Consider the following 53320-nt stretch of genomic DNA (forward strand, 5'->3'; position numbering starts at 1 on the left):
GCAGCTAGGGTGAGGGTCTCAAAGCCCATGCCTGTATGAAAAGCTATCAGGAGCCAAGACAACTGTGCTGATCAAGGCTCAAAGTTTAATGATTACCAACGAGCATATATAAAGGGGAAAAAAAAAAACCTACGAAGCCCAGCCCACAATTTGAGGGGTAGAGTAATAGCAGGTGGCCTATCACTTAGGTTTCTATTGCTCAGTAAGGTGCTATTAGCAGCTGTGGTCCATCACAGATGTATCTGTTTTAGACCTATAAGGCTGATGTAGCTCTCCAGGCTCAAGGCTGAGGTGGTAAACAAGGTCTGAAATGTCTGTGCAGGCTAGGGGGAGGGTCACAATCCATGAGGCAAAACACCAATCCACATAAAACAAGTCTTTATACTAAAAGAATTATTTATGTGAGTGTATGTGCCTGTCTGTATGTGTACCATATACATGTTCATGGAGACCAGAAAAGGACATTAGATCTCCTGAAATTGGAGTTGTGAGCCATCTGATGCAGATGCTGGGAACTGATCCTAGGCCATCCGAGAAAGCAGTGACTGCTCTTAACTGCTGAGCCATCTCTCCAGGCCAAATACATGGCTCTTTTAAAAATAAAAATGGCAGGGATGGGTTGACGAAGAAAGCACTCCCTAGTTACAGAAAGAGGAGTTCTGGTGTCCTGGGAGTGGGCTGAAATAGCTGCCGATTGAGAAAGGGCACAAGAAGCCTTTCTGGTGATCCTGTGCCTCCTTTCTTCATCTAGCTGGTAGTTATGCTCAAGGGCACAGAGCTTTTGTGGAGGTAGAGGGTGCTGTTCAGGCTGCTGGGATGGAAAAGACATCAATAGCATCCCTGTAGGCATATTTCCTGGTATAATATTGACTTGCCAGGCATCCCACTGAGGCTGGAAAGACAGTAGTTAAGAGAACATGCTACTCTTGCAGGAGACCTGAATTCAGTTCTCAGCACCCACATCTGATGTCCTCCTGTAACTAACTCTAGCTACTCCTGTAACTCTAGCTACTATGTATCTAGACAAATAGTATCTTACACCTCTGGCCTCTGTAGGCACCTTCACATCTATGCATTTACCCACACACCGACACACATACATACACATATGTAATATAAAAATAATAATAAAAAGCATGCATGAAGCAGAATCAGATGGATCTCTGTGAGTTTGAGGCCAGCCTGGTCTATGCAGCAGGCTCAAGGCCAGCCAGAGCTGCATAGTGAGACCCTGACTCAGAAACCCAAAGTTCTCACTGGTGTAGTAGTGGCGGCGTGAACATCATGGGGTAACCAATTGCTCTTGGATTGGATTTGAGGCTGCTCCACAGTACAGAATTCACTATACGAGAAGTCTGTAACTTTGTTTTTTTTTTTAATTAATTTTTAAACAACATTATTTTAAGGATAATAAAACATAAATATTTTAAGACTATATTTTCATTTTAATCCCAGGTGTGGTGATACGGGGCTGCTTTGGATTGTCCACAGTAACTGACTATGATTTGCCTGGTGCTCTAGCAGAGGTATGGTTTTGCCAGATGCAGATAGTTTCTACAATTGTGTGATGTTTGGAACTCTGGGACCTTTTCAGAGGGTATATAAATATGCTAGGGCCCCATAGGTGGGGTAGGTGAATGCTGGTCATTCAGGGAGGATGTTCAAAGAAGAAACATGAACAAAGAAATTAGATTCAGATCCCCCCCCCCCTTCTATTCTTCTTTCTCTCCTATCTAGTGATAGGTGGTGGACCAAGGGCAAGAGATAAAGGGTGGGAAAAAGAAGAACCCATAAAGTAGCAAAGACCAGCTACATTCCTACCTAGTAGTGTAAACTAGACACCAACATTTTGGTTCCCTAGGTCACTGACTCTAGAGGAAATTTACTAAGGTTGCCTTCTAAATATTCATGTTTATACCTATGAGTTAGTGTTGCGCTCAACCTTGGCCAGAGAATCTTCTCTCTGCAGTGGCTATTTGTTGGTGCAGACTTGTAACTACTCAAAGTGCTGAGAATTTTAAGTGGCTGATATGTGACCAGCTCCACCTGGGATGCCTGTGTTAGCATCACCAGCCAAGGGCCAGGGAACATTGCAGAAGAGGAGGAGGAAAGAGTGTAAGAACTAGAGGATGAGGGGCTGGAGAGATGGCTCAGTGGTTAAGAGCACTGACTCCTGAGTTCAATTCCCAGTAACCACATGGTGGCTCACAAGCATCTGTAATGGAATCTGACACCTTCTTTTGGTGTGTCTAAAGACAGCTACAGTGTGCTCACATACATAAAATAAAATAAATCTTAAAAAAAAAAAAGAAAGAGAAAAACAAAACACCACCCCAAAAAAAGATACTCTATTAAAAAAAAAAAAGTCACTAGTTGGAAGCCAGCCTTAACTATCCAAGAATTCAAGGTCAGAGACACTACATTAAAAAAAAAAAAAAAAAAAAAAAAAGCGAAAACGATTGCAATCAGAGTTTGAGGCATGGCTCAATACATAATTACCAAAGAAAATGGCAATTACTGTGGAGAAAACGGGCTCCAGCTGTACTGAGTAGTCAACGTGAACCTAACTAGGTGTTACTTTAATGTGACTAAAGAGAGAGCTCAAGTCCAGAGACAAAACAATCAGCCAGTTCCTTTCATGAACATCAGTGTCACCAGACACAGAGAAAGAGGAACCGTCCCTGATTTCAGGGGATCATCAACACAGATAGGGCGGCGGCGGGATGCTACACACAGTCCTGGGGCGGAGAACAAGGCTCTGCACTCAAGCTTTTCCCAGCCTCAGCTCCCTCCTCCCACTCAGGAAAAGGACGCTCGTATCACGCAGCTCATAAAATCGGCTTTTCCAGAAACTTTTCCGTGAACGGAGCCGGCGTCAGCTCGGCGAGGTTTACTCGCTCCGGAGCTGGCGAGGCTGGAGGTGGGCTGCAGGGGCTCGAACCGAGGGCTGGGCGATACCCCAGTCCCGTGGACCCCGCCCTCGGCCGCTGACGTCACCACATTCCCGCCGCGACTCCTCCCGCCGCCGCTGCAGCCGCAGTGACAGGCAAGCCGGGCGGGTGACGGGAAGTGCGGGCCGCGGGCGCGGGCGGGAGGTGACAGCAGCCACGCGGGGAAGATGGCTGAGGACTTCGGCTTCTTCTCGTCGTCGGAGAGCGGGGCCGCCGAGGCCGCGGAGGAGGACCCGGCCGCTGCCTTCCTGGCCCAGCAGGAGAGCGAGATTGCTGGCATCGAGAATGACCCGGGTTTCGGGGCACCTGCCGCCAGCCAGGTGGCCTCTGCGCAGCCAGGACTCGCGAGCGGGGGTGAGTCAGCGCAGCGGCCTGGAATGGGGGTGCTGAGGCCACCACCGGGGTCGGTAGGCCCAGTCTGGATCAGACCCGGCCTGAGTCCCTGCAGTAGTCCAAGCCCTGCTATCCAGGGTGACCCAGGGTACCCCGGGGGGCTGTGTGTATGCGTGAGGCCTGGGAAAGGAGGGAGGAGCCGGGAAATGAGTTGGAGTCTGCGCTGAGGCTGGATCTGCTGACTCTGGGGACAGGAATTTAATCATGACATTTCATCCCCAGGCCAGCTCCTCCACCGTCTGGCTCTGGAACCCTCCCACTGCTCCGTTCTGAGACTCTCCGGGTGTCCTAGCTAAGTGGTACAGGTGTGGGACAGACACAGTCCTCCTGACTCAGGGCTTAGCGTTCATTCTGCAGGGAAGCAGGGTTGCGCTCCCTCCAAGAACTCGAAGCTCTTCCTTGGGGACCACCTGTCGTCCTGCAGCAGTGCAGGAGACAATGTTAATTACATATAATAATTTCATACACCCTACTGAACCCATTTCAGAACTGGCTTCACAGGGCACACTATTAAAACAACTAGGAAGTAGCAATCAAGAATTAAAACCCCTTCTGTTGGACGTTCAGTTCTTCCTGTCTAGACCACAGTCTTTCATGGGCCCCGACTGTAAGTCTGGACTGGGGCACAAATGGCCATGAGCTGTGCCTTTCCTGTTTGTTTAGTGGATTTACAAAGGTGTCCCAGGACCTCTGTTGATGGCTTCCGACATAAGGGTTCGGGACCGTGTCCTGCATTGTTATGTTTATCATCGATACTTCTGTTCCAAGGAACAATTTCTTATAAATATATTTAAAATATAAAAAAATATGGACCTTCCTGGTTGCACCCTAATAGATCTTGTTTCTTAGTTGTGTGTGTGTGTGTGTGTGTGTGTGTGTGTGTGTGTAAGAGGGTTCATCTTTCTTTCATTCAACATTTTGCTGTGTTGCCATCCCTGCTGGGGACACAGAACGAAGTCTGTGGCTGAGCAGTTGAATGAACTCTGACATAGAAATGTCATTAGCCTTTTGTAACATACAAGAAACTGGAGTTTGAGGGGTTATCAGGACGGCTTGTTAGGTAAAGGTAAATCAGCCCGGCCCGATGACACCTGAGCTCTGGTCCTGGAACCCAGGTGGTAGAGAGAACTCAGGCCCACAAATTGTCCTCTGACCTCACATTACATGTGTGTGCACCACACACGAACACGCCCAAATAAAATGTAAATAGTAATAATAATTAAAAATCAAAAAACTTGGAATTTGAATGTCTTGCTTAAGGTCACACAGCCTTGAGGTCTGATGTCAGGCACCTAGCTATGTTCTTTCAAAGGCCAACTGTGTTGGTCTTCTTAGGGGATGATTGGCAGCGAGAAGCAGGGGGCCTAACCAAGCTAGCCACGCAGGTCTGAAATAGCAGCTCTCAGTCCCTCAGCACAGGCCCTTCATTGTCCCAGGGAAGCTACCCAGGTCCCTGTATGGAACCCAGTTGTCCACAGTTACCCCTTGAGAAACAGTCTTTTCCCTCATTAGGATTGTCAGAAACTCAGGAGAAAGACAGATGCAGTTGGGGCTGAGGATGCTGCACTGCCTGGGAGTTTGCAAGTTGTCTTCCCTAGGGACTTACAGTCTGGGTGGGTAGGTCACTGACTGGCCCTAGACAGGAGATATCTGAGAGGTAGATGGTGGTGATAATCCTTTGGGGAGCTTCCAGGGATGTGACCCTCTGAGAGACTCCCGGACTCCTACGTTTGATGCTTTAGGTACCTGACTGCCCTTCTCAGTGGCAGTTTGGGGAACAAGGAGGTGCTACAGGAGGGGAGCTTAACGGGTGTTCTAGTACAAATAGAAGGGAGCTGATTTTCCTAAGCCTAGACAGTGAGAGGCACCTATCCTCCTCTGGGTCGCAGGGAATAGTAGGAATCTGGGTGGTCTGAGGTGAACCGCTGGGCCTTCTGGGAGCTGGCAAGAAGCTGGTTTTAACAGCAGCCACAAATGCACACTTCTGAGTCACCTCCCTTAGATGACGAGGTCTTCTGATGGCAGTTCTTGTGCGGAGTTCAATGCTGCTTCATTGCGGCTGGCTCTTGGGGGGCCTGGGGTAAGCTGCATCTGGCATAGGCCTGGACAGGAACCCCACTGAGCCTTCTGTCTGGGCAGATCTGCAGCGGGAGCCATGGACACTTTGTTTCCATTCATCAGCCTTGGGCAGTGCCCAAATGCTCTACGCTTTCACACCCAGTTCTCTAGGCTCTTGGCTAGAATCTGGGCCTTATGGGACACCTCTGTGTAATCCTGTTGCCCCTGCTGGCCTCAGTAAGCTCACCAGAATGTTCTGGGTCCTCTGCCCTTTTTCCCAAGGAGGCCACACACCAAAAAGCTTATCCTCGGGACTTGTATTTGCCTGGCGGTATTTGTTCTGCAGGCTCCGTTGTAGAGTCAGAATCCTAAATGTTCAAGAGCCCCGTGGGATACACGCTGGTAATTCCAAGAGTAGGTGTGTATGCAGTGCCAAAGAGGCTGACAATGCTCTATTTTTCTGGAGGCCTGGGTGGGCAACGGGGAAATCCACATGGCCTTGCTGGAGGCAGATCAGGTTAAGGGGAGGGGGAACAGCGTTCCCAAAAGGCTGTTCCTATAGGTACATAGCATCAGGGATGGACCCTGGTGAGGTAAGGCTAGGTAGAGAAGATGCCCCAGAAGAAGCCCCTCTGTAGAAGATGCTCATACCCTTTTAGGATCACTCATTTAAGAAGCAGGCCACCTGTACTGTAAAAACCCTACTGGAGGGGGTGAGGTGAGAGCCGTCAGAGTGGATCAGGATTAATCTCTGTTTTATGGTAAATAAGTTATAATTTATACCAATGACAGGAGATTGACAATGAGGCTGGGTAAGCCCTTCTTACTTTCTTTTTAATTTATTTCATTTATGAGTATATCATAGCTGTCTTCAGTCACACCAGAAGAGAGCATCAGATCTTATTACAGATGGTTGTGAGCCACCATGTGGTTGCTGGGAATTGAACTCAGGAGCTCTGGAAGAGCAGTGCTCTCAGCCACTGAGACATCTCTCCAGCCTTTGGGTAGGCCCCTTCAATCCTGTCAGGCTTAGGCCAAAAGTACTGTTGCTCCTCAGAGGCCAGTCTGTCCCATACAGGACCAATTGTCTGTAGAGACCACATAAGGCCTGCTGTGACTCACAGCTAGGAGGCATGACCGTTTCAGAGAGGCCTTGCCAACTAGAGTGAGCCCCAAAGAACAGTTCAACCCTCATTTGACCAACTGTCTCTGCTCATTCGTTTTATGCAGGAGCCATGAGCTGGGGGAAAAATATGCACCCAGAGTCTGATAAGGAATACATGCCCCTGGGGTATACCAAGTCATGAACAAGAGAGTAGGACACCCTGTGTAGTGTTCCGGTGTACCCCAGAGACGAGGCCTTTCTTTAGGGAAATAGAGGAAGCAGGCAAAGGTTTCCTGTAGGAGGTAACTTGCACACCATTTAAAAAATTAATTTGGGCTGGAGAGATGGCTCAGTGGTTAAGAGCACACTGACTGCTTTTCCACAGGTCCTGAGTTCAATTCCCAGCAACCACATGGTGCCTCACAACCAACTGTAATGGGATCTGATGCCCATTTCTGGTGTGTCTGAAGACAGCTACAATGTACTCATATAAATAAATGAATGAATAAAAAGAATCATGTTTCTAGAACAATCTATTTTAAAAATTAATTTGTTTATTCAGCATCTAGTGACTGAACTTGTAGAGAGGCTCAGGCCCATGCATGGGTGTGGCTGCAGCCATGGTGTTCTTGTTTGCCACTAGCAGGACGAAGCGGGGGTGTGGGTTTGAGATGGTGAGGGCACAGGCTGGGCTGGGTAAGAGTAAGTGGAAGGCAACCGTGAGGGTTGGTCACTGTCGCAGCAGAAACTACAACTGGCTTGTGGATAAAGAGATTGTGAGGAGTCACAGTGTCAAACAAAATGAAATCCTGGGAGGGGCACAGAGAGGAAAAATAGGCCAAGTGTTGCCCAGGGGGAGCTGTGAGTCCTGCTTGCCCAGGCAGAGCAGTTGCTCAAGGTTCCAGCAGGACATGCAGAGACACAGACCCCTCTCTTCCTCATCCCCAGTGGCCTCTCCCTAAGCTCACAGTACCCCTGTCTACTTACCAGGTCTCAGCTCCACGCTTAACTTTGGGTAGGTAAGGAACAGGGCACTGCCAGGTATCTGGAGCAATCATGGTAGCCTTCTGGGCCTCCACTTGAGAATCTGTAAAATGGGTCACTAAGAGTTTCATCATAGGGCTGTGGCAAATCTTAGGTATGACAGTGAGTGCACGTGGGAACAGTAATGGCCTGAGCCTTGTTGTTTATATATCCATTATATCTGGGGGGGGGGGGGAGTGGTATCAGTCTCCGTGCATACATGGATGTATGCACAGGTTGGCTCCAGAGGCCAAAACAGGGCCATTCAGTGTTTGTAAGCTGGACTGTGGGTGATACTGTCTCCTTATTCTTTCCAGCTGGTTCAGAGGACATGGGGACTACAGTCAATGGAGATGTGTTTCAGGTAAGCATTGGCTAGACTGTCTCAGGCTCCGTACTTTGTTTTGGGATCACCACCTTTGCTACATTGACTGTTTCCTTGTTGTGTGTGTGGGGGGGGGGCAGGACACAGACTGACTGAGGAGTGGCTGGGGTCAGGTTGTCCTCTGGCTGCAGGAAGGAGTGGCGTGGGGTGGAGGGGAACGGAGCTGTGTGCCTGGGCAGGTGCCTCTGGTGGGAGGCTGACTGACTGGCCATCTCCCACATGCGTGGGTAATTTAGCTGGGTAAGCTCTTTGATCAGGAGATTCCATGTGGAATTTCCCCTCAGCAAGTGATTGGGAAAGGGTTCTCCCCAGAGTCTCTGCAGGATGGGTTGTCACAGCAGACAAAGTAGAAATAATCTACATGTCCAGAACTGGGCGCCTAGATCGACTGTTCCAAAGGGCTATCAAGCTTCCTGTCCCCATAGGCACACGTGCCCTTTTTAAAGCAACTTGCGGGATGGATGATATACCATCACTTTTATTTTATTTTATTTTTTTTAAGTGTTTGCACAGAATATCTGGAAAAGGCATTCTGATTGATAACAGCAGTTGACCCTGAGAGTAAGAGGCTTGCTTGCTCTTTCCACCACTGGGGCTGTGGTTCAGTGTGGATGGGAGGGCAGAGGGTGTGCTAGTTAAAGACCGTCTGCGGATGGGGCTCAGTGGAGAAGCTCTGAGTTAAACCCCCTAGGACCACAAAAACAGAACAAAAAAAAAAAAAAAAAAAAACACACCAAGAGAGCGCACATGCCAATGATATCCCCAAACCCCACCTAGTGTGTACGGAGAACCCCGGACTCCTAAGTGGGGCTGAGTCTCTACTATGTGAACTTTAATTCTCAACTGGAGCAGGTAAGAGGCTGATTGATGTTGGGACCTGAAGCTTCCGGATCTGAGCCCCACCCTGTGGAGGAGTTGGCCTCTTGGATCCTGGGAGAATAAACAATACTTTCTTATGTAAGTGGGATGGGCTCGTCCTAACACAGGAAAACTGGCCCAGCCCCATTTCTGGAAAATGAGTCAACAATGAGTTAGAAAAGTCTCTCCCTAGGACCCTGGAAGCTTCTTGTCCAGTTGAGAATTACAGAGCTAAGGAGGAGGTGTTCTTATACTGTTAGGACTTTGGTCAGGCTGTTTCTGGGCTCCAGGAACACCCACAAAGACCTTAATGACTCAAAAGGTCTCTTGTTCTGCAGTGAATATGCTGGAGCAGCATTTGGAACTGCAAGAGCATCTAGAATATTCTGGGGGACACACTCTTGCTTTTCAATTGGGGAGAAGCTTGAGATTTCAACAGATATTGAAGAAATTCACAGATGGACTTTCCCTCACTTGAAGGATTTGGCTCTCCTGGGCCTGGCTCTCCTGGGCCTGGCTCTGCTGGGCCCGGCTCTCCTGGCCCTGGCTCTGCTGGCCCCGGCTCTCCTGGCCCTGGCTCTGCTGGTCATTTGCTGCCTCCTTCAGCATCACTGTCCATTAGGGGATAGAAAAGTGGAGTCTCAGGAGTAATTCTTAGTTTCTGCTATCGCAATGCCCCAAGGCATGTTGATCTGCAAATCACACCACACCCCTGCTGCCCTGGAAAATTCTCCTGGGCAAAGGAAGGTCACAGAAGGGATAGTTTATTTGGCTTAGCAGCAAAGCTCCTTCCTGTGTGCCCCACGTACACTCTGAACTGTGCTTTGCTCTGCTGTTGGGCCCAGAAAACTATCTGTAGGATAAGCACAGTGAGCGGGAGTGGCACACACTTTCAGGTATAAGAACCTTGGCCTGTGCAAACCCAGCAGAACCCCGGGTAGAGCCTATGTCTCAGTTTTTGTCTAGTGCACTAGGTGAGTGACCAACTACAAACCTCATCTCCAGCATAGCCTGAGAATAAGCCTAGTGGTACCCATTTCAGCTCCTTTGGCTACTTGGGCAACAGGGACAGGGCTGGAGGAACCTTGCAGAACTCATCTCCTTTCCACCCCCACTCCCTTTATATCTCTTCTCCTGTGAGCGACTTAGAGGAATCTACAGCTCAGCCCAGCTTAGCTTGAGCTGCTCAATCCTGAAGGCGGATATACCAGCGATGGAGTTTAGCATGGTGGAGGTCAGCCTGCCTGTGGCCTCTTGTTTTTTGCTCCTGGACATACCTGGCCAGCCCTTTCCTCAGTGACACTTTAGAGGAGTTCTGAGTACTTCTTTGGCCACTAGTATATCCACTATAGCCCTGGGCTGCTAAACCTTCTGGAAGTGACCCCATCTCCTACCTAGAAGGCTCAAATAGACCTGGACAAGGAACCTCAGTGTAGCCCCTAATGCTTACTGTCATGGGCAGAAAAATAAATCCAAAGCAACCTGGAGAAAAGCCAGTGAGGTATTTCTCAGGACCTGCCTGCCAGCAACCCTGCTGTGTTCAGCTGTCTGGTAGTGAGGGCCCTAAGTACCTGGTAACAGTGAGCCTCAGTAGTCATGTTTTTTGACATGGAGGCTGTGAGGAGATCTTAGGACTGTTGCATTCGTTATGTGAGCCTTATTAGATGCCTTGAGCAGGATGCTCTCGTTTCACATTGAAACCAGGGTTGCCTAGGGAAGGGATTTTTTTTCTCTACAGCCATCACCAACCAGTGTGGCAGAACAGGCACTGTTAGCCAGGCCTCACTGATACAATGTCCAGCACCTTTCCTGGGCCCTCCCCTAGTTTTCTAACTAGCTGTTTGTTCGTTCATTTCTCAACTCGAGCTCTTTGGGTGCCAGGCCTGTGATGCGGAGGTGGATGGGAAGGCAAAGCCAATGGAGTGTTTGTCCCCAGAGTTTATTTCTAATGGAATTCTGGGAAGGCCCAGAAAACCTGGGAAGAAATCAGTATATCCCAGGGGCTTGGATTTGAGGGTAATGCTGAGACAGGTGGGTCATAAGTTCAAGGCTAGCATGGGGCACATTTTTATCTTGAGGCCCTTAAAAAGAAAAAGAAAAAGAAAAAAAGAAAAAAGAAAAAAACAAACTAACAGCTTGAGTTCTTTTTGTATTTTTTTTGAGGGCTTTACTGGGATTAACCTACTTAATCCTCCCAACACCCATTAGCAGTTTCTTTTATTATCCCCATTTTGTTCAAAGAGATTTAATAGCTGTTCTAGTTGCATAGGAGCTGAAAGCCCAGCAGGGAGGTGGTACAGGAAGTGGGTTTCAAGGCCGTCTAGGGAGGCATGGCTAGCCCTGGCGGAGGGAACCGTATGTGTAAGGACAGATGGTAAGACAGTTGTTCATCCCGAGGCCCTATGTAGTCGGCTGCATAGAGGGATGTGTCAGGAAAGCCCCAAAAGGACACAGACACAGGGATAGGATTGCCTAATGTAACTCCCAAGCATACCCTATCAGCAGCCTCTCATGCGGTGTAAGAGGTGGTCTCAGCTTAGGTAGACTTTATACCCTGGGCCTGGATCAATCCACGCCTACTTCCAGGGGTGGGAGGTGCTGTGGAACCTGGGCTCAGGTGCCCTGGGTGTGTAGTGGAATCCTCCAAGGGCGGCCCAGGCTTCTTATCCAGACCCCAGGCAGTAGAGGAAACCCCGAGGCTTCCTTTTCTGGCTTTTCCCTGCTGTTTGACCTTGAATTAATAACCTTTCTGAACCTCAGTTCTCTTTTGTAAAATGGAAATTCAAGGCCCTGCCCTGTTATTCCCATGGGGTTGTTGGGAAAAGCACTCTGAAACCCCGAAAGCCTTATATATTACTGATGTGTGCAGTGAGCTTAGGAGTGGCTTGGAGGCAGGGGAGAGGTTGGGAAGGGGGAACGGGGAGGGGTAGGGACCCTGAAGGAACAAGTCTTTAATTTTGAGGTCACTTAGCAGCAGCCAGGCTGGGGCCTGGGAGTGTGGCTGGGTGGTAGTGTTTGTCTATCATGCCTAAGGCCCTGGATTCAGTCCCCACCAGAGGGCTGATGGGAGGCAAGAGGACCAATCCAGGAGACAAGGGCAGTGTAGAAATTATGCAGTGTTCCTGTTAGCTGTTCTGTGGCAGGGATGTTCACACCCAGCTATTCAGTGTGAACCTAGCTCTGTCACTGGCTTGCCAAGGGTGACGGGCACTTTGGACCTAGAGTCTCCTTACCTATAAAACAAGGGCAATAAAACCTTCTGAGCAGAATTGTAAAGATCAAAGACATCCGTTTACTAGCAAGTGCTCTGGAATCCTAACTTGTCAGGCTTAGGCTTAGGGAGCCTGCCCAGAGATGCTGCTCTGGCGCCTCTTCCCTCCCCTTCCTCCTACATCTGTTAGCACCTCTGTACCTAAGAGTTTCCCAAAGGCACAGAAAGGGAGGAAGGGAGAAGTAGCAATATGGCTTTTCAGAAGGCACTTGTCCTCAGTCTTGAGGACTAAGTTTGGTCCCTGGGACCTACCTGGCAGAAGCAGAGAACTGATTCCTGCAAGGTGTCCTCTGATCTCCATACTTATACTGTGGCATGTGTATGCACATAAAATAGATATATGTAGTTTGAAAATAAAAAAAAGAGAGAGTGGGAGGGGGTGACTGGGGGGGTCTCACTCTGTGGACCTGAGTCATTCTCTAGTACTAAGAAAACGAATGCACGATGGTCATATGGTGGGGTGGGGGAGACCTTGCTCAGAGCACTGGACCAAGTTAGAGAAAGAGCAGGGAAGATGGAGGTCGTAGATCTGAGGGGAAGAGCTCTAGCTATCTGGAACTCACTCTGTAGACCAGGCTGAAAGGACTCATGGATCCATCCACCTGCCTCTGCCTCCTGAGTGCTGGTAATAAAGGGATGTGCCACTATGTCTGGCTTTTGGGACCTTTTAAAAGTTATGCTTTGTACGGGTCATTTTATTTTGCAAGTGGGGATTGAATCCAGGGCTTCACACATGCTAGGCAAGCACTTTACCACTGAGCCACACCTCTTGTCCATATGCGTGGGTTATTGTGGCCAGTGACGGCATGTGGTCCAGAGCTGGCTCTGTCCTAACTGCTCATCCACCTGACATGGAGCCCTGTTGCTTCACAGAACTGCCTACCAAGTTCCTCTCCACAACCAGATGCTGCTAGCTCTGGGGTCTTGTCTTGTCTCATTTAGACACAGCTCACTGTGCACCCATTTTATGCTCAGGATAGTGGGACAGAGGGCTGACTCCAGACATTGTCCTGTGGGGGAAAATACATTAAACAGCAGCACTGTCAGCTGGGCAAATGCCTAAAGGAGCTTAGGGAACCATGATCTGGGGGCACAGGGAATTGTCATGAAACTATCCTGCCCTACCCTCTGGGAGCTTGGGGTAGATAGCAGAGGTAGAGAAGACTGACAGGGGGTGCTAGGATGGAGGAACCTGGAATGTAAGGGTCTGGAACGTCCTGGGAGGAGGTGGATCCCATAGTGGACATGCCTATGGCGAAGATTTCAGAGGCTGGAGGAAGGAAGCAGGGCTCACTGCAGTAGAAGTCCTATAGGGTCTGTGCCCACAGGAACGTGGAGGGCAAAGTAAAAATGTCAGGCGTGGTAGCAGGACCCACAGTCCCATTCACAATGACCCAAGTGCACAACCCCCTTACATTTCTGTCTCAAGCTCTTTCAACTCTGTCAGCAGAGCTGAACCCACCCACCACGTCTGTTCATCTTTCTTGGCCTCGATGCTGCTTCTGTCCAAAGGGAGTGAGAGCTGGTGGCAGTGGGCTGGTGAGATGAAAAGGCAGTGAAGATACTTGTTGCCAAGCCTGAAGACCTGAGTTCAGCCCCAGAACCTGCAGGGTGAAAGGAGAGAACCCATCCCCTCAAGTTGTCCTCTGACTCCCACAGTCAGGTCCTCTCTGACAAACACAAATTAAGAAATATGATTAAAGAAAAAGGATGATAATTCTAATCCCACCCACAGGGCTTATCAGTCATCCTGTGGCAGGTACTCCTCTGTCTTACAGAGTTGAGAATGTAGCTCGGTTGCAAGAGTTGTTTTCTAAGCATGCACGGTGGATTCCATCAATGGGATGGAGTACAACAGGACAGAACCCTGGCGTAGTGACCTGGTTGCTGCATTCTGGAGGTGGAGGCAGGTTAATTAGAAGTTCAAGGTTACCTTCAGATACAGAGCAAGTTCTGGGCCAACATGGGCTATGTGAGGCACATGAAGAAATAAATACCTTACAAATGTTCTGCGTCAAATCCCAGCATCAGGTCTGAGATTCCATCTTATTATGAATCCCATTTTCCATGAGGAAAACGTACACACATCTTTGCAGCTTCAACAATGGGATTGTATGGCTTTAGAGTCCAAATTTACTACAGCAAAGTTTTATTATTTTATGTGTCAAAATATTTTGCCTGTCTCTAAAGTGTACTTTTCTATTTTAGTGATTCAGACACCATGACCAAGGCAACTTAGAGAGGAAAGAGTTTATTTGGGGCTTACAGTTTTAAAGGGCCAGAGTCCATGACCATCATGGCAGTGAGCAGGCAGCAGGCAGGCATGGTGCTTGAACAGTAGCAGAGAGAGCTACCTGACCCACTAGCACAAGACAGAGCTAACTGGCATTGGGATGGGCTTCTGAAACCTCCAAGACAACCCTCCTCCCCTTGACACAGCTCCTCCAACAAAGCCACACCTCCTAATCCTTTCCAAACAGTTCTACCAACTGAGGACCAAGTATTTAAATATATGCAAATATGGGGGCATTCATATTTAAACTACCACAGCAAGATATGCCTGGAGCCTACACTCCAGATCCTGTGGAACTGGAGCTACAGATCATTGTGAGCTGCCATGTGGGCACTGCGAAGCAAAGCTGGGTTCTCTGGAAAAACAGCCATGTTGTTTACTGCTGAGCCTTCTCTCTAGCTGTTCCATGCCTCACTGTCATAGCAAGTTTGACTTTGTTCTGGTTTTTCTTTCTTTCTTTCTTTTTTAAAAAGATTTATTTATTACATTTATATGAGTACACTATTGATGTCTTCAGACGCACCAGAAGAGGGCATCAGATCTCATTACAGATGGTTGTGAGCCACCATATGGTTGCTGCGATTTGAACTCAGGACCTCTGGAAGAGCAGTCAGTGCTTTTAACCGCTGAGCCATCTCCCCAGCCCTGTTCTGGTTTTTCATGACAGGGTTTCTCTGTGTAGCCCTGGCTGTCCTGGATCTTGATCTGTAGACCAGGCTGGCCTTGAACTCATGGAGATCCACCTGCCTCTACTTCCTGAGTGCTACTTCCAACTGGTCATGACAGAGTTTTAGTCATGGTTGTTTTGCCTGTTGCTGGGCTGCATGTTCACTTGGAAAAAAATCTGTTGTCTCCTATGTGCACTGTAACAAGGAAACACCAGACAAGGCCCTGCTGTCACAAAGGTGACACTCTGATTGACAAATGAAGACATTAGTAATGAGGTCCTATTGTGTAAGTTTTATCATGTGACAGAACTATACCAGATTTTAATGATGATAGCACAAGGCACACAAGCATTGTGTGTAAGACATGGCAGTTATGTTTTTTTTAAGGTTTATTTTATGTGTATGAGTGTCTTGCTTGCATGTATGTATGCATACCACCTACATGCAAATGCCTACAGAGGCCAGAAGCAGGTACATGGTTCCCTGGAACTGGAATTGCAGATGGTTGTGAGCCATTATGATTGTGCTTGGAACTGAACTAGGGTTCTCTGCAAGAGCAGCAAGTGCTCTTAATCATGAGCAAGAGCCTTCTGTTCAGCCCCGAGTTTAGTTTTAAAGCTCATCTCATTATCGTATCAGTCCTATGGGAGAATTATAGTTTATTCTATCTTACGGAGGGAGTGTAAAGGAATTGGCTGGGATGGTAGTCAGGCCCTGAGAGGTTGAGCAGTCGGAGGCCACATGGGGAGCAGTGTTGCTGGTAGAAGGGAACACAGAGTGTAAAGGTAGGGTGTAGCCACCAGGGGCTGGATGCTGGTGTGAGTTAAGGTTGCCTGCTGCTGTCTGGGTGTCCTGGTTTGAGGGCTTACCTTGGTACCAGTAAGAAAAGCATAAACAGCAGGGCAAGCACGATGGGCCAGGAACACTGTGCTTTTGTTGTAGGAGGCTAACGGGCCTGCCGATGGCTATGCTGCGATTGCCCAGGCGGATCGGTTGACTCAGGAACCTGAGAGCATCCGGAAGTGGAGAGAGGAGCAGAAGAAAAGGCTGCAGGAGTTGGGTGAGGGCACACATGGGGGAGAGTGACTCCAGTAGAAAATGGCTTCTGGCATGTGCCAGGTGGGGGTGGGGCAGAGTGAGGGAACCTTGGAATCTTGGTTAGGCATCCAAGGTAGGCCCGTGTAGCTGAGGTTGGGTCCCAGTGCAGAGCCGGGGGCTGCTGGCTAGGACCAGGGGTGGAGCAGACAGGGTGGCTGTTCTCCACTGCAAAGCTGCTATGCTCATTCTCCCGTGGGGCTCACAGATGCTGCCTCGAAGGTGACCGAACAGGAGTGGCGGGAGAAGGCCAAGAAAGACCTGGAGGAGTGGAACCAGCGCCAAAGCGAGCAGGTTGAGAAGAACAAGATCAACAACAGGTGAGTGAGGGCCAGGGGATCTGAGGGGAGCTAAGGAGGCTGAGGGAAGCCAGGGGGCATAACAAGAACACAAAGGGAATCATAAGCACATAAGGGCATCTCTGAGAAGATGAAGGGAGCCATGGGTGCGATGGTGGGGTGCAGCTGCTGCTGGAGCCCTAGGGTTTCTGATAGCATATCCACTCCTCAGCCCCACGTCTGAGAGGAAGTAGAATGGGTGCCGAGGCGTGGAGTGTAACTAGACTCTCCAGGGCCCTGAGCCTTCTATGGGGAACTCAGAGAGGGCACAGGCCTGGCAGAGAGTGAAGAGTCAGCCTGAGTATTCAGAAATGACAAATGACAGTATTTCAACCCAGTATGACTAAGGCATGAAAGGACACTAGTGGCCTGTGTGGATGAAAAGGCCAGGACGGTGGCATTGGGGCCTAAGTGACGTCAGTCAGTGTCCACGCTCCCTGCCACTCAGCTCTGCTTCCTTCTGTTCTGGCTCTACCACTGGTCATGTGCCCATCTGAGAACGGCAGTGTCAGGCCTCTGCCCCACGATCTAGGCAAGCTTGGTGAAAATAGCAAGTATCTAGTGGCTCCTGCCAGAGTTGCCTTGGGAGCCAGCCAGGGTGAAAGTCCTATTCATCGGGTTGCTACGGGGGCCAGTCCTATGGAAGCCACAGGGATTGCCGTGGGAGCAGCTGATCCTGCAAACACAAGCAGGGTGGGGCACAGGTGCAAACTAGAGAACACGGAAATGGATGTTCTCCTGCTTCCGATGCTGTGCCCTTCAAGATACAAGGTCTTCCCCGAAGGGAAAGACAATCAAACTTCTGCATGCTAAGCTGGGTTTGGCTGTCAGATGAGGACTCTCTTGTATCCTCAGAGTTCAGAGAGAATCACATGCATAGAGCCAAACTTGCCTCCCTTGGGGCCCTGTAGGTGAAGACCATAGAAGCAAAGAAGCAATGTGTATGCTGGAGAAGAACCATTGTCTAGAGCAGTGGTTCTCAACCTGTGGGTTTTGACCCCAAGGGTTTTGACCCCAAGGGCCACATATCAGATATCCTGCATTACAATTCATAACAGTAGCAAAATTACAGTTTTGAAGCAGCAATGAAAATAATTTTGTGGTTGGGGGACACTATAACATGAGCAACTGTATTATGGGGTGATAGCATTGGGAAGGTTGAGAACCACTGGGCTAGAAACCTGTCTTTGGGGGGGTGACTGTGGTTCATCAGGAAAGAAGGGCTGATATAAGGTAGAACATTCTAGACCTGGGAACATAGTGGTAGGAAAGGGAGGATGTGGTGTGTTGGCCTACAGGGAATTAAAACATAGGGGGACTGGTTTTGGGAAGAGACTTCACTGAACAGAGTGGGAGCCATCAGTGGTTCAGGCTTCCCCACTCTCTTGTGGGTAGCTGTTCGTTTTAAATTGTACTTCCTAATATGTCTCCTCTTGGAGGTACTAACACACTGTTTCTCTTTCTCTTTAACCCTGTGCCTGCCTGTCTTGCTGTCTGTCTTCCCCCACCTAACTCCTTCTCCTAACGTTTTTCTTCAAGGATCGCTGACAAAGCGTTCTACCAGCAGCCAGATGCTGACACCATTGGCTATGTGTACGTGCCTCCATTGCTTTCTGCAGGGGCAGCTGCGGAGGGCAGCCCAGCGGTTTTTCAGAGTCTTTTGTCTGTGTGGTATAAATGAATGTGGTTAGGCTCAGACCGATGGCCAGAGCAGGAGGCGAGCTCCAGGACTGGTGGGGGTACCAGCCCGTGCCTTCCAGCCTTCCAAATCTGCCCTGATGGAACACTGAAGGGGACTTTGCCCATTAGAGTTCCCAAGTTGGGGTGAAGGAAGGAATGCATCTCACATGGAAGGGGCAAAGAACAGGGCAGCCTTCTCCCTAAGAAGCCTCTTGGGGAGGGGGGGTGAGATGACTGGGACTTTTTTTGAACAGACACCAAGCACAGCTTGCTGAAGGCATACACAATGTGTCTTTAGAAGTCTACCCTTGCCCCACCCCTAAGTGCACTGACTTGGGCATGAGCCCAGGTGACAGGCAGTGTAACAGTCAGCAGCACTGGGGGAGTCCCAGGGAAGACAGTGATTTCTGAGTATACGGTTCCTCACTTCACACCTTACCTTACTGGTCCTGCAGGAACAGGGCTTTGCTGAACACTACTGCAGCCTCTACTGCCCTCTGCCCCCACCCTCTCTTAACACACTCAGGGCGCAGCGGGATGCAGCCTTCTTTTCCTTCCACCCGCCCCCTCCTCCCATCTGACTGGTACCCTGCTGGTCCTTATCCTTATCCTTTGCCTGTCACTGGTTGAAAGTAGAGAAGAGACAGGTAGCCCTCCCGCTGCAAGTTGCTCGTGGGTTTGAATACGTCATAAACTCTGGAAGCCGTGCTCTCTGCTGGGAAACATGCTTCATGCTTCAGAGACTCGTGACCCTCAGTTACACCTTAAGAGTTAAAAATGAGTTTGCTGGGTAGCAACGGTTGACAAGGATATTGTAGATGGGAGCAGCAGCTGGGGCAGGGGCTTGGAAACTGAAGGGCTGGGTTTGTAGGAACCGATGGTAGCTGAAGCTGAGAGGCCTCCACTTGGGAGCAGGACTCTTTGTGTCAAGCTGAGGAGCTTAGATTTGGCCTTCAAGGCAGTCAGCAGCCATGGAGACATCTAACACGGGAGAGGGCTATCTGGCAGGTGTAGGTGCTACTGTGTTCAGTGCTCCTATTGGGCCCAAGGAAATGGTCCAGAGAACGAAAGGAGGCTCTGAAGGAGAAAGAATTGGACTCAAGACTTCTCAGCCTTCACCTGCCTACGCAGTGCCAAGGGAGCTTGAGCAAAGCAGATTCTGGTTCCGTAGGACTGAGGTGAGGCTCAGGCTGTTTTGAACACGCTCCATGATGATGCCCATGATTTTGGGCACTGATCAGCAGTAAAGACAGAAGGGGGGGGGGAACCTCTTGACCCTGACAGGCAGCTGCAAGGATTAAAGCCCTTCATCCACACTCACTGTCTAACCCTCACAGCACAGACCTGTTACCACACTGATGCTAAGGCCACACAGGCCTGGAAGAGTGGAAGCCATGCTTCTCACTTCACAGGTTGGCCAAGCGCACAACAGAAAGGCAAGTTCATGATGGAGGGTCCCATCGTTGAGCCCAGGCCAGTTCTAGGATGCAGCACAGTGGGATCACTCTCTGACCCACCTCCCAACTGCTCCCCAATGTTGGATCCCTTTTCCCCCCTCCCAAATAACCGAGTCCAATTTGTGCTGTTCACAAACTCCTCAGTGTAGACCAATCAGGAACCATATCCTTAAAGAAAACTGGCTTTCCCTCCATCCTACAGACTGTTGGCCGGTTTGATCCTGTGCAGGTAAGCACAGCTACCGTGTGTTCACAATACAAACATCCTGTCAAGTCCAGAAGATGCTGCTTCCCTCCATCCTTCCTGACCTCTGCCTCTTGAAAATCTTTCTGCTCCTTTTCCACCATGGTCACTGAACCCTGGTTTGTGTTATAGATGTCCCATTTATGGCTGGACACTCTAAGTCAGTGGCTTTCAAAACTGTCAACCAAAAATTCTGAAGTGTGGTTGAGTTCTTGCCTGGCATACACACAGACAGAAATACCCAGGACCCAGTACCATCAAAGCAGACTCCTGAAGAAGAAACAACCCCAATTTTATCCTAATATGATTCCAATTGAAACAAAGCTTCCAATAGAACCTTTCCTGAGCTATGGCTCCATCCAGACAGAACTGTTCTGGGCTCAGAAGGTTTCTGTAGTCAGATATGCTTGAGATGTGGAAAATTCCACATCCATTACCAAGTTGATTAGGCAGTTAGTCAGTGTCCTCTCTTGGTCAGGGTCTTGGAGGTACTGAAAATACGTGAGGTAGAGTTGGAGACATAGCTCAGGGGTAGATTGAGAATGGGTACATTGTGTCTGAGGCCTAGGTTCCTTCAATCCCTAGTAATGAAAATAAAAAGAAGAGATACATAGAGTTCATGGCCTTTATGTATCTACTGAGTGATCCAGGTATGATAGCACACCTGTAATCTCAGCTCCATCCGGAGTTCAAGGTCAACCCTAGCTATGTTTTAAACAAAAAACCAAACCAAAAGGAGGTAGGTAGGGAGTGAATGAACATAGAATATCCACACTTGGAAGGCTTTTCTGAGGAGGTAACACCTCTCTACTCTGGGAACTAAATGACAAGCAACAAGCTAGTCAGGTGCAGGGGTACACGTGATTTCAGAACTGGGGAGGCTGAGACAAGGTCTCTGGAGCTCAAGAGTTCAAGACCAGCTTGGGCTATATAGTAAATCACAAGCTCAAACAAAAAGCAATAGGCCATGAGCCAATAAGAAAGCCTCTCAGGAAGAGGTGACAGAAAGTCCAAAAGTCCTGAGTCTAGATGACTTTCATACTTAGGCCTAGGGTTCTTATGTCAAGGCTGTTCCTAGTGGCTGAAGTCATAGGGCACAGGGATGGGGAGACTTCTGGCTAATGTCCCAGAGCAGTCTGCACACCACAGATTTAATGGGTGTGGGACATTGTGATTCAGGAAAAGACAACTATGAAAACCTGTCCTCTTTCCACCTTTAGGGCATCTGAAGAGGCTTTTGTGAAAGAATCCAAGGAGGAGACCCCAGGCACAGAGTGGGAGAAGGTAGCCCAGCTGTGTGACTTCAATCCCAAGAGCAGCAAGCAGTGCAAAGACGTGTCCCGCCTGCGCTCGGTGCTCATGTCCCTGAAGCAGACACCGCTGTCCCGCTAGGTGCCTGTCATAAGAATGGCCACAAAGCATATGGGCCTTGCTGGGGCAGAGGAGCAGCTGCTTCAGCCAGGGTGGAACTTCCTCTGGCAGCTGCCACACACAGCCTGTTATGTTCCTTTGAGTCTCTGGGAGCTGGGAAGTGGGACCCTTCACCCCTTTCACCCCCCCTTCTTCCTGGCCCCCTGTTCCAGCCCCTCATGACTCCTGTCAGTTCACTTGATAGTGACTGTCCCTCTTGATGTATTTTTCTTGGTTTAAAGGGTGTGTTAACTCTTTTTACACTTATTTATTAGTATTCTCATTTCTCTGGAAGCCACAACTGGTGTCGGGGCTGTTTGTGCTTAGAACTTTCTTAGCTTCATGTCCCTAAATGGTTAAGGCTGTACTCTTGGAAACCCAAGAGCTGCAGTTGGAAGCAGGAACCCCCAACCTGTGTCTACTCTCAAAGACAAAAGGCAAATTTCAATACGATAGATCTGCAACCTTGCTCTCTGTGATTCTTTAACAAGTCTGAAGATAGGGACTCTGCCATCCTCATATATAGCTGAGAAAACTAAGGCTCCCAAAACAGAACTAGCTTTTGTGTAGAAAGGAAGTGAGAACAACATGCTCTAAGGTTGTAACTAGGCCTTAGTAAGAAGCACAGCATCTGCCAAACCTTCTTCCTCGAGGGTGTCGAGGACTCTCTAAGATGTGCAGGCCTGCTGCAGATGTGCCTCCATCTTCAGCTATCTCCCCACCTCCCCCACAGACATAGGATAAGCAACAGTGACCACACCATCTTCCCTTTCATCAGAGGCAGTAAAACAGGACCTTTAAGCCATTATGAACAACACAGTGTGTTTGAAAAGATTTGGGTAACTGCCTACAGTATTAGTTCCCTAAGACTGCCATTAAAGTACAAAAAAAAAAAAAAAAAAAAAAAAAAAAAAAAACTGGCTGCCTCAGAGCATCAGAAATCAATTGTTAAATCTGGGATCGACCAAGCCATGACCCTGGAGATGCTCAGGCAGGACCTGTGCCTTTCCTTGGTTTGCAGATACAGCTCTCCAGTTTTGCCTCCACCTTCATATGGCTGTCTACTTTCATCTTCTCTCCATGTATGACTTGTGTCTCCAGTTTTGTTTTGTTTTTTTTAAAATATGGATACAAGGGGCTTGGACAAATGGTTCAGAGATTAAGAGCACTGGCTGCTCTTCCAGAGGGACTGAGTTCAATTCCCAGCACCACGTGGTGGCTCACAACCATCTGTAATGGGATCTGATGTCCTCTTCTGGTGTGCCAGTGTACATGCAGAGAGAAAGCAAGAGCACTCATAAATAAAACTGGAGTAAAGCTCACCTTAAAGACTGTATTTTAACTATTGATGGTCATAGCTATAAAGTCCCTATTACCTAATAAGGCCTAAAGAATTAAGAGTCAGAATTCAACTCTAAAATGTATTTTAGGGAGTTGGCATAATACTAGCAGTGGACATTACCTTTAAATATGGCACCATCTTCAGCTCTTTATGCCCTGTTCTTGCATCCTGCAGCTTTCACGATGCAGTGTTCCACACTGGCAATATGCCTCACAGTTACGATCATCATGGCAATATAAACACCTGGCTCTAGTCACGAACCTTCCACTCAAGAGATCCAAAACATGTCAGGGCACAAGAAATGCATTTTTCACTTCCTTTCCTTCTCCCTTCAGGAGGTGCTCAGAGGAGTCAGTTCCTCAAGCAACACAGTGACCACAGTTCACATATGCCTTTGACACTTTTGTGTCAAAAGCTGGAGGGGTATATAGATCCGCAGAGCTGAGGGCCTCGTAAAGGAGGCCGAAGTGGAGTAAGAAGAATGCTGGTGGTATGTGTTTGAACATCCTGACTCTCAACAGGGCTATGCCAGGCCTCATCTAAAGGCTACAGAAACTTGGAAATTGCTGGCAAAGTTTCCCGTTACACCAAACAGCTCACTGAACTAGAATATCCCAACAACAAACATTTGGGAATCTCTACTTTTAACTAGTGCCCCGCATAACTTGACTGTTACAAGTTTGGATGGCACCAGGCTCTATGCTCCTCTCATAACTGGAGAATAAACCAAGGGCCTCACAAAGACCATGTCCTGTACTGACCCTCAGGCCATTTTAAATTTTGATATTGGGTCTTGATAAGTTACCCTACTGAGTGACCTTGAATTCTTGAAATCATGCTCAGTCAAGATTCTCCTTCAACCTTCAGAAGGGTTGAAGCTATAACGATGCACTATTAGGCCTAGCTGATTTTTAAAAAAAGATTTGTTTATTATATATAGCTGTCTTCAGACACACCAGAAGAGAGCTTCAGATCTCATTACAGATGGTTGTGAACCCCAAGTGGTTGCTGAGATTTAAACTCAAGACCTCTGGAAGAGCAGTCAGTGCTCTTAACCGCTGAGCCATCTCTCCAGCACAGCCTAGCTGATTCTTAAAGGCCAATCCTACCAACAGTCTGTTCCTTCCTAGAAACTTAGACGCAAAATCATGGTTTTGATCATAGGAATAAGATTAAGAAAGAATTCTTCGCATACAAGTGTAATAAGGTTTTATTAAGCAATTAAGGGGACGCATCACAAATAGAAGCATACAACCCAACTGAAACGAACCTGGGATTTCGGGGGCGGGGTTGTAGGCGCAAAAAGTCACAAAATCCGCCACTTCTTCACCCAGACAATAAGGTCCTGTCAGAAATGAAGGGAGCAAGTCTGACAGGGCTGTTTGTTGTTCTTGGGCTTTGTAATGATTTCCATAGAGCTTTCGAGACCTGGCCATACACTCAGGGTCGAGACTTCATAGCGGATGCTGCTAACCCCAACAAGATGGCTACGACCGTGAAACCCTGGGCAGCGATCCGGGTGCGCATCATTAGTTGGGATCGGTGGCTCTGGCCGCGGTGGAAGCAGTAAAGGCCATAGGTGAGGGCAGCCGCTGTACCCAGACAGCCTGGGGAAGAGGACAACACACACGGGAGGCAACAGGTTGGGTCCAGCAGGTCCTTTGAGGATGTAGCCCATCCCCGTTTTCCCAGAGCCACAACAGGAAGGCGGGAGTGGGTTGTTCTAGAGTCCGCTTCATCTAGCCCTAAGCTCCATAACGTGTTCCGATTCGTTTCAGTCATCCCTGCACCGTCCTTTCGTCACAACTCTGGTCCTCTCCCCTTCCCACACCCCAGATGTACTCGGTCCTGCCCTATTTCCTTCCCTTACGAAACCGCTGTCCTCTCGGTTTTCAGTTCCCACAACACATACTTACCTATAGGTACCATTGGGTTCTCACGGGTCTTGCGAATAAACTTTTCCTTGAAGCCCTCTGGATTAGTGTAGACCGTGGGGCTGAAGCCCTCGATAACTGGGGCCTTAGACGGATCAAAAGGCGCCTCTGGACTCACAGGACCCGGAGCGGCCATACCGACCCGCACAGACACAGGTAGGACAAAAATCCGGACGCTGGACCCCGCCTTCTGATGAAGTCATCACGGGGCGGGGAAATAGCCTGCTGAGCGTAGTACGCAGGCGCCATTGCTGGTTGCTTTCTGGGAGTTGTATTAAATAAATGTGGAGGCGTTAGTAATAAAACTACATTTCCCAAGAATCCCTGCGCGCACTGGGGGACGGAGACTATTAACACGCGGCTCTGAGAGCGTGTTTCGGAGTTTGAGCTGCTGGTTCAGAGTTTGTGCTGCTCTTGCGGCAGTTTTCGTGATGCCCAAGGCTAAGGGAAAGACTCGGAGGCAGAAGTACGGTTACAATGTCAACCGAAAGCGTCTGAACCGGAATGCTCGTCGGAAGGCGGCGCCACGGATCGAGTGGTAAGGGGCCAGTTCAGAGGCTTGGGACCTCGGCTGGGATCGACGGCAAGGTAACAGAATCTCTCTCTCTCTTTGCCCTTAGCTCCCATATCCGACATGCCTGGGACCACACCAAATCCGTGCGGCAGAACCTGGCGGAGATGGGGTTGGCCATGGACCCCAACAAGGCGGTTCCCCTCCGTAAGAGAAAGGTACTGATAAAGCGATAAAACGAGGTCCTGTCATTTTCCCTGTCTCCACAGTAGCCCTTCCTTCACTGAGCAGAGTTTAAATTTGATCTCACATATTTTTTTTTCTTTTTCTGTCCTTGACTCCCCAGAGTTTGAGGTTTTTTGTTTGTTTGTTTTTGCTTAAATTATTTTATTGGATATTCTCGGTATTTACATTTCAAATGTTATTTCCCCCCTCCCCCTGTACTCCCCCCCTCGTTTACGTGAAGGTGCAGCCTCTCCTAATCACCCTCTCCACCTCAGTGCCTTGGCATTCCTCTACACTGGGAGAGCTTGAAGTTTTTGTTTTCTATATTGCCTTTGGTTATCCTTCACCTGGGACATCCAGTTACTTCCTAACAAATCGTTCTGGACCACCTCTTGAAGCTTTCAAAAGTAGCACCCACTTCACCCACTAGCCTCCTTCCTGCCTTATTTTAATTCATAGTAATCATAACTACATGCTGACATATTTGCAGATCTGTATATTGAGTGTGCCTCTTGGTCCCATAAAGTGGTCTTGTGTTTTGTTCTCTACTCCTGGGATTCGTGAGATGCTAGGTAACCTAATGAATGGGCTTGCTGAGTGAATTTGTTCCATTGGTTTTAGACAAGTTTCTCTCAATTCCTCATGCCAGAGGAAAATGGCCCAAGAGTTTTTTAAGCAAACATAAATCTATAACTAAGTAAGCACTGTCAAGTACATCCTCCCCATGGAGAGGATATCTGACATGGCTCCCTGTAACTTATAAAGCAGTCTTTATGCGCATGGTTTTGCTGTGTTACTGTGTGTGGTGTGATGTGTGAGTGTGAACATGAGCAGACTGTGTGGTGTGATATGTAAGTGTGAGCATGAGCAGACTGTGGTTTGAGGGTGGGCATGAGTTTACTGTGTGTGGTGTGGTATGAGTTTGAACATGAACATTCCATGTGTGGTGTGATGTGTGAGTGCAGGCATGAGCATATCATGTGTGGTGTGATCCAGTTCTCCTTGACCTTGGGCAGAGATTTTGCTGATACTAAGCATAGTTGTGTTGTGATGGGCAATGTCCTTCCTTAACCATGGTCACACTGTCTGATCAAAGGTGCTTGTTCTATTGGTCTCAAACCTGTTCTTTACAGGTAAAAGCCATGGAGGTAGACACGGAGGAGAGGCCCAAGGATCTTGTACGGAAGCCCTATGTGGTAAATGGTGAGTGTGGGCTGTTTTTCTAGGCAACCATCCTGTCCTCTCACAGCTAGAAAGGGCTCTCAGTCTGTTCACTTTACAGTCAGAGAGATGAGGATTCAGAGAAACAAAGTGGTGCAGGGCTCACAAGTAGTGCTGTGTCACAGGTGAAGTGTTTTCCAGCTAATATTGGTGAGATTTAAATGAGGTTTGTTCCCAGTTACTCATGATTTGAGACCTTGACCTGTCATTTAGTCTGTCCAGTAATACATTTATTCCCTGTGTATTCCTGCTACGGAGAGTGGCACAGACCCTACAAGAAAGAATATTAAATCCTTACCAACCCTTACCTACCTGTTATTTTTTTATTTGTGCGTTGGGAATTGAACCCAGGGCCTCTTGAATGCTAAGCATATGTATCCTCAGCCTTTTAGCCACACCTCCATTCAGGTGATTTTATTTTTTCACATCTGATTTGAATAGACAGATGCTTGATATGAAAGTATTTGAGTCCTGTATTTGGCTGGTTCACATTAGAATTTTTGACAGTTCAATGTGGGGAGAATAGAATTCCTACACCCTTCTGTATATATGCAAAGCCACATATACTTAAGGTGATAAGATAATTCTGTTCATTTTGTTTGTTTGTTTGTTTGTTTCCCTAGACACAGCTGTGTTGCCCTGGTTGTCCTTGATTTCACAAAGATCCACCTACCTCTGTCTCTTAAATTCTGGGATTAAAGACACATGTCACCATGACCTGAAAAAAAAAAAGATTTTTTTTTTTTTTTTAAAGATTTAAATTGTAGCTAAAAGAATTACATAAAATTTGCTTTCTTGGCCCTTTTAAAATGTACAGTTCTGGTAGGGCAGTGGTGGCACATGCCTTTAATCCCAGCACTCGGGATGCAGAGGCAGGCAGATCTCTTGAGTTCGAGGCCAGCCTGGTCTACAGAACAAGTTCCAGGACAGTCAGGGTAGTCATTGAGAAACCCTGTCTTGAAAAAAAAAAGTACAAGTGTGTGGGTACATATGTTCATACTGCTATATAGTATAAGCCCTGAACTTTGGTTTTACAAAACTGAGACTGTCTAACTGCTAGGTCAAAGATGATTTTGACTGTAAGAAATTTTACTTCCTCACACTTAAATCAGATTTGACTATATCATTTCTGAATCTTGCTCATTTGCTTGTTTTATTTTTTTCTCCTTGCTGTCCTGGAGACTGAAGTCAGGGTCTTGTTCACGCTAGGAAAGCATGCTCTGTACTAAGCTGTACTAGAATTCTGTCTGGCTTAAATTTTTCTTTTATTTGTGGGTTTTGTTTGTTTGAGCAGTGTCTTGTAGCTGAGGCTAACCATGGACTTGAGATTGTCTTGCTTTAGCTTCCTAAGTGCTGGTACTTTCTACCCATTTTCAAAGTATAACAGTCACTGGCTCCACGGCCAGGATTCTCCCATCACATGGAGCAGTGCTGTGCCTGGGTCTAACCCCATAGCTCTAGTGTTGAGCAGTTCAGACCTTCCCATTTCAAATGCTGGCATAGGACACCGAGAAGAGACTTTATGTTGGTAATGGAGTGGACGGGAATCCAGCTTTTTCATTTTGCTGCCCCTGGGGCCTGGCACGAATTAAAATTGGTATGCTTCGTGTTTTTTTCATTTTAAATCACAACTTGAGAATTGGCTTTCAGGAGTTGATGGGTGTAGTTTGATGTCAAGGTGATACATGATTGGAGTATCAGGAAGGGGCAGTATGGAAGCAGACGCAGATGTTCCTCTTGGCACATCTCTATATGGATAAAGGTTGTTAGGAATATTTTATAAGGGATGGAATTGTACAGGATCATTTGACTTGTCTAGGTGGGCAAATTATATCATACCAATTGAATCAGAGTATTTTGGTGTGTTCTTTGATGTAGTGACTTAATTGAGTTCAAAGAGGGTGTAGTGGTGGGACATACAAAGCCCGACATGGCGTGGTGGCAGCCAGGGCAGGTGGAGTGGATGGCCTGAGAAGGGAACCGTGTGGAGAGGGAGGCTTGCAGATCATATGGCAGAGTAGCAGCCAGGCCATGTTGTCCTAAGGGTGCCAGCACTAGCATGGGATGAAAGGTTACCTTTTTAATATTTTTACCACAACAGATGTGTAGGAGGCAGAATTTGGGATACTAGGGCCTGAAGAGGTGAGTTCTGGTTTTGAATTTTAGAAATTTCTGTACAACTTTTAACAACTTTTGTGTCATCGGGTTGGATGGGTAGGTGTTTGAGCAGCAAAGGCCTTATTCCATTTCCTGGCTTCTTTTCCCCTAGACCTGGAAGCAGAAGCCAGCCTCCCAGAGAAGAAAGGAAATACCTTGTCCCGGGATCTCATCGACTATGTTCATTACATGGTGGAGAATCATGGGGAAGACTATAAGGTAAGAGCTGCCTGCTAAGAAGAACACTGGGGCTTGTTGGGGAAACTCACTGGACTGTCTCAGCCTGATCTGCAACTGAATAGAAAAAAGAAAAAGCCTAGGAAGGAATCCCATTCTTTAAAGATGTTTTTGTTTGTGTTTTGCCTGTATGTGTGTGTCTGGAACCTGTGCAGGTCAGAAGAGGGCACTGGCGTTATAGATGGCTATGAACTGTTGTGGGTTCTCTCTAAGAGCAACCAGTGCTTTTAACCACTGAACCTACTCTCCAGCCCTCTGATGGCTTTTGAGGTGAGAAAGCTGGACTTGGATAGATTGGAAGTGGCATACACAAGTTAGGCAAAGCTAGGATTTGGATTTGAACTTTTGCCTGTTTAGTCCTCCACTTGTCCTTCCTTTCTAGGCCATGGCCCGGGATGAGAAGAATTACTATCAAGACACCCCAAAACAGATTCGGAATAAGATCAATGTCTATAAGCGCTTTTATCCAACGGAATGGCAAGTCTTCCTGGATTCTCTGCAGAATAAGATGGAGGTGAACTAAGTGGTGCACATCCCCAGACCTAGGTCTATTGGACCAAAGAACCAAACCCAGGCTGTAAGGCAAGGAATGTATAGTTTCAAATGATGCTGGCGAAGTCTATGGAACCAGGTTTTACATGTACACTGTCTGTTTTTTTTTTTTCTACCACGTCCCTCCTTCTGGAGAAGGAACTGTTTGTTTTTTGAGAGCATATCTCTTTAATAGCCTTATCTCTGTAGGTCTCTAGAACTTTCTCTGTAGACCAGGTTAGCCTTGAACTCAGAGATCCACCAGCCTCTGCCTCAGAAGTGTTGGGATTAAAGGCATGCACCACGCCCCTGGAGGAGAAGGGAGACCATGGTTTATGTTCTGTTGGGAGAACAGAGCTGTCCTTTTTGAGGAGATGCTCTATTTCAGTGTTTTCTGTACACGATAAAAGTATTTTACCTGGGCTGGAGAGATGGCTTAAAAGCACTGACTGCTCTTCCAGAGGTCCTGAGTTTTTAATTCCCAGCAACCACATGGTGGCTCACAACCATCTGTAATGAGATTTGATGCCCTTTTCTGGTGTGTCTGAAGACAGCTACAGTGTATATAATAAATAAATCTTTTAAAAAAAAGTATTTTACCTGTGTAACATGATTTGGTGTCTTTGTTTGAGACTTTTCTGTGTAGCTCTAGGTGGGATTAAAGGCATACTTGTGTAGTATTTTTGTGTTTGCTCTGCCCCACTAACCTCTGGAGCTGTCCCAGGGAATGCTAACCATATTAGCGCAGATGGATTATCAGCTCAACAGCAAATACTTCGGCCATGGGATTTTTGTAGGCACTGCCTTCCTCCTTTTCAGGTCTCCTGGCCTTGGTTTCCTCCAGAGGCTTTCCAGGAAGTCTGGGCTGACTGTAGAAGGCTAAAGAACCAGGTCTTTGCTCACTTTGGATTGCTTTTGTTGGCCATGGCTTAAATCAAACATCAGGGACCCACACCTGCCTTCTGGGACTGGTAGATTTCGAGGTCCCACTATATTCTGTGCCACTACTGGGCTTTCCATGACATGGCCATCCTCTATGGCAGGCCTGTTGCAAACAGTGGCCTGAGAATTTGATGCCCGTTCTGCAAAGGATCATGGGCAAGGGGTAAGCTGGGCATTTTAAGGCCTAACCATCCTCAACTATGAATGATGTAAAAACCTCCAGTTACACTTACTGTATCTTCAGCGCTCTTGAAAAAACGTGCTTTATACTTTGCCTATTATGTTTGGTAAGGTACACTTTTATTTTTGTTACTGGGAAACAGGTCAGGAGTCCAAAGTGGGTGTGGAGTGTGATACCAAGTCTGTTTTGAAGGTAGCAGTCCATCTTTCCTACAGTATTGAGAGGCCCTAGAATCTCCTAAGTACTTGAAACAGTCCTTAGGATCTAATATGTACCAAAGTCCTGTTATTTGCCTTTGTACCTTCTGCCCTCTACAGAATCCAAGATTGTGTCACTGACTAGAAGGTCCCTCAACTTGTTTCAATAATTTGGTTGCCAGCTTCTAGAAGCCACCATTGCTATCTTCCTTGCTCCAAGGGCATGTAAGCTTCATAGCCAGAGCTGTCTGGTTTTGCAGTTGCTTAGATAAAACTGCTGTGCAAACTTTATTGTTTGAGCTAGTCTCGTCCACAGTGCCTTTAATTTTGCCTGATGTCCTTGCCCAACTGAGCTTCTGGACGAGGGACTATAGTGTCTGGCACAAGGCATATGCTTGGGCCTTGCTTCCGGAATGTGGCCTCCAAGGACTGAGCATGGAGAAAGATTTATTTACTTTTGAGATAGTCTATGTAGCTATGGCTGTCCTGAAAATCTCTGTGTAGACCAGGCTAGCTTCCAACTCAGCTCAGGGGCCCACCTACCTGAGTGCTTTGATTAAATACTTGTCCACTCTGCCCAGCTGGTAGAAGACTTTTGAGCTGGTTTCTGGACCCATCAGCCAGATCCTTTTCTGAGGGTTAGAAGGCTTCAAGTCACTGTCTGTCTCAAAGGTCAAAGGTTGAGGGGCTGGAACTTACTGAGAACTGTCACTCTCCAGAACTGGAACTGTAAGCATCAGCCTTCCTCAGTATGAGGAGGATGCACTGAACATCCCTGTTTTGACGTTTATTGTTATGTCACTGTAGAGAGCTGGTGACACTCCACTAAGTTAACCTTAGTGGCCCTGTGCTGCTGGCTCATGGGCTGGAGATGGTCATCTTCCAAGTATAAGGGCAGGGGAAAGTTGGAGATTTCCAAAAAGGACTTTAGCCTCTGAGGTTGTGAAGTAAAGTGTCTGCTCAGACTTGAATCTAGTCTGAGGTCTGGCCCTGAGGCAGGATGCCATTGTTCTGCAGCTGGCTTGTGTTGGTTGGTCTCCCAAGACTGCTCTGAGGGGTCAGTTCTTTCCATCTGAGTTTATATGCGGTCTAGGGACTAAATTCTGGTCATCATCTGGCTTTACATTGATCCTGCCTAAAGATCCAGGCTGTCTTTGAACTTATTTTGTAAACCAGGTAAACCTTGACTGTGCCTTCTCCAAAGTAGCTGGGATCATAGACCACTGGGTCTAGCCTCAAGTAAAGTTACTTCAGTTAGACACAGTGAGATTCTTTATTCTTAAATCCACCCCTCCACCTTGGACAATATAACAGCTGTACATGATGAAACTCATTGGACAAAGGTTTTTCAGTTAGGAAAAAGAAATCCTCTCAACAAGTCTGGGTGTGTAAGGTAAGCTTTAGCACTGGAGAGTCAGGGGTAATCCTGAACAGACATATCCTGAACAGACATACAATGTCCAATAAATTTCAGATACTCTAAAATCCTAGTCATTCCTTAAATATTTAAAACAAACGCAGAAAAATCACTTCTAATGAGTGATTCATCCTGTAGTATTTCCATTCTCGGCTGGAGTTCAAGGGATCTAATGATTGTGCTCACTTCGACTCAGAAGTTTCCCAGTCCCTGGGATATATGTTGGGCATTTGGCAAACACAGCACACAGTGTGTTCTCAAAAAGCAAACTGAAAGCCAGTCATGACGGCCCAGTGCTTCCCAGGATCCCAGCACATGGGAGGCTGAGGAAGAAAGGACAAGTGCCATGAATTCAAGGCCAGCCTGAGCTACAGAGTGACACTGTTCACTGGGCTGTTCTCATCCAGGATCCCCAGGCTGACCAAAAGCTCCTTTGCCCGCACCAGTGTCAGCATGGAGACCAGCTTTGCATCGGCTGGTCACCAGTCATGGAATGTTCACGTCAGATAATACAGAATTTCAGTCTCTGCTTTTGGCTGACTTGGTGATGTGCCCACCTTGGGCTTTGGAAGAGTCATTCTGATGGCTCTTCTAGTCCTGTCCTGGGCCATGAGCACTGGGTCTCCTTGAGGTACTTGTTTCCAGTCATGGTCTCAAGACCAGTTTGGGGGCAGGGAAAAGCTACAGTTTTGTCTCCATGGACACCCATAGGTTACCTGATCTCAGTCTCCAGACAGTCCTCAAAGCTTCAGAATTTCTACGACAGTCTCCTAGGGTTTTCATTACAGCACCTAGAAACAGAACCTAGAACTTTAGCCCATTCCTTTGATAAATACATAAATAAATAAATAAAATGCCATTCTGAGGTTGACACTCCCCACCCCCCTCCCCCAGCTCCAGTCTTGTTCAAGGGCTCAGGCTCCCTCCTTCTCTAGATTTATGTAAACACAGGCGTTGGCACGGTCAGTACAAAAGCAGCAGTTGCCTCCAGGGCTGGGCAAACCATCCTTCTCCTTGTCCAGTGAACTGCACTTTGTGGTCAGTAAAGGTTGGCAAGGCTGGGCCGTAACAGCAGGGAGATGTTAAGAAGATTCTCTGCTAAGGTTTTCAGGCTGATCCTTACTTGGCATTGCCTGGGATGGCATTTAGAAAAAAACTCATGAAAATCACCTCCCTTTAAAGATAATGGCCCCGGGGCTAGAAAGGCAGAAACACAAGGCCACAGACAGCAGGGGTTGGAGGATGAGGAGCAAGGACTTCTGGTGCTCTACCCAGAACCTTCCTACATGGATAATGAATATCACTCAAGTGAGATGGGAGACCGGAAGGCTCAGGAGTACCTGTGACATCCACACTGCTTCTTCAGCCAGTGGGACCTGCAGGGAGGGAGCACTAAGCCTGGGCATCACACTGCAGGAAGGCAAGGGAAGCTGGAGCTACGCTGTGGCCTCTGAGTGAGGCAGTCACTGACCTCTCTGCCTTAGCCCCATGTCCACCACACTAGGAAGGCTTCTGCATGGATTTGGCCTTGCTCTTGAGGGAGAGAGGAAGCGTTGCTATGATGCTCCTGCCCAAGGCCTAGGCTAGCAACAATGATGCAGGAGAAGGCAGAACTGAGGTCTCCAAGGCTGGGCAGCAAGCAGGTGGGTCCAGCTTAGGAGAGAAGCTCCAAGAGCAATTTCCAGATGCGCACGGTACCGGGTTCCTCGAAGCCAGATCCTGCAGGGGCAATGCTGGCTGCCAAGAGGAAAACCTCCCTCTGGTTGTCACTAGCAAGGAGGCCCAGCTCCTGCTGCAGCTCCACCATACTCATGGCCCCGCTCAGGTCCTGCAGTGAACACAAGCCAGCATGGCATGGCTGTTAGACAGTGCTCCCGGTGATTCCGCCCTTGTTGTCCATGATAATAAAATAAATAAAATAATAAATAATAAAATAAATGTTCAGCTATTACTCTGTACCCCAAATCCCAGGAGGTGCCTCTAGATCCTATGGAGTAAACTCAGTGCCCTCCTTCATCCTGCTCTCCTTTGCGGCACCCTTTTGGCATGGAGCTAACCACCAGTCACAACAGAGCCCTTCCTACTTGTTAGGCACCATGATGGCACCTGCTTACCAAGTCTTTGGTTCTCACAGCCCACTTGACTGATGAGGAAGCTGGTTCAGTGAAGGCATTTAGCTCCTAACAGTGATAAATGGCAGATTTATGTTCCAGGTTCACGTTTATGTCCAAACTTTCGAACCTTCTGGAATCTCTATTCTGTTTTATGCCTGCAGTGTAAGATTGCACAGTGGGGTAACTCCTAGACAGTCCAACTTGAGTTGGGGAAAGGGGAAAGGCTACTAGACACTGGAGTTGGTCCCTTTGAACTTTCAGGGTTCTTGAAGCATTTCTTACATGATAGGTAGGACCCCTTGTTGCCTCCTGTACAAGTTTGAATGAAAATGGCTCCCACAGGCTCACAGTTCTGAATGCTTGACCCAAGATCAGTAAATGGTTAGGAAGTGTAGGATTGTGGGGGAAGTGTAGGAGTGTCTTCAAGGTTTGCTGGAGCCACCAACACTCTTCTGTAAGTTGCCTCCATCATGGTGTCTCTTCACAAGTGCCTAATTCAGGTAAGTAACTGAAACGCCTCCTGTTGGTCCAAAATGCCATAAAATAATAGCTCTCAATTAGAATGGCCTAACAGTTCAGTGCCCCAGGTAATTCTGAGGCTCCAAGAAAACACAATTAATAGTGGCACCAGGGCTGGGCTTGGTGGCACAGAGGCTGGTGAGTCTCCATAGGTTTGAAATCAGCCTGGTCTACATACTGAGTCCCAGGACAGCCAGGGCTACACATCAAGACCCTGTCACAAACAAGTTAGAGTTGAACAGGTATAAATGGGGACTGTCCCAGGCAGACCAGGACAAATGGCAGCATATTTATAAATCATCATCAAGTGTCTCCTGACAGGGCAAATCTGAGGTCAAAGAGGCAAGTTAGGAATGTGAGCATGAGCCCAAGGATCCTGCCCTTAGCTGTCCTGGAGTTGAGGATCACACATAAAGTCTGTGAGGGCTCCTGGGCTCAAAGTAGCCCACTCGACCCAGAGACCTTATAGTGTCAAGGACAAATCTTTTTTTAAATTGTTTTCAGGGAAACTGGGAGCTGGGCCTCAAGCATACTAAACAAGCAACTTTACCACTGAGTTCCACGCCAGTCCAACAACACAAACTCTGGGGAAATCTCAATCCTCAAATCTGTCTCTGCTCCAGGCATTTAGAAACAACAGCGGGGTGGGGGGGGGGGTGGGATTGGGGGAAAGGAGATAACATCTGAAATGTAAATACAGAGAATATCCAATTTTAAAAAATTAAAAAAAAAAAAAGGAGACAGCAGAGTCTGTCATGGGGTATAACAGGACTGAAGTGGGGTGATAACTGTCAGGTGTTCACACAGTGTACTGTCCCCACCTATAAGGCAGAAACATTATTGTATACCTTGGATAAGGCCAATGTTGTTTAAGCAAAGTGTGGTGGTGCACACCTACAATGTCAGGACTCCGGTAGGGACTGGATTATGAGTTCCAGCCAGCCTGGACTGCATAGTACAACTAAGTGATCAAAACAGGTGTCTCAAAAACCCAGGAAGATAAAGTGTTTAAAACTGCGGCTGGCGTACAGTAAGTGCTTACATTTCTTGCATCTCTTCAGGGTAACAGAAGATGGGGAAGGGAGAAAAGACACAGGAGGGAAGGAAAAGAGGTGGAAAGGAGAGAACAGTGAAGACAGGAGGGTGGGACAGTATGTCAGGCACTGTCTGGTAGTCATGGCTCTCAGACCCCATTCCTATGTACCCTGTCATGTTGATCAGGAATCTGTGAGAAGACCAACTGGTTCCTGCCCACCTCCCACACCACTCACCTGCTTGTTGGCCACTATAACAACAGGCAGATCAGGGTCCTTGTCCAGCAGTTTCTGCAGCTCCTGCCGAGCCCAGGGCAACCTTAGCCGGTCAGTTGAGTCCACCATGAACACCAGCAAGTCCACCTCATTCACAAACTCCTTCCAGTAGAAGCGCAGGTTCTGGCTGCCACCAACTGAAGAGAGGCACAGGGCCAGCTCAGAGCCCAGAGCTCCCTGCAGCATGGCTCTGCCCACAGCCCCAACCCAGTTCCTGCTCCTTAGGTTCCACTAGCCAGGGACAAAGAAAGTACCAAGGTCCAGAGCTAGCCAGAGCTCTCAAGAGGCTGCTACCCTTGTGTACCATTCTCTTCTTACTAAACGAGGTTTCAAGCAGACTCCAAAGGTACCGTCTGCGATGTTCCCTTCATAAGACTGTAGTTGTCAAGTTGTCTGTTGGACCACCTTGCCTCCTACCAGTTCCAAGTGATAACTGATGAGAAGCCAGTAGTCCCCAGGCCTACAAAAGCTAGAATCCCTTGCCTTGCCAATGTACCACCCCCAACTCAGTTCCCACTCATCCCTTCCTCTTCCCTCAGGAACACTGCAGAGTCGTGCTGAACAACATTAGCCACATAGTGCCTGCGCCTGGGGCCATCTTTCTGTTCCTCTTTGTCTCCCTGCTCAGTTCCTCTTGGCTACCCTGCATCCCATTCTGGCTCTGCTTCTCTATCTCCAGTCTAAAGCTCCCAAAGCCTCAGCACAATGCCTTGGCACACAGAGGGTACTCATCAAGTGTTTACCAGGTGCCAAACACTAGTCTGGGTGCTGGGGATACGGAACCGAGCAAGCTGGAGTCCCACCTCTCAAGGAACCCCCTCTCTAGCCAGCATGGACCAGGTGATCCAATAAAGCATATTCTAAACAGCACAGGATCAAAACCGAGGGAAGTGGCTGGAGTCTGTGGTTGGTCTTGGTTGGGTAGTCTGCAAATGTCTCCTCTAGGAGGCTGGATATGAGCTGAGAGGAAGATGAGGAGCTAGCCTCGGGATGAAGCAAAAGCAAGCTTCTCAGGCAGAGCAAAGAACCAGCTCCATGCATCTGAGAAAGAGAAAGCATCGAGACCAAGGCACCTCCAGAGAGAAAGGGGAGAAAAGGCGGAGGGTGTCCCTTAAGGATAGAGACCGAGTTTTTGAAAGACACCAGTCGCTGGCACTGTGGTACTTGATGGGAGAGACGAAAGGGGCTTGAACCAGGCAGCAGTAGACAGAGTAGGAGGTCAGTCTATGCAAGTGCACATTGGACAGAACTGATACACCGATTTCCTATGTGGTGCGCTAAGGAAGGTGTTACCAGGAATAAGTTTGCTTCCTTGCCAGTTTTGACACAGTGTGCATTCTCTCAGCTGGTCCCCAGGCTAAGATGCTGAGACCATGTGAAGGGACTGTTGTTGGGGAATAAAGCTCTAGGACTTGACTGGCAGCCCTCCTGCCACCACCTTCTGGGGGCTGGGAATCACAGGTGTCAACAACCCCTGCCTGACAGCTAACTGGGTCTGAATCCTGATGTCTGTCAGAACACAGGCACATGAGAATGCCTTACTTGGGTGGGAAAATGAACGGTCCTTCTGTCAGACCCTCATGGAACTCATGTCCTTGGCTCAAGAAGAGACAGAGAAAGCTTAATGGGAGGTCCTAAGTAGAGATCAAAGTTTGCTACAACCTGGGAGAAAAGGTCTGGCCAGGCTTGGCTGGACCACAGATGCTTATGAACAGAAGAACGAGGCCCATTCAGGCCAAGAGTTAGGCTCTCAAAGTTCAACTCTATCCCCTAGTGCTTAAATGAGTACATCTGGTTTTTATGGTTTTAGTCCTGTGCCTGTAAGTCCTCCCTACTAACTCCTCAGAGACTGAACCTAGACCCAGGTGGCCAAGTCCAAAATCCCAAGAAGCCTAGGGCCACCTGTAGGGTTCCTCATTTCTCTCTCAGATCACTTACTCAATAAGTCCCCTCAAATATGTATTGCAGGACTGAGCCTTTAGGTCAGACCTGGATCATACATACACTCTATGACCAGGGTGTTTCTAACCTCATCAGGGACAGAGGGTGATGACAAATCCTGCAGCAGGAGGGGACCTGAGTCAGGGAGGAGCCAAGTAAGCTTCAAAGGATGTTATTCACAAACCACACTTGAAGATTGGTTGTAGCAGTGTGTACATGTAACCCTAACACTCAGATGGTGGAGAAGGAAGGTTCAAGTGTTCAAGACCAGCCTCAGTACCATGAAACCATCTCAAACAAACGACAAAACCCTGACTACCAGAAGAAAAGACACTACAGTCTAAAGAATACATGGTAGCAGTTTGTCAAACTTTCTGAGCAGAGAAACAGTGAATACACAGAACAGGTAAGAAACAAGCACCCTTCTTAGGGCCCAGAGGGCCTTCTGCATTAGAACACTGGAACGCTGGGAAACCTTTTGTGATCTAACTTGTCAGAAACCTGTTTGTACATCTGCAGGCAGATGAACTGATGGCAATTTTATGGAGTTGTCTGGGGTATCTTATTATAAGCAATGCCCGTCAAATGCTTGGCATAGGAACCCTAAGTATAAGGCATGTATGGCCAAGGGTAGGTGAACCATTTGGAGACACAGGATAAGGAAGTACCCTAAATGCCAGAATGTTCTGTATCTTGTGCCCTGAAGGATTTCATGAAGGGGAAATGTCCTGATTAGAAATGCATTTTACAATTCCTCCAAATAATCGAAGCCCTGGTGATTAGTGATGGTGGGGGGGGGGGGGTGTCTGTTGCTCACTCTCTAACAGGTCCACCTCGAAATTCTTGGTAGGGAGCCGAACAGAGTTGAAGCCCCAAGTGGGGACGTGGCCTTCCACCGGTGGCTTCCCGGCCAGCATGCGCAGGAACGTGCTTTTCCCTGTGCCATCCAAGCCCAGTACAAGCACTTCACGTTGCTCCAGCTCCTCCAGTGCCGGCTCATCTTCCTCGTCCTCGGGCTGAGGGACAGAAACGAAGGTTGCAATCTCCAACCTCCCTCCTGACCCTTACTTCCCTAGATACAACGGAATGCATGGCGGTGCCCAAGCATGCCATCCACGCGTCCCAGGGCAGGCACCTGTGGTCTGAAATGGCAGGGCAGGAGCTGCTTTTTGAGTGCTAAAAGAAAAGCCTCACTTTTCTTTCTGACTCCTCGTGATCTCGGGCACATTCTTCCCCTTTACAAATCCTTGGCTTCCACGAGCAGTAAGCCCAAGGCAATCTCACGATCTCATGGTTAGCCGCACCGGGCCTGAGGGCTCTACACAGCATCCCGGGGGCGGCGCCACTGCGCTTACTGCACAGGTGCCTGGCAGGCTCCTGCCGCGCCCACTGGCTTCAGAGCCCGATGCCCAGTCCCGGCCCTCGCGCTTGCACTCTGCGCTCACAGCATGCGTAGGCCTCCCAGCTCTCGGCCGCTCACACTCACCTCCCACACGTCCCACTGCGGGAGGCGGGCAGGATCCGAGCCCCACCAGGCCTCGCCCCGGTCCCAACGCCGCTCCCGGCCACGGCCGAAGTAAGCTTTCCAGAGGATAAAGAGTACCGAGCCCAGCACGGCTGCGGCGCCGCTCAGAGCCAGCACCAAGGGGCCCAGCGGCCGCGGAGCCATTTGGCCAGGAAGCAAGACAGACCAGTCTGCAGTGGAAGATGGTTCTGTGGCCGCGCCCACCCGCCCGACCCCGCCACACTACAAGCCCCACAATGCACCGCTCGCCGCCAGTGCAGGCAGCACGCGTCTTGCAGGGGGGAAAGGGGACTAGGGTCGAGTGGTCTTTATGAACAAGGGACTCGGCCCAGAGTGGATCTTCCGCTCCCTGCCTGGTGTGGTAGGCATGAGGCTGTGCGGACCTGTTGAGCTCCTACAGTACTCCATAGAAGGAAACACTGACACCTAGCAGGTATTAAGTTGCTCAAAGTCGCACTATAGTTTTGCATTTAAATCCAATCTATGTCACCTGTGTATCTCTCAGGACCACAACGAGGAATCTCGAAACTAATTATATGGGATCATAAGCCAGTGGGATGGCAGAAGGAAGCAACTTCCAAACCTTTGGTGACTTCTTTTGGTGCTGTGAAGAGTGATGAAGACTGTCTAGGAAAGTTTAGAGCAATCACATTGTCAGCTGCTCCTAGAGCCTGGAGGCTTTCAAGTCAGGAGGGAGAGGAACAGGAAAAATGGTCCTCCAAGCTACAGCGGTCCTTTGGCCTTCACTATGACTGCAGGATAATGGGAGAGAGGCCATGACTCCCAGTATCCCGCTATGCCTGCCTCTTTATTTTTTAAAAGAGGTTTATTTATTGAGTGCACTGTAGTTGTTTTCAGACATACCAGAAGAGGACATCTGATTCCATTACAGATGGTTGTGAGCCACCATGGGGTTGCCGGGAATTGAACTCGGGACCTCTGGAAGAGCAGTCAGTGTTCTCTCCAGCCCAACCAGCCTCTTTAAAGTAGCACACACACTATACACTCCTTAGAGAGCCAGTTTCTCTGTGCCCCAGCCTCTGTTATTTTTGGGTCCCCTTACTTTTGGCTATGTATCTATACTGCTTCCCCTTCCATCTTGACTTCTTGTTTCTTAGTTTTAAGAACTATTCCTATAGTGGTTGTAGAGATGGCTCACTGGTTCAGAGCGCTTGGCTCCTCTTCCAGAGGACCCGAGTTCGATTCCCAGTAACCACACAGTTGCTCTGAACCATCTGCAACCGCAGTTCTAAGGGATCCATCACCCCATCTGGTTTCTGCAAACACCATGCACACTCATGCCCATAGTGACCATATATACAAGCGGGCAAAACACCTATACAAAAACAACAACAACAACAACAAAACTCCATTCACAATACCTCTGGGGGGGGAGGGGCAGCTCCTGTTGTTTATTTGATAATCAAAATCCAGAGGTAGAAGAAGGAAATACAGTGGCATATAAGGTTTTACTCACAGTGGTTCACAGTCTTACTTCGACCCTTTAATACAGTACCTCATGCTGTGGTGACCCCAACCCTAACATCTTTTTTGCTAGTTATTTGATAACTAATTTTGCTACTGTTGTGAACTGCAGCAGAAATACATATGATGATGGGGGTCACAGCCCACAGATTGAGAACCATTGCCTTACTGTTCCTGTTTGCCTGGCAGAAGAAAGGTCCTTTCCTTTTCTTTCTTTTCCTTTCCCTTCCCTTCCCTCCCGGCCCCATCCCTTTATTTCCCTTCCCTTTCCTTCCACTCCCCACCCCACCCTTCTCCTCCCTTCTTTTCCCCTCCCCTCTCTTCCCCTCCCCTCCCCTCTGTCTCCTTCCCTCCCCTTCATTTCCTTTCCCTTCCCTTCCTCTTTTTTTTCTATGGGCGTATACCACTGGAGTGCCTGGTGCCTCTCAAGGTCAAAAGAGAAGGCCATAGCCCTAGAATTGGAGTTAATTCATGATTATGAACTCTGGGAATTGAGTCTCCTCTGCAAAAGTGATAAATGTTCTAAGGTGCTGAGCTACCTCTCCAGTCCCCCACTGGGGGTGCAGGACATTTAAATACATCCTTCACTTTTGCTGTCAGGCTATTGACACAATAGACCCCAAGGAATTGAAATTGGACCCTCTTGCATCTGTTGCCATGGCAACTGCCACACACTCCTGGTCTATGCCTCACCTGTGCCCCTCACCTATGTACCTGTGTGTGTGGCATCTATTTCACGGCCCAAGTAAAAGACCCTGCCCTCTTGCTCCCTTTTCCCCCTCTTTCTTCTCTTCCTTGCTTCCCCCAGTAAAACCTCTTCTCGTGGGGCTGTGTTGGTCTGGTGTGATCTGTCTGAATCCGAGCCGCTTTCTTTTCTCTCTCTTTTTTTTTTTTTTATATATATTTATTTAATGTATATGAGTACACTGTTGCTGTCTTCAGTCACACCAGAAGAGGGCATCAGATCCCATTACAGATGGTTGTGAGCCACCATGTGGTTGCTGGGAATTGAACTCAGGACCTCTGGAAGAGCAAGCAGCCAGTGCTCCTAACCGCTGAGCCATCTCTCCAGCCCACAAGCTGCTTTCTAACACAACAGGTACTATAGCTAAAATGACAGTCTGCTGACCTGTGGGCCTACAATTCATCAGACTGCCTTGCCTTTTTAGCTTTGTTCTTCATAGACTGGGTCTTTTTACTTTCTTTGCCTTGGTTGGCCTGGAGCTTGCTTTATAGTCCAGGCTATCTTCAAACTCACAGAGATCCGGTAGATACTGAAATTAAAGGCATTCACCACCGTGCCAGCCAGCTTATCTGCTATTCAAACAAACATAGACATCATTCCAGGACCCTGAAGAAGTGCTCCAGGGGGTCATTACGAAGCAGAATAAGGTAGGGGAGATCAATTATTAGATTTACCTAAAACACAACTTGTATTGTGTTTTGCCAAACATGACTTTTCTTTGCTACCAGGACCAGAACATCCTAATGAAGTAGCTAAAACACAAAAGGTTGTTGCTCACAGTAACCGGATAACAAACAGGTATGTATGGCAACATAATACAAGCCTTTGGAATCCAAAGGTTCCCAAAGCTAACTGCCACTGTGTGCTTCTGTTTGCAGGCCGTGGTTAGAGAGTAAAGTGAGAATGTAAACTGGGCTGGAGACTGAAGGCTTACAGGAGCTGACTCGGCTTCTGCTCACCAGTGATATCCTCTTTGGTTTTCTCTGACCTTGTCTCACTGACAACACAGGCCTCCAAAGAGAAGGTCAGGGCTGGAGAGATGGCTCAGAGGTTCAGACCACTGATTCTCTTCCACCTGGGTTCCATTCCCAGCACCCACATGACAAGCTCATGACTGTCTGAAACTCCAGTTCCAGGGGTTCCAACACCCTAACCCAGACATGCATGCAGTAAAAACACCAATGTACACAAGATAAAAATTAGTTATTAGAAATTTAGATCGGTTCAAGGGAAAGGATGACATTTTAAGAAAAAGGAAGGAAAGAAAGAAAAGAAAAAATTGTGATCAATGCTCAGAGAGGCCAGAAGATGGAACCAGCTATGGAGGCTTTTCAAGTTGCCATGTGGGTGCTGGGAACTAAAACTGGGTCCTTTGCAAGAGCAATCAGTGTTCTCCTGAGAGATCTTTCCAGTCCCCTTGAACTGCCTTTAAAACACACACACACACACACACACACACACACACACACACACATTTGTTTTTTTAGGACAAGGTTTGTTTATGTGTTCCTGTTCAGGAACTCATCATGTAGATTAGGCTGGCCTCAAATTCACGAAGATCCTCCTCCCCTGGGATTAATGGTTTGTGCAATCTCTAATGATTTTGTCTGGCCAAAAAAACCTTTTTGACTGAGTGTGGTGGGGTGTGTCTTTAATCCCAGCCTTGGCAAATTGCTATAGCTTGGAGGCCAACCTGGTCTACATAGTGAGACCCTGCCTCAAGACAAAACAAATGTTTTATATTTTATTTAGTTACTTTGTATTTGTGTGGGTATCCATGTGGTCGGAGTACATTAGTGGTTCTTTTTTTCTGTTGTGTGTGTCAAACTCAAGTGCTTTTCCAGGGTATCAAGCCCAGTTCCTCCGGAGGAGCAACAGTGCACTTGACGGCTAACCCATCTCTCCAGTGCCTCATCTACTTTTTCTGTTGGTGAGCATCATAGAGACAAACAATTTTCTTTCTTCTTTTCTTTTTTAAAGATTTATTTTAGGTATAGAAGAGGGCATCAGATCCCTTTACGTGAGCCACCATGTGGTTGTTGGAATTTGAACTCAGGACCTCTGGAAGATCAGTCGGTGCTCTTAACCGTTAAGCCATCTCTCCAGCCCCTAAGAGTTGTTTTCTTAAATCTGCATTCAGCCTAGATTCCAGGAACACCTAACACTCACCAGGTGAGACTCTTTCTTCCCACTCTACTTCCCAGGGTGTTCTAAAGCAGCACCCCTCTGACACAAAGCCAAGAAAACACATTCAGGAAAGAAGGACCTGCCTGCTGGAACAAAGGGCTGGCAGTGCTTCTGCGGCAGTGTAGGCTTCGCCCCCATAGAGAAGGCCCCTCCCTCTCAGAGCAGGCTCCGCCCTCTCAGGGCAGGATCCCCGCCTGCCAGGCTGCACCACCCGGCTTCAGCAGCCCTGTCCTGAGAAACAGTCTCTCTCCCTGGCAACATTGGCTCTTTTGGTCAGTCTTGTGGAGCCAGACCTAAAATAACGACCAGCTAGCTAACATTCCGACCAAGAGTAGACAGTTATGAATGCTTCTTGTCTTCTATTTTAACTGTTTAAAAAAATATTTATTTTGCAGGACTGGAGAGATGGCTCACCAGTTAAGAACACTCGGTGCTCTTCCAGGGGACCCAATTTGGTTCCCTGCACAAAAAGTGGCGCACTGCTGTCTGTAACTGCAGTTTCAGAGATTCAAATGTCCTCTTCTGGCTTCCGTAGGTACTAAGCACACATATGATGCAAAGACATGCAGACCAAATATACAGGGGGCGGGAGGGGCAGAGAAACGTTTCAGTTATTAAGCAGACTATCTCCTTTTCTAGAGAACCTAGGTTCCGGAGGATCCAGGGTCAGTTCCCTGTCACAACCGCTTGTACTCTGGTTCCAGGGCATTCAATGCGCTCTATGACCTCCTTGGATACCAGTGCTGCACATACATACTGTAAGAGGGTTCTCGGCCTTAGCACTCCATGACAGAAGTATCGGTCAGGCTGTAAAACAGCATGTAGACAACACCGCTTGCTAAAACTAAAGCAAAGCCTAACCCGGTGCCCAACGTGAGGTATAACCAGCTGACGCAGTCTATAGCTGGCGGCCCACGTGGAACTCTGGTATGGAAAAAAAAGTATGAGTGGCCCCCGAGCCAGGGCCCACCGACTTTCGGCTTTAACCCCAAAGACCTAAGCCTCCCCATCTGAGGGCAGACACTCTGTCTTTTTCCTACTTTTGTTTTTGGTGAGGGGGCTACTGTGATGACCCCTGTCTAAAACAAGACAGTCTGCTTGGCCATTAACAGAGACCCAAAGACCGGATCCCCATTTCTGCCCCGCCAGCAGGGTGTTACCAGGCCCCTAGGACTTTATCTGTTTTCCAATGTTTACAGAAAGCAGCACCCCTGAGGCTTATGAGATACAAAGCCAAGGAAACAGTGGCAGTGAGGTTGAGCAGGCTCCCTCCACCTCCCAGCCAAGGGAAGGCTCCTCTCCCTCCCCTGGACAGGAAGAGCCCTACCAAACAAAAGCTCCCCGCCCCCGTGGAATCTTGCAGCTAATAGCTCAGAACAATATAGCTCACCCAAACCGAAAAATGTCATGCTTCTTTGTTTGAATGCTAAACAATGTTCGTGCCTTTTTAAAAAAGAAATATTTATTTTTTGTATGTAACACTGCAGTTGTCTTCAGACACACCAGAAGAGGGCATCAGATCTCATTACATACAGATGGTTGTGAGCCACCATGTGGTTGCTGGGAATTGAACTCAGGACCTCTGGAAGAGTAGTCAGAGCTCTTAACCATTGAGTCACCTCTCCAGCCCACATTCATGCTTGTTAACCCCAAATTGTTCTAAAATTTTTTAAGATATCTAAAAATTCTTTTGAGCTTCAAAAAAAAATTATATTGGATCTACCTTCCACAGGTCGAACCGACTATACTAATAACCATTATTTAATCCTTAACTAATAAAATAATACTATTTACTCAAGCCAGTTTCTTTTCTACAGACAAACTGTTACTAGCCTACCTCAGATATGTAATTACCATGGTACTTTCTTCCTCAACTACCTGAAGCAGATGAATTCCCATCGACCACAGACCACCAATGAATGTGCTGCCAGTCAAACTGTTACAGGCTTAACATGTACGTCACACACATACAACTTTCCAGTGTAAAATATATATGTAGCCCCCTGTGCAGACACTCCCCCTGCCAGGTTCTGCACTGCTTTTATGATCATCCCGCGGCCTTGTCTCTAGGAAGAAAGTAAGACAGCACTGCTCCTGCTGACCAGACATACACTAACTGCCATTTCTCTTGGACCTGCTGGGACCACAGCCACCTTGCTCAGACACACCACATGGCTGGAGACTTTTTGAGTCAAGCCTATGACAGTCTCTGGTTCCTTCAATGACAGGTAAACTTGCTAGGGCCTAGTGACTGCTAAAAGTGGGGGGGGGGGACTTGTATAATATTGATGTTTATACCTTCAACAAACTCTGTACAGACTTAATTGCTCTCAAGATAACAATCCACGGAGCAATTAAGTAGTTTCAATAATCATTTGTCTTCTTGGCCCCTACCCCTCGCTACACCTCTGGATTATGCTGTGTTTTATTTTCATGCTTACACCCTTCCCTGTCCAACATTTTAACTACAGACAACACAGGACACAGTTACTCCAATGACAACTCTTTTTTTTTTTAAAGATCCATTTATTTATTTTATGTGAGTACACTGTCGCTGTCTTCAGACACACCAGAAGAGGGCATCAGATCTCATTACAGATGGTTGTGAGCCACCATGTGGTTGCTGGGATTTGAACTCAGAACCTCTGGAAGAGCAGTCAGTGCCTTTAACTGCTGAGCCATCTCTCCAGCCGGAATGGGAAAGTCGAGCGAGCTCAGATCCTGTAAGCCTCAGAGTCGAGAATGGTAGGAATGGGGCCACTACCTGCTCTGGAACACATAAGCACGACACCTCACTGAGAGGACCACTGACAATCAGTCACATAGCATAAAAACGTGGAGTTCTCCATGCCAACGGTGTTTAACCGATGAGCGCCTCTTCCTGGGCATTCCTTCCCGCAAAAGCTATTTAATCCCTGGCTCACCTTAAGTAAGGTGTATGGTTTCACATCCGCCATCAGATAAAGCAGTTTAAACAAGCAAGGACCGTCTCTTCATCGAGGATTGCTGTGGGGGAGGGGGTGCTTCATCATAAAGAGCTGTCCCTAAATCTCCAGGAGAAAACCTTTTCTCCCCTAGTCCCTCTACGTTCTCGGCACTCACTCAGAACCAAACCAGGTTCTGCCCCACCCCAGGCTCTGCCTTCTCCTTCCTGCCGGGGAATCCAGAACCCGGTCACCAGTGGCATCCGGGCACACAGGAGACTGGAAACCACAACAACCATCCCAGACTCCACTTTCCCACTCTGGGACACCCGTTATGGACTGTGTTCTGCCTTCCCTGAGCTGCGTGCGGGTGGAGCTCCAGGCACTCCACCAGTGAGGCAGGATACAGTCCGACACTAATCCATCAAAGTCCATAATCGTGGGAAAGGCTCTAAATGTACTAACATTGGGTTTTAGTTTCTGTAGTTACACCTCCGGCCAACTGTTCTTGTTACCCGAAGTATGCCAACCCTGAACACAGATTTTATGCTTAAAAGCTCACCCTGAGAAAGACTCACGGCTACACTGGGATCTCAGACATCTAATGTAGTTTCTGGGCCGCTAATAAAGACTTTCTATGGCTTAAAGCCATGTCTGAGCAGTCTTCTCTGGTGAATACCTCACAACACATACACATAAGATAAAAAATAAAGCTGGGTACAGTGGTGCACATCTTTAATCACAGTATTTGGGTTGGAAAAGGCAGACAGATCTCTGTGAGTTGGTGGCCAGCCAGGGAGGGCTACATGGTAAGACACTGTCTCTAAAAAAAAAAAAAAAAAAAAAAAAAGGAAGAAAGAAAGATGTGTATAGATGTGTATGTATGTGTATGTGTGTATATGTGTATGTGCACATGAATGCTGGGGCCTGCAGAATCCAGAAGAGGGCATCAGAGTCTCTGCAGCTAGAGTTTGTCAGTGGCTGCAATGTGGGTGTGCAAACCAAACACAGGTCCTCTGCAAGAGCAGCATACACTCCCCTGCGCTATCTCCAGCTCTCTCTGACTTTTGTACTGAAATCTAAAGTTGATGTCATTGCCCCAACAAATGACCCTGGTGCTCAGACCCTGAGAGTGCTACCCTGAGCAGGATTTCCCTGTCTCAGTGTGCTCAGACAAGAGGCTCAGCATAGATTATTGGGGTTGTGAAAGCCAAGACTTGTGTTTTAAAATTCCACTGACAGCGTGAGCTAAAAGAGTCAAGGTTAACTGGTCACCATCAGTTTATGTCACTTATAAACCAATTTGGTGCCACATACAGGACATAGCAAAGGTAAGCACACATGTAGACACTCCATAAACACACGTAGACAGATATAAGGTTGGACCAGGGATTTATTTTTCTTTTAGATTATTACAAAGTTATTACTGTTGACCTGATTATTTTCTCCACAGCATTAATACTTATTCTAGAATATGCATATCTAGATATGAGGCCAGGGAACTGTGGAACCAGCGGGAACAGGCCTGGGAACAAGAGTGGGTCAAGGTATGTCCAAACCCCAGAAATCTCATCCTGCAGTTGGCAGGAGTATGACAGCCACCGTGCGTCCCAGCACATATAGCCCTGCACCCCCACATACCCCCAAGGGGGTTATATATTCTGGTAACCAGGCTAAACTTTCTCATCCCTTGTATGGCTGGTTTTGTGTGTCAGCTCCACACAAATTGGAGTTATTACAGAGAAGGGAGCCTCCCTTTACGAAATACCTCCATGGGATCCAGCTGTAAGGCATTTTTCAATTAGTGATCAAGGGTGGGAGGGCCCATTGCTGGTTCTGTGAGAAAGGAAGGCTGAGCAAGCCTAGGGGAAGCAAGCCAGTCTGCAGCACCCCTTTATAGCCTTTTCATCAGCTCCTGTCTCCAGGTTCCTGCCCTGTGTGAGTTCCTGTCCTGACTTCCTTTGGTGATGAATAGCAATGTGGAAGTGTGAGCTGAATAAACCCTTTCTTCCCCAGCTTGCTTCCTGGTCATGATGTTCTGCACAGGAATACAAACCCTGACTAAGACACCCCTTATAAGTTCATGTCCAACAGCACAGCAGAACCTGGAATTCGTCCTCATACTTATGAGGCATCCCCAGCACCCTGGCCCTGGCCAATGACGTACACTCACCCTGAAAGCCTCTACCCACTCCTCAAAGGTTTAAGTAGGTTTTGTTCCCACCACTAAATGAGCTCTCTCACTGAAGCTGTCTCCCAAGAGTCTAGTCTCAATGTGCTCACTGCCACCTGAGGTCTCTTTTGCTCCTGGTTGTCCTGCCTCGGTTTCTCTCTCAGGATCTATTAGTTTCAATAGTAGCCAATCACACCACTCCTGGCAGGGAAGCAGAGCCTGAATGGCATCCAAAGATATGACTACTAGAAATGAGGTAGATTCCAAGACATTTTAACATGAAAAAGATTTACTTTTATTTTTTTAAGTGTGTGTGGCGTTCTGCCTGCACCAATGTGTGCCTGTATGCCATTTGCATGTGAAGCCATAAGAGGGCATCAGATCCCTTTGAAATAGACTTACAAGCAGTTGTGAGCTGTCATTGAACCTGGGTCCTCTGGAGCAGCAGCCGGTGCTCTTAACTGAGAAGCCTTCTCTTCAGTCCCCATTTTTTTTTTTTTTTTAAAAAAAGATTTATTTTATGTATGTGAGTACACTGTAGCCTTCCTCAGGCACATCAGAAGAGGGCATCAGATCCCATCACAGATGGTTGTAAGTCACCCACCATGTGGTTGCTGGGAAATGAACTCAGAACCTCTAGAAGAGCAGCCAGTTCAGTTGGAGAGCCATCTCTCCAGCCCTTCAGTCCCCACTTTTAACCTGTTATGTGAGTAGTGATATGCACCCTTTCCTCCCAGGGGCAGGGAGGTAAAACATTGGGAATAGTTTTTCCAAAGTCACACTGCAAATCAAGCGTGTTATTCACAACCCAAGTACAGAATTTACAGAAGACATCAATTCCTGGGCAGTCTTGGTCCTGACAGAATGCAACAAAGTCAATTGCTGAACTGTGTTTTCTCCTCCTTTTAACAGCCTCTGCTTCTTCCTGAGAGGACAGTTCACTTTCTCTTTTTCTTCCCTCCTTCCTTCTTTCTTTCCTTCCTATCTTCCTTTTTTTAGTATAGAATAGAGTTTACTCAGGGCATGGGGAGAGGAGTTAAGAGGGTGGTAGAGGCAGAGAAAGTCAGAGAGAGAGAGAGAGAGGAGAAGAGAAGTAAGAGGAGTAGAGGCCAGTCATGAGCACCTGGAGGGAGATGGGGGAAGGGCATGGGGAGAGAGTGGGGGTAGGAAGGCAAGAGTAAGATAGCAAGAGAGCCAGGGTCCACTTTCCTCACAGTTATTATCCATCTGTTTTGTGGAGGCAGATGCTCTTGTATTTGGTTTCATATTAGTGTGGCGCCTGCCTGACTTCACTGCTTATTAACAGGAGAAAGATTATCTATCAGATCCTGTGTGTCTGTATGTGTGTGTGTGGGGGGGGGTTACAGAAGTTCTCAACCTGGGGGGGTCTCGACCCCACTATGGAACCCGGCTAGTTTCACTGCTCATTGAATGAACAGAGATTAATTATCATAGCATCTGTATGTAGGGGGTGTGGTAGAGGTAGGTTCTCAACCTGTGGGTCATCACCCTATTGGAGATTCAACGACCTCCAGGGTCCCTGAATACCGTTGGAAAACACAAATATTTACATCAGAAATCATAACCGCAGCAAAATTTGAGTTATGAACTAGCAAGAAAAATAGTTTTTGGGCTGGAGAGATGATGGCTCAGCGGTTAAGAGTACTGCCTGCTTTTCTAGAGGTCCTAAGTTCAAATCTCAGCAATCACATGGTCGCTCACAACTGTCGCTCGCCCCACTTCCCGCCGGTAGGAAAAGGCGTGCAACCACAGGATTCTTCTACGAACAACCTTTATTGTACAATACTCTGAGCAGGGGACTTCTCCACGTGGGAGAGAAAAGCATTGCTTATATATTCCCAGGAGACTCGTGTCGCTACCTGATTGGTGCACCCTCCAGTAACTCAATAGTATGCCCTGAGAGCGGGCTATGACGTATGTGGCGCATGCACATTAAGTCTCTTGGCTGGGCAACAGCTCTGTTTGCTGAGTTCTCGGCGGGAAGCCGGCGCCATGTTTGGGTGTGGCACAAATGGCTCCCTACATCTCTCCCTACTTTCTTAAATAAAAACATGGCCGATCAACCATCAGGCTCTTGTTGGACCTTTAAGCCAAATAAAGGGAGAGGTGCCCATTTCGAGTGCAGCAAGAGCTTGTGCTATGACCACTTTGTCACGTTATTGTTGAGTTTGTACACCATCCAGAGCAGAAACAGTCTCTCTGCACAAAAGCATGTCAAAAATTACTTGATAAAGCAAGAGTTCTATAATCCCCAAACCCTGCTATCTCCGTGTTTAAGGGCAAGTACGGTACATCAAAGGTTTTAATGGTGTCAAACAAACAAGAAAATAGTTTTGCATTAAGGCAAAAGGGCATCGGTTTTGGAAACACCGACAGAATCGCCCATCTCGCCTCTCCTCTGACTCTCTGGTTCCAAAGCATCAGGAGCAGGGCTGTCATCACCCCAAACTATAGCCCATCCCCTTATATAGGAATCTGTCCTCGCCTTGGACGTGGAGCCCCCTGATTGGTTGAAACTCATTAGGCCCTATGATGCCACGGGAGAGGCAGAGCTCAAGGAGTGGAAGGTTACCCAGCACGTGCGCACATGACTTGTTTACTGCTAACTCCAGCCGGATGTCAGCACCATCTTGTAATGGAGAATGTGCAGGCAGCGCCCCACATCTCCCCCTATCTTTTATTCTTTAAGCAAAGTAGGACACCCATATTAGGAGGGCGGAGATAGAAGTCAAATCCTCATTAAGGTGTATAAAGACCATGCACAGGAGTAACCGCTAGACTTTTTGTAGCCCGTAGTATGCTTGACCTGTCACTCTGCCGTTTTTCTGAGGGAGGGACACTGGGGCAGGCAACCCTCACGCCAGATGACATATCTCCCAGAGATACCCCGCGACAAGGGGCTCTCAGTGCGATGCTTTGCTCGGCATCCTTCATGGGCTGCTCAAACCAGACACTCTAATCCTGTGCAATGAACCGAAGTTCTAGGAGTGCAAGAGCTGTCTGGCCGGCGACCTACTGCTGAAGCTTAGACAACTAGATATCGGCTGATGCTGCATGTTCTAGAGCGACAAGCGCTTGGGCAGTAACCACCTTGTATCCCTTTTTGTTTGGGCCTTGAGCTTACAAACCAGCCAGAGAAGCAACGCAAGTCCGCAGCAAAGGACTGCTCCAAAGAGTCCCACCCCCACCCAAGTTGATATCGGTGGTGAAAAACTTAGGGAAGACTGTAGCATCATGTTCCATTGGAATTGGTTTTGGAAACACCGGGTAGCACTCGACGTGTTAGACGTTCTGGGATCCAAATCGGGCTTTTTTCTTCCTGTGGAAAAACACAAATAGCTCCCCTGGATCGTATTAAGATAGGATCCGGGCCTTTCCAATTATCAGTGAGGATATCTTTCCATTTTACTAACTCTTTAGGTGGCATAGGCCATTGTCCATGGTGCTCGGCAGCTGAATGGCCATGAGCATCCAAATTTAAAAAATTTAAGGTAAGAAGTATAGTAGAAATGGCCATTTTGGGTGTAGGGGGCACCTCTTCAATTCCCCCTTTTTGTTTGTTTAAATAAACCTTTAGGGTGCGATGAGCATGTTCAATGATGCCTTGACCCTGAGGATTATAAGGCAATCCTGTCAGGAGTGAAACTCCCATGTGATGGCAAAATTGCTTGAATTTTGCTGAGGTATATGCAGGAGCATTGTCTGTTTTTAACACTTTAGGAATGCCCCGTGCACTCCACGCTTCAAGACAATGAGTAATAACATGAGAAGCCTTTTCTCCTGATAAAGGAGAAGCAAAAATAACTCCGGAGCACGTGTCAATGGACACATGTACATATTTTAATTTTCCGAAGGAGGGAACATGGGTGACATCCATTTGCCAATGCCTCTTTTGGGGATATACCCCATATTAATCATTATCTCTTGTGCAGACAGGGAATAATTGTTCATAAGTTTAGGACCTAGTTCTGTTAAAATGTCTCTTCCCCATAGATTAACAGGTAGTGGAAGGACATACGGTGTAAAAGTTCTTTTTTGTCCCTCAGGGGTTTTCCATTTTAATAATTTAGAACTAATAGCAGGACTGGCTTCATAGCCAAGGCCTCATAAAGAATGGGGAGATTGATTAACTGGCCACTTAGCAGGCCACCACCTAGTAGATATGATGCTTTTGTTTGCCCCAGAGTCTAAAAGTCCTTTAAAAAGTTTTCTTTTAATCTCCAAATTTAGGTTGGTCGAGTATTCAAATCTA

The 53320-nt window shown here is 47.8% G+C and overlaps 4 protein-coding genes across 4 annotated transcripts; 2 read left to right on the forward strand and 2 right to left on the reverse strand.

Moving 5' to 3' along the window:
- The first annotated feature begins 3022 nt into the window (after positions 1-3022).
- Positions 3023-21496, forward strand: CLTB (clathrin light chain B). The gene is made up of 5 exons (XM_080940781.1): positions 3023-3305; positions 7848-7894; positions 15948-16065; positions 16309-16420; positions 21040-21496. The coding sequence occupies exons 1-5, from the start codon at positions 3119-3121 to the stop codon at positions 21209-21211; spliced, it is 636 nt and encodes a 211-aa protein (XP_080796907.1). The 5' UTR covers positions 3023-3118; the 3' UTR covers positions 21212-21496.
- Positions 21497-23763: 2267 nt separating this feature from the next.
- Positions 23764-24678, reverse strand: HIGD2A (HIG1 hypoxia inducible domain family member 2A). The gene is made up of 2 exons (XM_080933818.1): positions 24488-24678; positions 23764-24178 (listed from the first exon to the last, which is right to left on the reverse strand). The coding sequence occupies exons 1-2, from the start codon at positions 24639-24641 to the stop codon at positions 24012-24014; spliced, it is 321 nt and encodes a 106-aa protein (XP_080789944.1). The 5' UTR covers positions 24642-24678; the 3' UTR covers positions 23764-24011.
- A 211-nt stretch (positions 24679-24889) lies between these two features.
- NOP16 (NOP16 nucleolar protein) lies at positions 24890-29913 on the forward strand. Its single transcript, XM_080941582.1, has 5 exons — positions 24890-25043; positions 25126-25234; positions 26375-26444; positions 28732-28838; positions 29239-29913. The coding sequence occupies exons 1-5, from the start codon at positions 24937-24939 to the stop codon at positions 29377-29379; spliced, it is 534 nt and encodes a 177-aa protein (XP_080797708.1). The 5' UTR covers positions 24890-24936; the 3' UTR covers positions 29380-29913.
- A 2168-nt stretch (positions 29914-32081) lies between these two features.
- On the reverse strand, positions 32082-39677 carry ARL10 (ARF like GTPase 10; the record flags this gene model as incomplete). Its single annotated transcript, XM_080910410.1, has 5 exons — positions 32082-32915; positions 33823-33952; positions 36029-36204; positions 38826-39024; positions 39495-39677. 5 exons carry the CDS (start codon positions 39675-39677, stop codon positions 32806-32808), a joined length of 798 nt encoding a protein of 265 aa, XP_080766536.1. The 3' UTR covers positions 32082-32805.
- Between the last annotated feature and the right edge of the window lie 13643 nt (positions 39678-53320).

Source organism: Micromys minutus, assembly GCF_963924665.1.
Source record: "Micromys minutus genome assembly, chromosome: 1".
Lineage (NCBI taxonomy): Eukaryota > Metazoa > Chordata > Mammalia > Rodentia > Muridae > Micromys > Micromys minutus.

What these genes read in the sequence shown, in the direction of transcription:
- HIGD2A (XM_080933818.1), bottom strand. Translation starts at nt 24,641, where the DNA reads ATGGCCGCTCCGGGTCCTGTGAGTCCAGAGGCGCCTTTTGATCCGTCT. An exon ending in GAACCCAATGGTACCTATAG is followed by an intron (nt 24,179 to 24,487) that starts GTAAGTATGTGT and finishes CCTCTTCCCCAG; the next exon opens with GCTGTCTGGGTACAGCGGCT.
- CLTB (XM_080940781.1), top strand. Translation starts at nt 3,119, where the DNA reads ATGGCTGAGGACTTCGGCTTCTTCTCGTCGTCGGAGAGCGGGGCCGCC. An exon ending in TCAATGGAGATGTGTTTCAG is followed by an intron (nt 7,895 to 15,947) that starts GTAAGCATTGGC and finishes CTTTTGTTGTAG; the next exon opens with GAGGCTAACGGGCCTGCCGA. An exon ending in GAAAAGGCTGCAGGAGTTGG is followed by an intron (nt 16,066 to 16,308) that starts GTGAGGGCACAC and finishes TGGGGCTCACAG; the next exon opens with ATGCTGCCTCGAAGGTGACC.
- NOP16 (XM_080941582.1), top strand. Translation starts at nt 24,937, where the DNA reads ATGCCCAAGGCTAAGGGAAAGACTCGGAGGCAGAAGTACGGTTACAAT. An exon ending in TTCCCCTCCGTAAGAGAAAG is followed by an intron (nt 25,235 to 26,374) that starts GTACTGATAAAG and finishes TGTTCTTTACAG; the next exon opens with GTAAAAGCCATGGAGGTAGA. An exon ending in ATCATGGGGAAGACTATAAG is followed by an intron (nt 28,839 to 29,238) that starts GTAAGAGCTGCC and finishes CTTCCTTTCTAG; the next exon opens with GCCATGGCCCGGGATGAGAA.